Genomic DNA, 65,858 nt, shown 5'->3' with positions numbered 1-65,858 from the left:
GTGGCTCAGTTGGCTGGGCATAGTTCCACAAAGCAAAAGGTCACTGGTTCTATTCCTGGTGAAAGCACATGCCTGGGGCAGGACCAGGGTACTCTCCCTGGTCAGGGGCTCTTATGAAAGGCAACCAGTTGACGTTTCTCTCTTACATTGATGTCTGTCTCCTTCCTTTTCTTTCCCCCTTCCTCTCTCTCTAAAAATAAATAAAATCTAAAAAAATGAATAAATAAAGATGAGATTTGTGTTTCTGGTTTTTCTTTTCCTCTTTGTTATTTTTGAGAAAAGATCTCAGCTATCTTGCATTTGAGAGTATTATCAGTGTTTTTTAATTTTGTTCCTCAAATGCTTTGAATTCCTTACTGCCTTTGAGCACTGAGTGTTCCAACTCTCTGATATCCTTTTTCCCTTCCTCAACTGCCCTCCTGGACAGTTTCAAGTCATCTTTTAGGTCTTAGCTTAAACATCATTCCTAGATGAGTCCTTTCTGACTACCTGGACCAGGTTAGGTCCACTCCCCATGATTTGTTCTCATAGTACCTACCACCACTCTAATTAAGTATACAAGGTCTGTCTAGAAAAAGCCCAACCATTGTTCACATAGCAAGAATGGTTTGCATGACATCAATGTAACCTGGCAGCCAAGGAGAGTGGACTAGAATGCGCATGTGTAAACAATGACGACTTCACTGTACTAGTCAGTGGGGGTGGTAGACACCACTAAGTGAGCATGTGTACTGTGTGGTCATCACGTTAAAAATGACTGAGTAGAGCAATGAATCTGCATCAAATTTTGCATGAAGCTTGAACATTACCCCGTGGAAGCTGGATGGATAGTTCAGAAGGCTGCGTCTATGGGAACTGGTGATTGGCAGCTTCATCACGACAACATGCCCACTCATGCATTGCAACTCATGCAGAGTCTTTTGGGAAATATCAAATCACCCAGGTGACTCAGCCCCCCTACAGCTCAGATTTGACAGCCTGTGACTTCTAGCTTTTCCTAAAGCTAAGTCACCTCTGAAAAGGAAGAGATTTCAGACTGTCAGTAAGATTCAGGAAAATATGATGGGGCAAAATACGATGGCAATTGGGAGAACTGAGTGAGGTTCCAAGGTACCTACTATGAAGGGGGTTGAGACATCATTGCCCTATGTACACTGTTTCTTGTATCTTCTTCAATAAATGTCTATATCTTTCATATGTGGCTGGATACATTCTGGACAGAAATATGCCTATTTCCCCTGCTAGACTGTCACCTCCACAAGGGAAGGGACCATTTCTATCTTGTTGACTGCTATATACCCAGTGTCTCAAGTGCAATACCTGCCATTCAATAGGGGATTGATACATATTTTTCATTGTTGATCAACATTAATTGCTTACTGTGGATTGTAGCTTAATATATAGTTGCCACTGACAATAGGTAGTTATTTAGAATTTAACAATTCTAGTTATTATTATTGTCTGGTTATTGTTATAGAAGCACTGTACTCTAATAAGGACTCTTGTTTATGTGCAAATTTATTTTACAATGAACACATTTAAAATTATAATGTACCAACTAAAATTTAGTATGTACTCAGGTTAGCACAGTGTACACATTTTCTACTGCAGTAGTAAATTACAATAGATGGAGTGACCTAAAAACCACGAATGGATTATTTTACAGTTCTGGAGGTCAGAAGTCTAAAATGGATTAGCGGGTTGCATTCCTCAGTTTCCTTGTCTTTTTTAGCTTCTGGAGGTTGCCTGCATTCCTTGGCTCATAGAGCCTTTCTCACATCACTCTGGCCTTTACTGCCATGGTCGCACCTCCTTCTCTGGCTCTGACCCTCTTACCTTCCTCTTATAAGAACACGTAGGATTAGGTTGGGCCCCGTTAATCCAGGATCATCTCTGTTTCTACAGCCTTAATTTAATCACATCTGCAAAGTCCATTTTGCCACATAAGGTAAACTATCCACTCATCTTGGGGGACTAGGATGTGGACACCTTAGGAGGGTCGTCATTTAGCCTACCACACATAGACAGTGCAATGTGAACCACAGGTGAACTAATTGCTGAAACAAATGATACAATCTTCACTCAAATATTTTAAACTTTATATCAGAAAAAACTCCAAATAGATAAAAATAACAATATACAGATCTTTTTATTTTTATTTATTTTATTTTTAAATATTTTATTTATTTATTTTTAGAGAGGGAAGGGAGGGAGGGAGGGAGAGAGAGAGAGAGAGAGAGAGAGAGAGAAACATCAATGTGCGGTTGCTGGGGGTTATGGCCTGCAACCCAGGCATGTACCCTGACTGGGAATCGAACCTGGGACACTTTGGTTCCCAGCCCGCGCTCAATCCACTGAGCTACGCCAGCCAGGGCCAATATACAGATCTTGATCATAGAAATGTACACTTGAAACTTATAAGATCCTATTAATCAAAGCTACCCCAATAAGTTTAATTTAAAAAATGCATTATCTGAAAAATGAAACAAACTTTTCCAAACTTTGAAAAAAATAACTCTATTAAGTGAAAAATATCATCTATATGTATTGAAATAATAAGACAAGAAAACTAGCATAAACCCAAGATTGTTAAATAGACCACATTATCAACTCAGCAGTAGCCTAGGCTTCCATGTGCAAATCCATTATTGTGCTTTCATGAATTCTGAGATTTCCTGGTGTTTTCAGGTAGGCACACCATTTCCTGACAGACCCAGGCAGGCCTAGGAGGAACGGAAAATCACCAGGCTAGAAAATGGCACTGTGGGAAGCTGCCTGCAGACCCTGCCCAGGACGATAGGGTCTGGGGTCCGCCTATCCAGCATAACAGGATGCAGCTTTAACTTGAGCCTGCACCCAGCAACCAGCTCTAGCCAATCAAACTCTAATACCCTTCTAGGGTTTTTGTGTTTGAAAACCCTGACCTAAGAACAACCGAAGGAGTCTCAACCTCCCTTGATTTGCTCTCCAATCTCCCTCGGTTGGCTCCACTTTCCCTCTTACTCCCTGCTAATGAACCCTGTTCTCCTTAGCTTGCTGCGTCTGTCCAGTTTCTTAAGCGACTCTGACCTAACATTTCCTAAATGCGATTATTCAATAATACTAACAACGACACGACATAAAATGTATTTTTATTACATATATTTAAAAATAAATTGTAGGTGAAAAATAGATTATAATTAGCATTGATTGTTTTTTCAATAAATATCTCTTAACATCCTGCAGAATTGTTTGGGGGAAATTATAATAACCTATTTGGGGATAACCAAGTCCAACATTCTTAATAATTTATTTTAAAAGACCATGGTTTGATATTTTACATTCTCAGTTACCTAGCAATGCCATGTCACAATGGGCTGATAGGTAAAGCTGTCAGCTGGCTCTTTCAGATAAGAACCTCAGCTGGCAACTGCATCTTGACTATGAACTTTGCCCAGTTAGTAACTTAATAGTTTTATTCAGGGCTGACCTGGCTCTGATGCATTAGCTGGACAGCATGTCCTTTTCCCAATGGAAAGTTTACTTGAGAAATTAATTTAAGGTCAGAAAGTTGCCTGATGAGTGTAGTTAAAATGTCAGGGTATCCAAGCACCAGAGAGGCCAAGGAACTCACAACCCATCATCCCATGGCTCCCTCTCCCTTAATCTGGCCCAAATTACAATAATCAAGATATTGAAGTAGCATGTTCCCTGGAAAACAGGATACATTTGAAAAATGATGAGTCAGAATTCTACCTGATGATTTCCCTTGCCTTGGCTTGTATGACTGAGACAGCTGCTTATTGCCTTTCTCTCAAATTTCTTTTCAATTCTTGTTTCTTCCTGTAAAGCTGAAGTAGTTAAAAATGAAATGTAGCTTTATTGTATGTACCATCTGATGCAGTAGTCACTAGCAACATGTAGCTCCTGAGCATCCAAAATGCAGCTAGTCCAAACTGAGATGTAAGTGTAAAATACATACCAGATTTTGAAGACTAACTTTAATGAGAATGTAAGGTATTTCATTAATAATGTTTATATCAATTACCTGTTGAGATGATAACTTTTGGATTTATTTTGGGATATATTTAGTTAAATAAACTATATTATTAAAATTAATTTTACCTTTTTTGTTTTAAGTGTACTAGAAAACTTAAAATTACACATGATTCATATATTTTTATTTTTTACTTATTGATTTTAGAGAGAAGGAGGAAGGGGGAGAAACTTTGACTTGTTGTTCCACATACTGATACATTATTGGTTGACTTAAAAAAATTGTTTTCTTTCTGTGTGTTTTTTAAAACATTTTATTTATTAATTTTTAGAGAGAGAGGAAAGGAAGGAGAAAGAGAGGGAGACAAACATCAATGTGTGGTTGCCCCTCACATGCCCCCATCTGGGGACCTAGCCTGCAACCCAGGCATGTGCCTTGACTGGGAATTGAACCAGCAACCCTTTGGTTTGCAGGCCTGTGCTCAATCCACTTTGCTATACCAGCCAAGTCCTAATGCATTATTGGTTGATTCTTATATGTGCCATGACCAGAGGATTGAACCCACTCTTAACAACTGAGCTAAGCAGCAAGAGATATTTATTTCTGTGTGTGTGTGTGTGTGTGTGTGTAAATCCTCACCCAAGGATATGTTTTTATTGATTTGAGAGAGAGGAAGAGAAACACATCAGTGTGAGAAACATTGATTTGTTGCCTCCCATACATGCCCAGACCAGGGCTAGAACCCAATACCTAGATGTATATACCCTGCTGGAGAATTGAACCCAGAAACTTTTAGTGTCCGGAATGATGTTCCAACCCACTGAGCAACCTGGCCAGGGCATGATTCATATATTTTTATTGCACAGCACTGATCTAAGGCTCCCGAAGGCCTTCCCTGTTACCTTCTTTATTTGTTCTTTATGGTCTCACTTCTCTTATTCACTCCTTTTCTTTCCAGTAACTGCTTAGATTTAGAATGTAAAATAGAAAATCAAACTCTCGCCCTGGCTGGCATAGCTCAGTGGATTGAGTGCGGGCTGCAAACCAAAGTGTCGCAGGTTTGATTCCCAGTCAGGGTACATGCCTGGGTTGCAGGCCATGGCCCCCAGTGACCACACATTGATGTCTGTCTGTCTGTCTCTGTCTCTCTCTCTCCCTTCCCTCTCTAAAAATAAATAAATTAAATCTTTAAAAAAATCAAACTCTCGATAAACCTTTCAGTCAAGAGAATTAAGTACACTTGATAGACAATGAAAGTCTTAGTTCAATTCTTAGTTGAAGATCTAAACAACATAGAGAGATGTTTACCTAGGTTGAACAAGGCCTTAGAGATCACCCTGTTCCATCTTCCACCTGAATCCATAACCCTTTTAGATATGGAAGAAAGGTTGCTTACATTGTTAGAACATCGATATTTGCCTAACACACCCAATAATACTGAGAAATGAGTGAAATCTTCTGAAAATATATTTTTTCAACAGGGAAAAAACATGAAGAAGAAAGAAAGTAATACTATTGTTTGTGAACCTAAAGAACTCCTGAATCCCTCTTCCAAAGTAACAAATTGTTGCAAATCACTGTGGGTGAAATATAGTTTTCCGAAGGCGTACATGACCAGACTTGCCGGCAACCAGCCAGTTGCAGCCATGTCAAGGAACCCAGGTAAGATATTTGTATTGAACTAAGAGAAATGTTCTACTTAGCTTGTGTTTTTCTTGGTATTGAGGACACAAACTTGGGCATTACATAGATTACTTAAACATTAACTGTAAGAAGTTAGTGGTAAATCTACTCATCAAAGTTCCATATGCTAAAAATTTAAAACTGACTTTGTTTTTTGCTTCATGGTATTACATTTCTTAGTTTCTTGTTAGCTCTGAATCATTGACAAGACAACTAATTAAGATGACCTCAAAGCAACTTAAATAGGTCAAATTTATCTTTTAAGAAAAATTTGTCTTTAAACTTGACCTGACAATGCCTGCATTCTTAAGGTAGGAAAAATTCATTTTAGATTCATTCTTGATTTTGCCAGTACAGGAAACAACTGAAGGAAAGATAAACTTGAAATTTTGTTTTGCAAAAATGTATGATTTCTAAATATCCCAGACTGTTGGAAAATTAGTCTTATGTTTTGAAGAGCATTATGGGTTTTTAGACTTTTAGATTAAAATACGCTAGACATATAAAAGGTTATTATTAAAACTAATCTTAAACTATTCTCCAACTTTAAAAGAATCACATGCCACAGAGAAAATGGAAATTTCAAGCATTGTGTCTGGTCACCGTACCAAATATGGCATCCATTTTCCAGAAAGAACTCGATGGACTTAAATACTGAATTTTCATCTGTGTAGGTGTCAAAAATTCTCAGAGCCTGAGATTCTGTCACCTGTGAATAACATATATATTTTTAATTGAGATGTAATCCATACACGATAAAATTCAACCTTTCAAAACGCACAATGCAGTTTTTAGTATATTTACAAAGTTGTTCAACTATTACTATTCTAGAACTTATATTACTGCAAACCTTTTCCAGTATGTTTTCACACTCCCTCTACCGCTTGATCCTCTGAGAAGCCGATGTCCTTCAGAGGTGCTCTGTGGGCGGTTGCCACGTTTACCCAAAATGCTTTTCCAATTTCACCTCAGGAGAAACGGTGAAGCAGTAATGCCACTACCTGTGGGTTTATACAGTTAACAGCCTACAACCTAATCTATACGTTTGTTTTCGTGCCTAGAACTCTCGTTTTACTCCGTATGCAAAATCTTATTTGACGGGTATTTGAGCCTGGTGGGCCACTAGTGTGCAGACAACGGCGGCTCCCCCAGTTGAGAGGCGGGAGCCCACACCAGCCTCCTATTTTCTTTGCATACTCTCTGGCCCAGAAGGCAGCAGCGCGATCCTCCCTTACATTTTATGATCTCGCTGAAGAAATGTGGGCTGTGCAGACTGAAAGAGGCGGTGTGAGAATGACCCGGAGTTGTTATTCCGGCGTGTAGAACGCTGAAGCTAGGGTAAATGGAGGCGCCCTGCAGTGTATTCCCGATACCGAGTTTCCCAGCCTCCCACTCCCAAGGGTGTCTGGAAGCAGAGCCGCGCCCCACTGCGGGCGCGGGAGCCGGCCTCCGGACGTGCTCGCTCCCCATTGGCCACAGCAGGTCCATGTGACCTCTTCTACCCAGCGGTCGGGGAGCCGACTCCCGAAGGGAACCTACACAGGGCTGCACAACCGGAGGAGGGGCTGCGGAGCAGCTGGAGGGGTGTGGTTTAGTGGATTAAGTGCGCGTCTCAGAACCAAAGGGTCGCAGGTTCGATTCCCAGTCAGGGCATATGTCAGGGCACATACCTGGGTTGCCGGCCAGGTCCCCAGTAGGGGGTGCCCAATTGGCAACTGCGCATTGATGTTTGCCTCTCTCCCCCCCTTCCCCTCTCTCTAAAAATAAATAAGTAAAATCTTAATTTTTAAAAAAAGTTCAAATACTGCCCATAAAACTCTTGGGAAACTGATTACGGAGAAGGCCCGTTATCTTTCCTCAGAGTGGGACCTGCCAGAGGCTGAAAATGGAATCACTAGCCATTGTTGGCTGGGAAGTGGTTTGCTAATGCCAAAATTCATCTATTACTTTGGGGAAGTCTACACGTAAGAACAACTCTGGGGAAAAAGAAAACAGAATTTTTGTATAGGGAACTAAAGCCAATTTTTCTTAGAAAAGTTGAGGGGGGTGGGTAGAATCTTGGAAAGTCCAGAGAAACTATCTTAATTTGTCATTTAAGGGAAATTAGAAACTCTTGGGAAAACAAAAATGAGTAAAAACAAAAAGACCTTGCCCACTTCTAAAAATGTAATAATTATTGATAGGAAAGGGAAGAAATTCCAAAAATCTATATATTTCCATATATTTATAGGTGTGTCTGTGTATAACAAGCACAAATGTAATATAGTATTGTAGAGGTCAGAAGAGAATCTAGTGATTTAGTTGCTTTCTTCCTTTGAGAGTGCCTGGATGCTTCTTTTTCCTCTTTTTTTTTTCTTTTAAGGCTTACTGATTTTCCCTGCCCTCCTCCAGGAAACAGCTTCCTTATTCTTACTTACAGTGGCGTAATATTTCATTGTGTGGATACACCATCATTTATTTAAATAGTTTCCTATTGATGTACATTTGGGTTGTTTCCCATCACATAATATTGAAACCAATGCTACAACAAATAACCTTGATTTGTACAATTTGGTAAATAGATAGGTTGCCCTCTAGAGATGTTGTACCAATTTATATTCTCACCACCAATTGTGAAAGTATCTCCAGGCTTTTGATAAGATTCTATACCAAGAGTTCGAAATATGCGAATGTGCCTTATTGTTGCTACTTTACAACTTTAAATGAAAGGAGCGCTGTCTTCAAAACAAACTAAAAGGTAGAGCTGTCCTTAAACTTAGAGAGTAGCCAATGTTTTCACCTAACCCTAACTCTCTTTTCTGTTTCATTCTCTCCACCCTCTCCTGCAACTGCATCTTTACAATCACAATGGACAATATCTGTTGAGCACCTTCTATGTGCAGGGCACTGAGCGAGGGCCCAGAGTTATGAAATAGATACATGACCTCAAGTGTTTCATCGTTTAGTTGGTCAGGCATAATAAATAGTTATTATGTTGAGTTCCAGAATGCAAAACACACCTCTTGTTTTCAGCACACTCAGTCCAGTTCTTTCCTTCTCTGCGCCTCTTGTATCCATCTTCCTGATGCAGATGATGTACTAGACTTTGTATTTCCCAGGTGGCGACGAGTTAATCAGTTAAATAGCTGCTCATTATGCAGTTGATTGGCACAGGCAGGGGTGGCCCTAAACTCTTTCTGAAGTAAGTGACATTTGTTTGGAGGGTCTCCCCACTTGGTTCCCTTTTCTTCTCTCTGGCACCTTCTCTCCTGAGTGAGCTCTCAGCCCTCACTGGTGCCCTCACTTTTTCTTAGGTTGTTGTCAAATAATCCTTGCTGAAGTATGACTAACCATTAATGCTATCTCAAAATGGCTTGAGGCAAGACTGCAATTTTGATCAAAGAGTCATATATTTCACTTACTATTTAGGAGCTTACCCTTGGCTGAGGTGAATTAATGCATCGAGACCTGTCCCTTCCTGCCCCCATTCTATCCTCTCCCTCCTACTCTTTACTGTATTGTAGGGTCCTGTGTTGTAGGGAGCTCTGGGACCATTATTGTCCTCAGAGCTCTTAACTTTGAGACCCAGCTGGTAGCCCTGGCTCAGTGGCCTGGTGTGGCAGGAGATGGGTGCTGGGGAATGGTTTGCCCTTAGGCACTCTTCCCATTGTCTCCTCCCAGTCAGCTTACAGCCTGGCTGCCCCATTGTGAAAGGTTGTTTTCCCAAGTGCATCACCCTGCATAAGTGGCTGCCCTTTCCACTCAGGCTACAATATATTTAAAAGTGTGGATTCAGGGAATGCTGATGCTTTTTTGTTGTATTAAAAAATTTTAATTGGCCCTGGCTGGTGTGGCACAGTGGATTGAGTGCTGGCTGGCAAACTAGAGGGTTGCCGGTTCGATTCCCCATCTAGGGAGAATGCCTGGGTTGCAGGCGAGGTCCCCAGTGGGGGATATGTAAGAGGTAGCCACACATTGATGTTTCTCTTAGTTTCTTTTTTCCTACCCTCCCCTCTCTAAAAATAAGTAAATAAAATCTTTAAAAAAGGTTTTTATCAAAGCAACTTACATGTTTATGGAAAGACATCTAGTACTGGAGAGCTTATGGTGAAAAGGACTAAAGCAGTGCCTGACACACAGAAGGCCTACAACAAATATGTGTTGAATGAATGAATGAATAAACACGAAGTTAGTATTCAGCCTCTCCCTTTCACCTCTACCCCATTCTGCTGCCCCATTCCCAGAAGGGCAACTCTTTAATTGGCAATGTTTTCCAGTTTCCCGGATCAGTGATTCTCAACGATGGCTGCACGCTAGAAGCACCCTAAGGATCTTAAACACACACACACACACACACACACACACACACACACACCTATTTGTTGTCTTATTTCCAAATCAAGAAAATTCTTTTTCATTTTTTTAGGTCTCTAAACTGCTGGTCATGTACAGACAGAGTTGGGAACAACTGTTTTATTTTCCTCTATCTCTTCATTTATTTATGCTATCCATTGATTCCTTGACATGACATATGAGGTTTTGTCCATAGTACACCTTCTCTTTTCATGTTTGATAGTTCAATGATTATTTTGATACTTCTGTTTTATTTAAAACAAATAATTCAAATGCCTACTTTTAATTTTATATATTTTCAGCAATATCAGGTGACTCAGCATCTTGTAAGATGAAGATACTAACTTCCCTGTTTTCTTCTCACTCAGCCTTCCACAGCCTACTCTTTGACTTGTATGTCTTCTTATTTTTTTGTGGCCAAAGTTGTTAATATGTACACTTAAAAATTACTTATTTAAGCCCTGGCTGGTGTAGCTCAGTGGACTGAGTGTGGGCTGTGGAGTAAAGGCTCACTGGTTCGATTCCCAGTCAGGGCACATGCCTGGGCTGTGGGCCAGGTCCTCAGTAGGGGGTGTGTGAGAAGCAACCACACATTGATGCTTCTTTCCCTCTCTTTCTCCTTCTCTTCCTCTCTCTGTCTCTGAAAATGAATGAATAAAATCTTTTAAAATTTTATTTATTTATTTATGTATCCTCACCCAAGGACATATTTATTGATTTTAGAGAGAAAGGAAGGGAGAGAGAGATAGAGAAACATCTATTGGTTGCCAATCAGGGACAGAACCCACAACCCAGGCATGTGACCTGACTGGGAATCAAACCTACAACCCTTCAGTATGCAGGACAATGCCCAACCAACTGAACCACACTGGCCAAGGCTACATTCTTTTCTTTTTTTTTTAATTAATTAATTTTTAGAGAGAGAGAGAGGAAGAGTGAGAAAGAGAAACATGGATTTATTATTCTACCTATTTATACTTTCATTGGTTGATTCTTGCATGTGCCCTGACTGGGAATTGATTCTACCAGTGACCTTTTGGTTCACAGGCCAGCACTCAATCCATTGAGTCACACCAGTCAGGGCTCTTTTTTTTTTTTTTTTTGAAGGGGTTGATGGTTGTCGTCAGCTCCTATTATGCAACTCTGAAACTCTGATCAGCTTTCTTTTTCCCCCATTTTTGTTAGTGACTAATTTTAGTCACTTCATCATCCGTCTCTGTCTCAGCAGATGGTCTCGTTTTCTGCCCCATGTACAAGTTGATGTCATCACAGGCAAACACCTGAATCTTCTTTCCCTTTGCTCCAGATTTCGTTGTTAGCATCACAACTTACCTCCTTCTATTCCATCTCAAGGGAAGGGGGAGATGGCCCGCCTGTGAAAGTTCATCCTTCCACATGTTTTCTTTCTTGTTCCTCCTAAACCTTTGAGACTTTGCCCCAACAATTTGACCTATACTGTTGTCTACTTTCCATTACTCCTAATTTCTCTCCTCAACCTACGCACCTGCTCAAGACTCTCAATTTAGAAAATTCCTTCAACACACCTCCTCTTTCTCCTTACTGCCTTTCTCTCTCATTCCTCCATCAGGGTACCTCTTGGAAGAGGAGCTTATACTTACCAATTTCAAATCTAATCTGGCAGCTCAAATTCACACTTCATTGTCCTGCAAACTTTCTTTTATCTGTACTGCATTCTTTTTTGTTGATATCACTGATCCTTGGTGATACCAGCAATCTTTTTTAAAAGGCCAATTTGTCCCTGCTAAAAGATTTGGAGCCTTCCTGAGACTGATTAGTAGTTCTGCCAAGTTTAAGCAAATTACTTTGAAATTGTTATCCTGATTAGGTATTGTTAGGGATTGAACATTCAATTGCAAAATGTATGGTTATGAGAGAGGCAACTTTGAGATGAGGCAACTACTGTTGATTTTGTATTTAAAAGATTAAATAATCAAATTGATTGAATTTAAAGCACTAGTTAATGCCCTGAAGTCCTCCTAAAGGAAGCCACTTTCCTCAACTAAAAGAAGAGGTTACATGACTTTGAGAAGAAGCCTTGAGGTTTTTTCTTTTTTCTCCCTTTCCTTTCCTTTCCTTTCCTTTCCTTCCTTTCCTTTCCTTTCCTTTCCTTTCCTTTCCTTTCCCTTTCTTTTCTTCGCTTTCCCTTCCTCCCCTTCCTTTCCCTTCCTCCCCTTCCTTTCCCTTCCCTTCCCTTCCCTTCCCTCCCCTTCCCTTCCTCTTCTCCTTCCCCTTCCCTTCCCTTCCCTTCCTTTCCTTTCCTTTCCTTTCCTTTTCTTTGCTTTCCCTTCCCTTCCCCTTCCCTTCCCTTCCCCTTCCCTTCCCTTCCCTTCCCTTCCCCTCCCTTCCCTTCTTCCCTTCCCTTCCTTTCCTTTCCCTTCCTTTTCTTCGCTTTTCCTTCCTCCCCTTGCCTCCCCTTCCCTTCCCTTCCCTTCCCTTCCTTTCCCTTCCTTTTCTTTGCTTTCCCTTCCCTTCCCCTTCCCTCCCCTTCCCTTCCCTTCCCTTCCCTTCCTTTCCCTTCCCTTCCCTTCTTCCCTTCCCTTCCTTTCCTTTCCCTTCCTTTTTTTTCTTTTCCCTTTCCTCCCCTTCCCTTCCCTTCCCTTCCCCTTCCCCTTCCCTTCCCCTTCCCTTCCCTTCCCTTCCCTTCCCTTCCCTTCCCTTCCTTTCCCTTCCTTTTCTTTGCTTTCCCTTCCCTTCCCCTTCCCTTCCCTTCCCCTTCCCTTCCCTTCCCCTTCCCTTCCCTTCCCTTCCTTTCCCTTCCTTTTCTTTGCTTTCCCTTCCCTTCCCCTTCCCTTCCCTTCCCCTTCCCTTCCCTTCCTTCCCTTCCCTTCCCTTCCCTTCCCTTCCTTTCCCTTCCTTTTCTTTGCTTTCCCTTCCCTTCCCCTTCCCCTTCCCCTCCCTTCCCCTTCCCTTCCCCTTCCCCTTCCCTTTCCTTCCCTTCCCTTCCTTCCCTTCCCTTCCCTTCCCTTCCCTTCTCTCTGAAAAATGAAGGTATGTGTTTTCCAACCTGCAAGAAGATGGTGGTCCAGGATGTGGAGAGGCGAAGACATGTAGTACCCTCATCCTCATTTTTGTCTACCTGTTGTATCAGTATTCCAAAAATAAAAGATTGTGCAAACTCCCTGATATGCTCTGGGATTTAGAGGTGGTGGCTACCAGAAATAAAGACTGTATAGCCCTGGCCAGGTAGCTCAGTTTGTTAGAGTGTTGTCCCGATATACCGAAGTTGTACGTTGAGTCCCCAGTCAGGGCACGTACAAGAATCAACCAATGAATGCATAAATAAGTGGAACAACAAATTGATGTTTCTGTTTGTGTGCCTGTCTCTGTCTCTAATCATTTTTTTAAAAGACTATATGTACTGTAATGACTTTCCCTGAGAATAATCCCCTCCCAGTAATGATACAAGAATTTAAGTTGCAATAGCTTAAAATTATTCCTAGTCATATAGTCGAAGTACTGAAAAGTTTAGCCTTTGCTGGTGTGGCTCAGTGGATTGAGTGCTGGCCTGTGAACCAAAGGGTGGCTGGTTAGATTCCCAGTTAGGACACAGCCTGGTTGCAGGCCAGGTCCCCAGCTGGGGGTGCGTGTGAGAGGCAACCACACATTGATGTTTCTCTCTCTTTCTCCCTCTCTTCCCCTCTCTCCAAAAATAAATAAAATCTTTAAAAAAATTACTGCAAAATTTAACACAGAGGAATATCATTTTAGAAAAAAAACCATGAGACAATCCCTTCTGTTTAAACTTAAGCCACATTTTAATTTGCTTCACATATGGACCATATACTTTCTATATGACCTTTTACTGTTTTCTGGACTTTCTCATTGCCTTTTCTCCCCTCCCCCACAGGCTTTGTAGTTTCCCCAAATTTTCAACCATACCGTGTCTTCCATCAAATCTCCCTATCGCCTGGGGGCTTCCCATCTACAGCTGTTGTCTTGCTCCAGTTCAGTTACTCTGTGGGCCTACTGCACCATCCCCATTCTGGGACTTCCCTTCACGTGATTTGGGTCCACCTTTTGCTAAGTCTTCTGTCTTTTGTCTTGGTTTAGTCATACCAGCAGTAAACTCTTTTTTACTGGAATGCTTCCTCAAGAGACTTCCTAAGAAATTGTGTGTGGAAGAAAAATTTTTCCTTGCATATCTGCAAGTAACTTTATTCGTATCTCACATGTTATCGAGAGTTTAGCTAGGCATAGAATTCTAATCTGAAAATGATTCTTAGAGGGTATTAATTGTTTTGCTGTCTTCTTGTACCCATTGTTGATGGGAGTTAGCTGCCCACTAATCCGTGTTTCTCTTTGGAGATTTTTAGCATCTCCTTATGCTTAGTGTTTTGAAATTTCAATATGTTCTACAAGTGAAGTTTTTATTTCCCCATTTGTTGTCCTGAGCATTTGGCGGGGGCTTTTTCTTTCCTTTCTTTTCTTTTTTCTCCTTTCCTCCCTTCCTTCCTTCCTTTTGCAGGACTCTCTAATCTGAAGTCTGGTGTATTTTAGCTCTGGGAAGCTGTCTTAGACAGTTTGTTCTGATAATTTCCTCTATTTCTCTCTTTCTGGGTTGCCCATTCATCAGACACTGTTCTTTCCATATTGGCACTCTACATCTTTGTCCTTTCTCTCCTGTTTTTCAACCTCTGATGTTTTCTCTGAGTGATTTCTTTGACTTCAGTTTTCCAGAACATCATTTTTATTTTTGGAAATTATATATTTTAAATCGAAAGAATTACTCTTTCTTAAGGATTACTCTTTTTCACAGAGCATCCTCTTTTGTCTCATGGATGTGATATTTCCTTAAATCTCTCTAAATATATACATTAGAATTTGTACACATTCTCTTCTGTTCTCTGAATTCTGTCTGTTTTCTTTAGGATTACTGTTTTATTTGTTTATCTGGTATTTGTTATTCTGTGGTTCTTATCAATTGCCTGGTGATACTTTGTAATTTTAAAGAAATATGGGCAGGGTAGCTGGTGAGGTGTTTGGCTGCTATTGTGTGAGTAGGACTGACTGTTTTTCCGGTGGCGCAGTGGCCAACATTTATAAACTGTTCATCCATGTTCCGGGCACTGTCCTGTGCAGGTTAAATATATTAACTCAATCATCTCAACAACCCCTGCGTGAGGCAGTTACTATGGTATTTCATTAAGTTTAATATTCATCAACTGTAAGACATACCATTATTTTGTTTACTACTAAAAAGGTAAATGATGTTGATGTTGATGTTATCGAACTATATACCACAGATTATAAATCACATTCTGATTTGGAAGGCATTAAAAAAATCTTAGAATTCGTGAAATAATACATCACTATTTACATTTTACAGTTGACAACTGAGGCATAGAGAGATTGAATAACTTGCCCCAGGTTACATAGTTTTATTTGTAGTGGATTTTACATTTGAACTGAAGTGATGTGGCTTCGGAATTTCACCACTGTGCCTAACCGCCTCTCCAGGGCTTACTGGTGAGCAGGGACTCAAATGGAGCGCCTGGTGGCGGGAGCGCTCTGAGTTGGGGGAGGGGAGGTCTTGGGAAGGTGAGTTAGGGAGCGAGCTTTGGGGGGGCGGGGCCCAGATTCCTCAAATACCAGAACAAAGAGACATATAATCTGAGGCACCAGCTTTCGTAAAGAAGCTTTAGCTTCCTCCATAAGATTTGCTGTCTTCCATTAGAGAACAGTGGTCTGGGTTTTAATGATTGATTCATTCATTGCCTGATGTCTGTGCTGAGTGTACTGGGCGGCGATGTCAGCGGCACCCAGCGGTGCAGTTGATTCTGCATCAGACGTCCAGTCAGTGGCATCTCCTCTCCCAGCCTGGGGTCTCAGTGGGTCTACAGGCGTCCAGCCTCAGTGGTGGGCGCTCTGCCTGGCTCCTCTGCTCATATCTTGTCTCATCTCCGTTGTGCTTTTCACAAACACGTACAGATCGCTCATCTGCTGTTGATCTTGCTTTCCGTTCTCTGCATTGTTGTGGTTTTATTCTTTTTTATACTTTACTATTTGGTAGGGTTTGGGAGGGATTAGGAGAAACTGAGAGGCCAATGCTTGTGTTCAGTCTTGAACCAGAAGCCCCTAGACCTTTATTTTTAGAGAGTACAGTCAAGATTATAGAAGGATGACCAAGGTCCCCACTGGGTCATTTAGACTATGGTTTGAGTTTCAGAACTCTGCATGGATATATACACATTCAGACAACTTTCCAGCATAAAATGAGATACTTTTCCCTTTGTATATTAAAAATTCAGTACTTGGAAAGTAATAGGGTTTTGTTTTTTATTTCACTCATTTTAATGATTTTACCACAAGACTTCTCACTTCAATATATTATCACTTTAGATCTTTGATTTAATGATTTATTTCCTGTTATCTTATAATATGGTGGCATAGCTACCATATTTTGCTGTGCAGAATGCTCACCTTTTTGCCCAAAATTTTGAGAGAAAAATAAGGATGTGCATTATACACAGTATGAAATAGTGATTACATACTGTGGGTATAATAATTACATGTATGATGCACAAGAATATGGGTGCACATTGTACATGGCAAAATATGGTATTTGATTGTATGAATGTCTGTGGGACAGATACACCAGCCCCCTTTAGTCAGCAAAGAGTTCCATGTATAGGTTGAGCACAGGAGAGCTCAATCCATTTTGCATTCAACTTTTACTAGGAGTGGATTAATGACCAGAACCAAAAATACAAAACACTTGTATCAGGAACTTAATTTTTTTTAAAAAAGACTTTATTTATTTATTTTTTGTTTTATTTTTTATTTTTTTAGAGAGAGGGGAAAGAAAGGAGAGAGAGGAAGAGAAACATTGATGTATGAGAGCAACATCAATTGGTTGCCTCTCATATTTCAGTTGCGGACCTGGTCCATAAGCCAGGCATGTGCCCTGACTGGGAATTGAACTGGCAACCTTTCAGTTTGTGGGACAATGCCCAATCCACTGAGCCGCACCAGCTGGGGCAGGAACTAAATTTTTAAATTTCACTTTCAGAGCCTCTCCTGAAGTTGACTTATAGCCAACACAATCTCCTACACAATTTTATTGACATGGACAGTTCTGGACACAGATAGCTAATGTAGCATTTATGATTATTTGCTTGGTTGCAGGGAAGAGAAACCTATTCTAGTTAACTCCAGAAAACTGTAGTTTCTGGTGAGGATGCTTATGAAAAAGAACTGAACTTGGAGGGTTCAGGTTCCGAGGCTGCTGTGAGGGCTAACCACGCTCCCTCCTTTTTTTTTTCCCCTCGAGTCTTGGTTTCTGAGCGTCTGCTCCGTTCTCCTCTATAAGCCAGCTTCCCCTGCCTCTCCCTTAACTGTTTCCTTCCCCTTCATAATTTTCACTTGCAAATGACTTTGACTTATTTTGAGCCCAACATAATTCTGTGGCATTCCTACCCCCACTGTTAACTCTTCTCTCAGTTTCCTGAGTCTTCACTGAACTGAGAGGAAGCTGACATTGAACAGAGAGAAAGGGACTCTGTCCAGTCTTGACTGTAGGTTCTGAGTACCCAGCCAGCCAAGCGGTTATTGGTTCTTGGGTCAGGTGTCCACCTCTGATCCACTCAACTGTGGCCTGGGGGTGGGGCGGGGCCATGTAGGAAAGAACCGGATTGCTTAGGCAACAGGTCTGGTTCTCGTGGAAAGGGGTGTGGGCAAGTCAGACAATCGCTGGCATCTTCCATACAGGGATCCTCAGGTATGTTGCAGGATTCTGGATCAGCAGTAGCAGCACACGCTCACAGAGTTATATCCTGTATACCGTAGTTAACCAAGTAACAATGTCCACTAGGGTTACACATTTTAGAAGAAAATTTTCAACGAGATTTGAAAGATGGTTAGGAAACAGCATTTTTCCTGATTCCACTTTTATCTTTCTATTCTCAGTCATTTTTGTGGGTGTTTGTTCCTTGCCTACCTTGTTTACAGTCACCTTTATCCAGAGGTTCTGTCTTCAGCTGTACAAACTGAAATATCTCATCCACTTTCCTGCATTTTTATTGAGTGAACAAATGAATAATGACTTTTCGATCTTTAGATTCTGACATCTCAAGCTCCAAGTATTACCCAGGTGCCTGCTAAGATGTTCTATAGGTACCTTAAATTTATGAGTGAACTCAAATTTTTTTTTTCTCTTTCTACCCATCTCCACTGCCTGCCACGCCTGTCCTTCCCCGACCCCTGTTCTCTGCATGGGCTGATGGTGCCTTCGCCCGTCCAGTCTGCGGGGCTGGAAAAGTAGGAGTTTCCCTTTCCCTCAGCTTTCTCATCTAATCTATTACCAAATTCCAATACATTCTGCTCCTAAATATTTATAGAATCTGTTCTCACCACTCCACCCCTGTTAGGACAGCTTTAGTTCAGACCTGGGTTTAAGCCTGCCTCTCACACTCATTGACTTTCAATCCCTAGGCAAGCCACTCAGCCATTTTATAAACCACTGTCTTTAAACTTGCTGCAAATGGGAACCACCTGGGGAGCTTTAAAAAATAAAGCACTGATGCTTGGTCCAACTCCCAGGAAAATGATTTCTTTGGAATGGGGTGAGGCTTGTGCATGGGGAGTTTTAAAAGCACCCCACCCGCAGTCCTGCCAAGGACTCTAAGGTGGAGCCAAGACTGAAAAGTACTCTCTAAACCACAGCTCTCTCATCTGTAATATGGAGGTAAAATGACTTCATGGGGGTCATTGTGAGGGAGTAGTCAGTAAAATAATGCATGTATGGCCTGGCGTGTGGTAAGCATGTTAGTTATCGACAGGCAGCTCCTTATCATCCCTCCTCAGGACTTCACGGTAGCTTCTAAACATTTTCCTGCCTGTCTTACCATTCTCTACTCTGATCCCTGAAGGAAATAGCCAGAAAGCAAATCTGACCACACCACTTCCTTCTTAAAACCCTTCATTGGGTCTCCTGTTCTGCTGGGTGAAGTCCAGGCCTCTTGCTGTGCCTTCATGACTTTGCTCTTGCCTGCTCTGTTGGTTTTCCCATTACTGCCTGCTTTTCAGCACCGCTTAGAGCCTGTGCACACAACCTCTCTGCCACCCCCATGCCTTTGCTCACGTGATCCTTCTGCCTGGAGAGTTCTGTTTGCCACCCGCTCCAAGCCAGCTCTGGCCCCCATCTCAGTCTTCCTCTCCTGGCTGACTCTTACTTATCCTTCATCCTTCCGGATGGGCTTGCACTGTCGTCTCCACCGGGGTGTCTTCCCTGGCCTCCGCGCAGGCCCTGTCCTTCTGTAACACGTCAGATTGTATTTTGTCTCTCTCCAGCAGCCTCTTCAAAGACAGGGCTTGTTTTCTTGGCACAAAACCTGAAAAATCAAAGTCCTCAAATTTTATTGGAACCAAATAGGTTCAAAGCAAAACTTGCTGTACTTATGAAGCCCTATGTGTGTCTACTTTAGCCCAAATTTATTTCCTCCTCTGAATTCCTAAAGCACCTGGGCATCATTGTTTCATCCCTGCCCAGTGTGCTGTGAGCAACTTAAGGACAGGAACTGTGTCTTTTTACGTTTTATAAGTTCCCCAAAGCACCCAGAACAGCAGTTTACTCATAGTGTTGCTTAAAAACACTCATTGGTTGCTGGAAGCAAATAGCATTTGGAAAAACTCGTTCAAGGATAGTAGGTTAAAAAAATGGAAAAATTGGCTTTAAAAAGCTGTGGAGATCCAGACCCATCCCACACAGTGACCGGCGGTCACAGCTGGTTTCTGAGCACTTGACATGCAGCCCGTGCAATTAAAGAGCTAAACTTCAAGTTTTATTGAATTTTAATTAACTTTAAAAACAGATACTTAGTTTAGTTGTTGGAAAACTTTCAAGCACATTTGGAAAAACTTGAATATGAATCTACTTTTTAAAATGTAAACTTTGTGAAATCTAAATACAGGTCAATGTTTTCCAATGAAAAGTTAGCTTCTGAATTGAGATGGACCATAAGACTGACTTAACATTAGATTTTGAAGACTTAGGTATAATAAAAAGAGTGCAAAACATATAATTTATAATTTTCTGTTGATTACATGTTATAATGATAATACTTTGGATATGTTGGCTTAAGTTAAATATATTACTAATTAATTTGATCTGATCGTACTGCTAGAATATTAAAAATTAGTATGTAGCTTGAACTATATTTCCATTGAACAGAACTGACCTATTCCAAAGCAAGGCTTTTTTTTTTTTAAAAAAAGATTTTTAATTTATTCTTTAGAGAGGGAAGGGAGGGAGAGAGAGAGAGAGAGAGAGAGAGAGAGAGAGAGAGAAAGAAACATCAATGTGCGGTTGCTGGGGGGTCATGGCCTGCAACCCAGGCATGTGCCCTGACTGGGAATCAACCCTGCAACACTCTGGTTTGCAGCCCGCGCTCAATCCACTGAGCTACGCCAGCCAGGGCTGGCTTTTTTTTTTTTTTAGATAGCCATTATGATGATGGGTTTTCATCCTCTCATTGTCTAAGACAAGATTTCAGTAACTAGCGGTGGGTAACTTCACAGATGGTTAATGGAGTATCTCTCTTGAACTTTTTTAATGCAGATCACAACTCTCCCTCTGAGCCCAAGGAAAACAGCATCAGCCAGAACCGTCACCAGGAGGAAATAATCCACAAGTTGGCTGTGCAGCTGAAAAACATTGGAGACAGCATCAACCACAGGATAGTTCCAGAGGTGAGACCTCCGTGTGTCCAGCAAGGGCCTGGCAAGCAGGGGAAAGAGTGGGCGAAACAATGGCTGCTAAGTGGCTGGGATGCCCAGAAATTAGCAGAACACTTGGATCAGTAATGTCCAGATTACCAAACATTAGCTCTGAAAATTGTGAACCTGACTCAAGGTCACTATTTGACCTCATACTTGCCACTCAAACTGTGGCCCATGGGCTAGGAGTCTCAGCATCACTCAGCAGCCAGTCAGGTGTGCAGAATCCCTGTCCATGACACTGGAGTTACAATCTTGTACCTTTTTACACACACCCCACAGGTTTTGTGTGTGCATTAAAGTGTGAGAGACTTCACTCCACACCCTTAAGCTGGGATGCCTATGAGAATTACCTGTGGATTTTTAAGAATTACAGATGCCTGGGCCCTGCTTTGAGAGACTCTGATTTAATTGGCGTGAGGTGTGGCCTGGGCATCAGGCATTTTACAAGCTCCCCGGGTGAATCGAATGCTCAGTCAAGGAGGACAAGCTGTGCCTTAGATTGTAGTGATCTTCTGACCAACCAGAGGTATGACCTAAGCCCACTCCCGCTGATCTCTGAGCTTCTCCTGATTATGATAAGATAATAAGGGAAAACAGGAAAGAATAATGGTTACCACTTGAAATGTTAGGGGTGATGAAATCCATAGCCAACTTGGCTTTCCTCAGAGCAAGCTGTAGTTGGCAGCAGAGAGAATGATCACGTGGGGCTCGGTGACAGAGGGGTGGCTGCCCCTCAGGGCCCAATTTCTTGCCCTTACATTCACCTCTCCCTGGATGACTTCTTGCTCATCACCGCTGCATCCACCATGCTGGCTTCAGGGAGTGCCACGTCTTCTTTCATGTTCTGGCCCAAATGTGGACAGTATGCAGCCTTTCCCTCAAGTAAAACATTCCCTGAGACAAAACATGAATGGCAGGTCCCAACAACAATACTACTGAAAGCAAGAAGGAGGAAAAGATGAAATAAATATGCAATCAAATAAAACTTTTCACAGACCAATTTCGTTGGAACAATACTTATTGGACACCTGCCCTGTGGCAGGCTCGGTTCCAGCCATTGGTGCTGGAGCAGAGAGCAGGACAGACGATGAGGCTACCCTCACAAATGTCAAAGTCAAGGAGGGAGACAGACAGCACAGCAGATGAACCGAGAAACAGTGTGGTCAGACGGGACTCAAGCAGGATTAGAAGCTACTGAGTGATGGAGATGATTTTAGAGGGCCAATCAGAGAAGGTGATTTCTCTTGGGGAGGTGGCGTTTGAGTGGACGCTGGAAGTGAGGGAGCCAGGCATGATGTACGTGAGGGCAAGTGTCCTAGGTGGAGGGAACAGCAAACACAAGACCCTTGCTACAGGGACAGGCTTAAGGGACAGCAAGGAGACCGGAATGGCTGCCGTGGGGGGAGGTAAGGTCTGGGAGTTGGCCTTGGTCTTAGAGGCGGTGGTAGGCATTCGGGTTTTATGCTAAATATAAGAAAACGTCTGGAGCAGGAGAGTGTCAGGGGCTGATTTACACATAGATGGAGATTGGCATGGTGCAGAGAGTAGGCTGTGAGCAGGGCTGGGGACACAGGAGGCCATCCCAAAGGCTGAGACCAGCGCGTAGCAGTGGAGGTGGTAAGATGATCAGGTTCAGGATGAATTTTAAAAGTAGAGCCTGCAGGACTGGCTAATGAATTGGATGTGCTGAGTGAAAGAAAAAGCATACGTTTCCTCAGTGGTTTTGGACTGAGCATTGAATGGATGGTAGCGCCATTTACTGGGATGGAGAGCACTAAAGAACAGAGTTGGGGGGAAATACAGAGTTCCATCTGGGAAATGCAAGTCTGAAGTTCCTATTAAGTACCAGATTGAGATGATGTGAAGCTGAGTTGTAAGGACCAGACTGGAGTTAGAGGAGACACTGAAGCTCGAGATAAGAATTTGGATTACGAAGTGTTGCTCTCTCTCTGGGCTCACAGGGTCAATAATGATCTTGCTCCCAGCCCAACTCTATTTGGAGGATCAACTAAAGCTATGTAATAATAGCTAGTGCTTACTGAGGGCTTGCTGTTTGCTAAGGGCCATGCTAAGGGTTTCACTTGCATTGTTTTATGTAATTCTTACAACCATCAATGAAGCTGGGACTATTACCATTCTCACATTTCAAATGAGGAAATTGATGGTTTGGAGAAGTCAAGTAACTTCTCCTAAATTACACAGTTGGTAGGTTTCGGAATTAGGACCCGAACCCGTGTCTGCTGGTTCCAAAACACATGCACAGCTCCAATACTGTCTACTTTTTGACTCTCTTTCTCCTGGGGGCACCCCGAGAGCCCGAGGCCCAGAGGGAGGTGGGTGTGCCTTCCTACCCCTGGAAATTTTCTGTGCAGGACCCCTTTCAGAGACCTCACCTGAAAGCCTTACCCTCTGGCCTCAATGGACAACCACGTCTGAATCTACACCAGAAGCTTCACCTACGTAGAAGATGTACTTCCACAAGGACTTGTTGCTCGCTGAACCTTCAGCTATGGTGGGAGGGGTTAAATGTGCTGCTTTTAGGGCCCCAGTACTGGATCCAAAGTCTGATTCCCCACTATTTACTGTGCGAACTTGAGCAAGTTACTTAACCCTGGCTCTCATCGGTAACATGGAGATAATAACAGTGCCTTCCTTACATGGCTGTCAGGAAAATTCAATGAGAGGATCTATGTAAATCACTCAGAACAGAGCCTGACTTACAGAAGAGGATCAATAAATGTCAGCTAAACCAAAAAAATGTAATGTTTTTTGTCTTTGCCCTTTCAACATTTGGAGTTGAAATCTGTTTACTATGTATCATTTCTTATAGCATACTCATATTTATCGTCTCCCTTCTAGGCTACAATTCTGTAGGAAAGTTTTCACTTTCCATCCCAGGAAATTCTGTGGTTCAACTTTCCCGTTACTTGATCAGCTGATTCTGAATATTTATGGGTCTGGCTAATGTTTTTCTCTGAAAAGGAGAGGCCAGAGTAGGACAAAGCACAACCACTGTTTTCCATTTGACTCAACCTGCTCAAAAGGTCGCTGCTCCGTGTAACCTCCTTAGCCATTTTGCCCCCTTTCCTTTGTCTCCTAGAGTTGTAATTTACTTCTAAGCCTTAAATTGAACTCTGCAGCCAAATAAATCAACACTGAATGGTATCAGCTTTTCTTTCTTTAAAAAAATAACTTCATCGAGAAATAAAATTTACATACCATACAATTTACCCATTTAAAGTGTACAATTAATGATTTTAGTGTATTCACAGAGTTGTATAATAACCATCATCACAATCAATGTTATAACATTTTTATCACCCCAGAAAGAAACCCCAAGCCCAGTCACAGTCACTGCTCATTTCCCCGCTTTTCCCTCCGGCCTCGCCAATCTACTTTCTGTCTCTGTGGACTTGCCTGTTCTGGACATTCCATGTAAGTGGAATCACACAACATGTGGCCTTTTGCAAATGGCTTTTTTCACTTAGCGTGCTATTTTACTTTTATTTTTCTATTTAAAGTTATTTTTAGACAGAGAGGAAGGGAGGGAGAAAGAGAAGGAGAAAAACATCGATTGATGGCCTTTCACACATGCCCCAACTGGGGACAGAACCTGAAACCCAGGCATGCGCCCTGACGGGGAATTGAACCCGCGGCCTTTCACTTTGTGGAACGACGCCCAGCCAACTGAGCCACACCAGTCAGAGCAACATAATGTTTTTCAAAGTTCATCTATGTTGTAGCACATGTCAGCACTTCATTTCTTTTTATTGCTCAATAATGTCCCATCGTACGCATATTTCACATTTATTCACCAGTTGATGGACCGTTTGGGTTGTTTCCACTTTGCCATGAACATTTGCATACATGTTTTTGTCTAGAATATATCTGCAGTTCTTTTGGGTACATTCCTGGGTGTGGAATTTACTGTGTTGCATGAGAACCCCGTGCTTGACTTTTGGAGAAACACCCAGACTGGTTTCCAAAGTGGCTGACCTGCCTTCCCTCCCCGGCAGCCGTGTGCGAGGTTCCAGTCTCTCCACATTCTTGTCAGCACTTGCTATTCACTGTCTTTTCGATCAGAGCCAGCCCAGGGAGTTTGAAGGGGCATCTCCTTGCGGTGTTGATGTGCATTTCTCAGGTGGCTAATGCGCATCTTCTCACGTGTTTCTTGGTCACTTGTGTGTGTCTTTGGAGAATGTTTATTCAGATCTTTTGCCCATTTAAAAGTCTTCTACTATTGAGTTGTAAGAGTTTTTTATATATGCTAGATGTAAGTTCCTTATGAGAAACATTATTTGCAAATATTGTCTTCCATTCTCTAGGTTATCTTTTCACTTTCTAGATGGTATTCTTTGAAGCACAAAAGTTTTTAATTTGATGAAGTACAATTTCTTCTTCTGTTTCTAGTGCTTTTGGTGTCATGTGCAAGAAGTCATTGCCTGACCCAAAGTCATGAAGGTTTATACCTATGTTTCCTTCTAAGAGATTTGTTGTCTCAGCTCTGGAAGTTAGGTCTATTTGGAGTTAATTTTTGTATGTGACATGAGTTAAAAGTCCATCTTCGGTCTTTGCATGTGTGTTTCCAGTTGTCCCAGCACCGTTTGTTGAGAAGACTGTTCTTTCCCTGGCACTCACGTCAAAGATCAGTGGACTGTAGGTGTGAGGGTTTGCTTCTGGACTCTCGGTCCTGTTGCACCAATCTCCACGTCTGTCCTTATGCCCGCCCTACCACTTCTCGCAGCATTTTATAAAGCTGGCTTTGACCTAGACTTTTAAAGGCATCTTGTCCAGTTCCACAAAATTGCCCTTTAGAACATTTTTAAATAGACCACATCATATTTAAAAAAATAATTTTACAAGTTTCTCCTAAGTCTGGCTCTAAAATGCTGAAAGCTTCACTCTGCTGCTTCAAGGCTTAAGTCAAGCAGCTTTAACAGAATTTCAGATCCGGCATGGCGCATTTCTCTTCTGTAGACTCATCATTTACTCACCTTTTGAACTCTGTTTAAGCAAGTGGTCATATTGATTCTTCAGATCCCTCCCTGCTTTTGATACATTGAAGCAAACTTTCAGTTTTGTTCTTGAACCACCCTCGCAAGAGGCTCACCAGGTCGTGTTTTTGTCGGCTGAACCAGTTGCCCTTGAGCTGCCACACATCTGCTTTCTTGTTCTCTTCACTTAGGCAAGGATTCTGTTTTTTTTCAAATAGGCCTGATTCTCAAAACAATATCTGTTTTGCTATTTAGTTATATAGGGTTTTGATTCAAGGATCTCATCTTTTTTTAAAAAAGTCCAGGGCATGTCATTTTCCTAGATATAAAGTATGTCTTCCCATCACATTGAGGATCTTAAGTGTGTCTTTGAACGTTTCCTCTGCAGGAAGGACTCTTTCCCTTTGGGTTCCAGAAGCTGCCCCCTTCCTGTCCCTACAGGGCTAGGAGTGGCAACAGTTCTGTGGTCACCCTCCCTGGTACTGTACCACCTGCTGTGGTCCCCTCCCCACTTTGTCGATAGTCCCTTTATTGGGCTGTCCCTGAATTTCCCTAATTTGAGTGTGCCATCTGTTTTCTTTGGGACCAACTAATACAGCAACACATAGGGAACTTCTTAGTTTGTTAGAAAGAGGGGAGAGAAACTAATGTTTATTAAATAATTTCTTCCAGGTACTCTTTGAAAACAGTCTCAGAGGGTAGAAGGAAAACAGAACTTTCCCTTTAACTTAATTCTCCCAGTAACCCTATCAATTAGTGGTACAGGTATTGCAGGACAAGCATTGAGGTTCAGAGAGATTCAGTAACCTATCCCAGGTCACTCAGCAACTAAGTGACAAAACTGGAGTTTAAACGTGCATCTGGATATAAACTGGAGTTTATGAGCATCTGACTCCATGCTTATTTTCTTGCCTGCCTTGCTGGAAGGAAATTCATTCGGTTTTCCTAACTGATATCAATTATAAAAGGAAACAAATTTTTAGTGATTCCCAGTTACTGACAAGACAGAATCTGAATTCCTTAACCTGTTGCTAATGATTCATCATTCATTCACTCATTCGGCTAGTGTTTACTGAGTACCTGGCGTGTGTCAGGCTCTGGCCGGCACTGGACATGGCAGTGACCAGAAGGGACAAAACTCCTGATCTCATGAAGTTTATATTCTAAAAGGGAGACAAGTGACAAATGAGTAAATAAGTATCTAATTTATCAGACAATCATAAATATTCTGGAGAAAAATAAAGCAAGGAAAGGCATGAGGGAGGTTGAGGATTTGCAATTTTGAGTAGAGGAGTTTAAGGGATGCCTGTGCTGAGGAGGTGGCTTCTGAGCAAACCCTGACACAGCGTGAGAGGGAGTCGGGGATTTCTGGGGAAAGCAGTGGAGACGGGCAGGTTTGAGGAACAGCCAGGAGGCCAGCGTGGCTGAAGCTGAGTAGGGGAGAAGGTAGCAAAAGATGTAGGTGGACGGGTGGGTTGGCGGTAGATCAGGTAGCGCCTTTAGGTCACCATGAGGACTTCTGAGTGAGGCCAAGCCACTGGAGAGCAGTGAGCAGAGGGAGCCGCATTTCAACAGTCTCCTGAGGCTGCTGTGTTGAGAATAGACTGTGGGGGAGGGGCAGGGACTGGGAGAGGCCTTTGCAAAGGACCCTCAGGCTCCTTCTCCAGATGCTGCCGTATAAATAGTGGGGTTTACTTACGGCTCCACAAACTTGCTGTGCTTTCTCACCTCCAACTTTGCTCCTGTTGACTCCCCTCTCCACCCACCTAAGTCTCCTCAGTTCTTCCAACGCCAAAGCTAACTTCCTTGCTTCTTTGACAAGGCTAAGAAAGTGCCTCAGGGAGGCCGGAGAAAGTGGTCATTAGCCCTGAAAAGAGGGTCCCCATTTGCTGACAGTTGAGATGGGAAAACACATCCAGAGAGAAACTTCCCAAGGCAGTGCAGAGGGTATGGAAGTGACTAAACAGACGGAGGTACTCCCCTTCGGCTGAGACAGTTCATAAAGCAGCCCGAGAAGATTGTTTGGGGGCACCAATTGAATTATTCCTGAATTTCTACTTTGGATTAATCTACTGCCTTTAAAAAAACAACAACCCTGTCTCTCTCTTTTTGAACAGGATCTTCGATGGGAAGGCAGAGATGCACTGGCTCGTTTTGCCCTGGTTCTCTTCGGAGGAGCTCACGCGTTGCTGCGCTTTCTCCGGAACCACCGTCTGATGTAAGAGGAATGCACGTCAAGTTCTGTTTTCCTTCTACCCTCTGAGAAACACGAATCCCACCAGCACAGATGGGAAGAAGACCCTTCCCCGTCTCCCTCTCTTTGTACCCGCCACTGTTGGTTTATGCCTGGTTCCTTAGAGAACTGTGGACTCACTGACCATCTGTCTGTTCAGAGAGACTGGCTACGAGATGTCAGTGATTGCCGGGTGGTAGGGCCCAAGGCGCACTTAGGAGGTGCTGTGGATGGTCTCAGTGCTCCTTGTGAGGAAATCTTGAATATTTCCTTCCCCTAGGGAAACTGAACCTCATCCTCAAACCAGAGAACACAGAAATGGGTGTGTTCTCCTGGGCACCCCCCGGCCCCCAGGCACCCGCCACCCCGCTCTCAGTGCTCAGTCCAGATCCGAGGTGCCCCATTCTTCTTCCTTCCTGTCTACCTCATGTTCCCTCTCTCCCTCCTTGTAGAAGTATTACAGGTATTAAGAAAGTTTGTCGTTATAATTTATAAGTTCTATATATGTTTGAGTTCTTTGTGAGAAAAGTGTTATTTAAAAATAAACCATTATTTTATTGAGAATGAAAACCTATGCATATTTCTTTTGTGAAGGAGGGATTCCATTTACTCCTGCTTATGTGGGTTCACAATGTCATAGACTAACGGGGTACGTAGCATCGCCTTTGTCCTTCCAAAGGGAAACATCCCCATTTCTTTAGTCGGCCTCACACAACACCTCCTTATTCCCATCACCTCCCAAGTTTTGGCTTGCTGACATGAAACAGATCCTTAAAACTATTCTTTCTTTAAAAAAATTTTTTTTAAAACAATCTCTTTTCTTTTCTTTTTTAAAGATTTTATTTATTTATTTTTAGAGAGGGAAGGGAGGAAGAGAGAGAGAGAGAGAAACATCAGTATGCATTTGCTGGGGGTCATGGCTTGCAACCCAGGCATGTACCCTGCCTGACTGGGAATCGAACCAGCAACACTTTGGTTCGCAGTCCATGCTCAATCCACTGAGCTACGCCAGCCAGGGCCTTTTTAAAAAAATTTTTAAGCAAAGTTTACTGATTTGAGAGAGAGAGAGAGAGAGAGAGAGAAGGGTGGGGGGAGAAACATTGACTTATTATTCCACTTATTGATGCATTCATTGGTTGATTCTTGTATGTGCCCTTACTGGGAATTGAACTTGCAACCTTGGCATATTGAGACACTGCTCTAGCCAACTGAGCTGCCTGGCCAGAGCCTCTCTTTTCCTCCCTCCCTCCCCCCTCCCCCCCTCCCTCCCTCCCTCCCTCCCTCCCCCCTTCCTTTCTTTCTTTCTTCCTTCCTTCCTTCCTTCCTTCCTTCCTTCCTTCCTTCCTTCCTTCCTTTCTTTCTTTCTTTCTTTCTTTCTTTCTTTCTTTCCCTTCCTTCCTTTCCTTTCGTTCTCTCTTTTTCTCCCATTCTTTCGTTCTTTCTCTCACTCTCTTCCCCTCCCTCCCTTTCCTTTTCTTCTTTTCTCTTTCTCTTCTCTCCCATCTTCCTTTTGAATACATATTTAACCACATGACATCAAAAAATTATTAAAAATTTTGCGAAGAAAACCCTTGCTCTTATTTTCTATCTTGAATCCCAATTATGTTACTTATTATACATCCTACCAGAAGTGTCTTTGTACAAATATGTATACACACACAGAAAAGATAGTGTGTAATACTACTGTTGGTGGTAACGCTGGATGAAGGGTAAATGCATTTGTAACATTGCTTGATCCTGCCGTGCTGTCCCCCATGGGGTCATACCACTTCCTATGCTCAGTGAAGTGCTCTCAGCCTCTCCAACAGATTATATTATTAAACTTTTGAATTTTTGTTAAATTAATGGGTAAAAAATTATATCTCAGAATAACTTTGATTTGCATGGCTTTTACAATGAGCGAGTCTAAGCATCTTTTTCTAAGTTTAGGGACCACTGGGCATGTTGTTTTATGTGGATTGCCTATTTATATCCTTTGCTCATTTTTCTGTTGTATTTCTGGCCTTGTTCCTATTGGTTTCTAGGAGCTCATGATACATCAGTGCTAAGCCTTCTTTATATTAATAACAGTAGCTACACCCTCGACCTTTCCATGGAGGGTTATTAGGGCTTCTTCCCTCCTTTTCTTCTGTGGCTATGTTGGTTTGGAGCTTACAGCCTCTCTCAGTTTCCTGTCAAGACAGAGTGAGCTGAGGCAGGCGCACACGGTAATGAGCAGCTGGGCACTACGCCTGGGGCGGCCATGGGCCTGGCAAAGATGCCGGCCGGGATCCACTGAGTACCAGTGTTTAGGTCAAGAGGAGCACCACGCCAGCGCTGTTGGAGGCTCCCAGGCTCAGGGCCTTGGGGCCTGTACCCAGCCAAATGGCATGTGGACAAAGGTCACCCACCCTTAAGGTCAGGCAGCTGGTCCAGATGGACAGCATGAGGGGGGCCCCTCCTATCCATCTGTGGGGACGCACAAAGGCAGCATGAAGTTGGTCTGTCGTGGTCCTGAGCCCTGGCCCAGGAGTTCCCTCGGCTCCCCAGATCTGGTAGAATCCCACCTTCATCTCCCTGGAAGCCAGGGCCAGGCTGCCGGAGGAGCTGTCCACCGGGCGGGAGGACGTGAGAGCCACGGCGCCCCGGCGCCCCGGGACTCCGCTCCCGCAGGGGCCGGCCCCTGCCCTCCCACAAGCCCGCCGGGGTGGGAGTGGAAGCCGGATCCCGCTCTTTCATTTTCGTTTCCCGGAAGGATAGCGATTACCGGAGCGCCCTGCACGCCTGCTCGTCCGGGGAACTGAGCGCACACTACCCAGCACTTCTTGAAAGAGATTCCTCCCATGAGACATTTCAGTTTTCCAGGCCGAGTTAGGCGTTTGGGAAGGGAGGGTCTGGAAGCGCTGGCCGAGGACTCAGCAGCGAGCAGGCTTTGGAGCACTCACAACGGGACAGCCGGGTGGCTCCCTCACCTCCACCTGTAATGCAGGTAAGAGCCTGGCAGCTGAACCACACAGCGGAGTCACCTGCCCTCACCCCTTCTCCACCGCCTCATTTTCCATACTCATTGTATCAGACTTTTTTTCCTGGCTGGGATCTCACTTTCCAACACTTTCCCCAGCCTTACCATCCATCCCTTAACGCCCCTCACTCCCCTCTGAGCACTCACCTCCAGCCCCTCACTCTCTCTTCTTGAAATTCCTGTGTGCTGCGCTTTCTGTCCTTCTCCTCACTTCTCCTACATCAACCAGATGCGAAGTCCCTGGAAGTTTCTGCACAAGCCAGACCTTCACAGCTGGCACGCACAACTGCCACACAAGAGCCCCTCTCTTTCTTTAGCAATCCCTCTCCATTTGCCATATTTCCCTGGGATCCTCCCTGCCCCGCCCCCCCCCCCCCCCCAGTCTTTCTCTACCCTGCTCTCCCCAAGATCCATACCATATGTATTTTATCACACTCCTCCCTGGCCTTCATGCCGAAACCCAGAGCTCTAACTCACAGCTCCCTGGCTGGTCTTTCCCAGGCAGGCAGTCCCAGCCCTGGGATTCCCCTTCCTCTTGCTTGGAAGAGGCTGGAGAAGACTGGGATCTTCCTGGAAGTCCAAAGCCAGTCCCAGGCCTTGAGTCCGTCCTCCAGCTTGGCAAGCCCCCCACTGCCTCTGTGGCTGGGTTACCTGGGAAACAGCACCAAGTGGGGCAGGGTGGGGAGCAACCAGAAATAAAGTGGGAACTACCCCAAAAGGCGTGGAATCCTCTCGTGCAGTGACCAAGGCTTCTGGGGTTTGCTTTGCTGGCCTTGACTGCGGTCTTTTACTTGGCAGTCTTTTACTGCAGACTGCCCTCCTCAGACACCAAGGAATGAATGTAACACTCTTGCAGATCCTAGAGTGAGCCAAAGACTCTGGCTGGGGCCGCTTTCACTTTCACTTTTTACGAAATAGCAGCCTGTGACTGTGGGCGAGCCCCCAGGGTCCTCCTGTCTCTACCAAATCCTTTCATTTTTTCCATCCCTGCGCCCTGGTGAATGAGCTCTGAGGGCTAGGCTGATCGTGGGACTTTGGGGGTCAGAGCTTTGTCTTTTCTTTTTCTCTTTTAAAAACACCTTTTAATCGTTTGCTTATGTCTGACTTGTCCTGGCCCCTCAGGTTCCCACTGAGTATCATTAGACCCTCAGATCTCCAGCTTGCAAGTCAAGTCTTGTCAGGGCAGCCTTCTGACGGGGTTAGGCACATGCCTGAAAGGTTGAATAGGAAAGACGAAATTTGTCAAGTGCCCACTATGTACAAGATGTTAACGGTATCAAGCTGAAGACATACATGATGCCTACTTTTATGGTAGACATGGAGATAGGTGCTCTTTCCCTTGGAACAAAATTTTTAATACCTTTCAGGACTACTGAGCCTACACCAAGATGCTCACCTTTGACGCCCTGGTTTTTCTTGTCTAGGAGGGAGCAGTGGCCGGTTCTCCTGTGAGCCCCCTGGCAGCCACGCCACCCCCAGGCAACCAGGCCCAAGCGAGATGTGAAGCTCAGGTGGACCTGCTGGGTGAGGGGGGGATCTGCAAGCTGCCAGGAAGACTCCGTGAGTAGACAGGAGGAGAAAGGGTGATGTTTTTAAAGGTTATAAATGTGATGGATAAACTTTTCTTGTCTAAGGGTTTAGCGTCCTTCCATTTGCTATTTCTTTGCTGGGTTTTCTGTAACTGCTCCTTGGTGAGGGAGTCAGAGGAGGTAAATGTGGATTCTCTTTGCAGAGAACACAGATGCATGACCAAGCGTGAGGTGCCCACCTCCTCCTGCGGAGATGTGGGCCGGGACCCGATGGGCAGTAGGGCCCCTTCCAATCTAAAGGCCACGAGTTGGGGACATGGCCAGTGAGGAAGCCAGATGGGGCTAAACAGTGAACAGTTGGATGAATGTAGAACTCTCTTTTAAATAATTATATTTACTTCTTATTGTTACAAAAGTAGCATGTGCTTATTATCAAAAATTGGGGAATGACAGAGAAGCATAAGAACATAGAGAGAACAATCAAATCCACCCCAAAATTGTGGTGATTGTGGGGGGGAGGGGTGGTAGAGGTAGAAGAGGGTGTAGGGGGGATAAATGGTGGTAGAAGAAATAAAAAATTTTTAAAAAAGAATGTAGGTTGTAAAACAATAAAAAAAACACCCAATCAATCAAACAAACAAAAAATTCTACCCTAAAATAACCATGGGAAATATATTGGCCACATCCTTTCATTTCATTTTCTAAATACTGCTCTTGCCTGAGGAAACCTGTAACCATGGAGAGGGTGTTTCAAACGGCAAAACTGAGGGGTAGGAAAGCTAAGTGACATGTCAGAGATCACACAGGCTCTCCACATTAAGGCTAAATCTTGGTCCTGCTGATGATCTTCTAAGAGATTTTTAAATGCACTTCCTAAGCTGTGTGAATCCTGGGATAGGCAGCTAGCTGAGGGGCGGGCGCGATCTTTGACTGGGTTCCGGTCTTGGCAGCTGTGGGAAGGCGTGTCCGGCCTGGGTTGTAAAGCACCGGGCCCACTTCCTGCTCGCCTGGCCCATGGTTGGAACACTGCTGTATTGATTTCACGCCCTTCTGATTTCCTGGCCACAAAGTGCTTTCTGAGGTGCTGACAGAACCGGGCAGAATGTGGGGTGGGACTTCACCGTCCTTGGGAAGACCCTGCTGCCCCCTTGTGCCTTTGTTCTCTGCTGCCTAGCATGTTTTGAATGGGGAACAGGGCCTGTCTTTCCATGATCGGAGGGAAGGTGGGGACCAAGACATGGACGCATGGACAGGAGCAAAGCCCAGAGTGTGGGGGAGGCTGTGGTGCCTCTGAGCAGCGGAGAGGGAAGTGGGCAGAAGGGCGGGGGCTCTTCTGTAAGGAACCTCTATTGTTTCATTTTGTCCAGATGCCAACCCTGGCCGGTAGCTTGGGGCTCAGGGCTGCTCCAGGGAGATATTTGGCAACGGTTACATAGAAGGTAGGATCTGGGCTCCATTCCCAGCCCAAGCCATGGTGGCGAGGAAAAATAGGACCTTCGGGCAGACCTGAAGACCCTGGGTGTTGCTGTTGAACAGGACCTTAGAGGTTGTCTAATCCAGTCCCCTCAGGACAGCTGAGCACACTGAGCCTCGGGGAGGGAGAGGCTTCTCTGCAGTCCCACAGCGCTCTCTGGATTGTTCCCGAGGCCCCCACCATGTTCAAAGACCACTCCCTCAAGTGGTTCACCAGATCCCAGGATGTCGAAGCTGGTAGAGACCCTAGATGTCACCTCAGGTAACTCCCTCATGTTCCAAATGAGGAAACCAAGGCCCAGGAGATTTGTTCTGCCCAAGGTCAAGTACTTTTCAGCCTCCTGCCTCCTGTTTTGTGCCTAGCTCAAGGCTCCTGGGTGACAGGGGGCAGAAGTGGGGGCTTGAAAACTTTAGTCACACCCTCAGTGAATATAACTATGCAAGCCTTTTCATTCTTGGAAGCCCCCTTTTGTGGGTCCCCCTTTATGCACATTTCTAGTGACAGAAGTTTCCTCCCCTCTTGAGCCAGCCTGTTCCCTGGTTACGCACGCAGCTCAGGCCACAGGGCCATGTGACCTATCTAGAGCCCCTAAGGTACTAGTCCTGTTGCCTTGGGCTAGAGCTCTCCAGAACAGGGCCTCTTCAGGGTCTCCAGACCTGAAATACTCCACAGAGGAGAGAAGGAATTCAGAAGAGTGTTCCCTCAGGCCAGTTAGCTCTGTGGGCAACGGGAGTTCAATCCCAACGGGGACCTCTGGGGGACAGGGAGAATACCCCCTGAGTTATCCCAGCCCGGGGTAAGGAAGCTGGGTCTTTATCCACTCAGTTCTCATCCTTGTGGGATGAAGACTGCTTCCAGGGGTGTGGAGTCCCCAGCTTCCCAAGCTGCCCTGTTCACTGGCTGAGTCGGGCGTAGAGTAAAGGGCAGCGTTTGGCCGCACGCACCGTGTAGAGAGGGGAGAACGAAGGGCCTTGGGAGGGGCACCAGCAGCATCTTCTGTATTTCTCATAGTAGATTCCATGACTCATAGTTACTTCTGAAAATATTCAGGCAACACGGTTCTGGCCCTTAGCAAATATCTAACAGTCTTAAAAGATAGAGGACACTAAATGACTCATTTTCCTGTCAACAACATCCCAGAGAAGCAAACTGCTGACACCTTCTGAGGGTTTGACCTTTCGGAAGGCTGGGGCGGTGTCCGCCCGATTTTTGCATTGCTGGAAATTGGGTTCCCCTTGCTGGGCATCTCTCTGACATTTATTCCTTGTCCCCCACCCCATTCCTTCCTCCACCTCCAGCTTCCGTTCTAATCACCAGGGCTGATTTGCCTCAGCAGGAAGGTGAACAGACAGAACAAATCTGATTTAGATTTGTGAGTCAGTGCAGCGCAGCACAAGAGCTAGGGCCCCATGGGGCTCCCTGCCTGTGTTTATTTGCCTGACCAGAGGGGCAGTCGGCAGCGGGGAGTGCACTCCGAGGGCGACTGTGATGTCTGGTGACGTGACAGGAGGTGGGCTGGGCGGAGGGATGGGATTCACCACGGTGTGTCCTCTGTGCAAGTGGAGAGAGAACAGATCTGCCCGAGGCGGGGCGGGGCCAGCGGAGTCCAGAGCCAGGAAGCCAGTGCGGGTGCTATGACCACTTCTGGGACCAGGCTGAGTGCGCCTGGGAGGAGGTGATGCCGCTTCAAGGGACAACTCAGGGGATTTCGAGAGGAGGTGGTTTAGAAGTGATTACCAGCACAACCTCACTCAATGACAGAGAAACTGAGACTCCTTGAGACAAGAGTCGTCTTTAAAGCCAAATATCAGAAGGGGCCCCAACCCAGGGCTCTTAGTTCCTTGTCTGGGGTCTCTTCATTTCCCAGGAGCTTATCCCTGGGAAAAAGGTCTGTGAACTTCCTCACTATCGGATGTAGAGGGATTGAGACATCTTTGTGTTTCGACATTGACTTTCAAAGCTCCCTGCTCTGGTTAAACCACAGGGAGAGACATGAGCGCCACCTCTAATTTTCAGATGTCAGGCCAAGGGGTGGGGCAGCATCGCTCTGCAGCTCCCTGGCAGGGTGCGTGAGGGCAAAGGGCCCTGGGGAGCTCTGAGTGTTCATGGCCCTGCTCAAGCTCCTGTCTTTCACTTTCAGCGGAGTCCTGGGCATTTATTTCAATAGATATGATTCTAACAACTGTGGCTTCCTGGCTCCTAGAGCAGGGCTTTTCAAATCTGAACGTGCTTGTGAATCTCCTGGGTTCAGTGGGTCCCGGGTAGGGCCTGGGATTCTGCATCTCTAATGAACTCCAAGTGCCGCTGTTGCTGGAAGTGCATCTGAGAACCTCATTTATGCAGCTAAATCCTAGCAGTGATTTTCAAAGTGCTGGTCAAGAGCACAGCGGAGGTGAAATCAACTTAGTGGGTCAACACAAGTATGTTCACAAAAGGAAATAGTATATGTCAGAGTACATCATAAGGCAGCTGTGTGTTCAGGAACTCTTTGTTGTGACTATTTGTATATCCATGTTTGAGGGTCATGATGTAAGATGTTTTCAACTTTGGGTTGAGGTCAGAATGGTTTGAGAAGCGCTGCCCTGGGTGATGGCATGGTAGGGGGGTAAGCTAGGTGGGTACAAGTGTAAAGTACAAAGGTGGGCTGGAGTGGGGAGGATGGAGACTGGAAGGGAAGGTTCTGGAAGCGGTGAGTGTTGACGGTGGGGTTCATCACCTGACAGTGAGAAGAACTATGGCAGACAGCCACCAGAAGGGAGACTCCCAGAACTAACAATCTGAGGACAGAGAACCTTTCCTTCTAAACTCAGGGCATGGGCCGGGCCAAATGAATCTTCGTGCAACTGGAAGAGACCCCTCCTTTGGGAGGAAACTGAGCCGAGACCTAGCTGGGCTTCATTCCATTCTCCCATTCTGCCTCGCAGACGTGGCCCAGTGCCGGACAACACAGCGTCCGCGCTGGCCCGGCCCCTGCCCTACAGTGAGGTGATGGCCATAAGGCTGAGTGTGATCACCAAGGAAAGCAGTACTGGCTAAAGCTGGAAAGCCAGTACTGCTTTCCTTGGTGATCACTGACAATGGGGCGACAGATTAGAGGGGCCCCTGGACAGACAGTGTCAGGAAATAAACTAAAGATGATGCTGATGCTAAACCACAGTTTCGGTGGCAGAGAAATAAGCTGGTCCCTTTGTTTCCAGGCAGCCTCCCCCACTGAAGATGTTGATAATAATAACAAAGGCCTCTGTTAAGTTTTTACTTTTGATCAGGTATTATGCTGGACATATCCCATAAATACACCCTCTGATGAAATGCACTCGATAGACCCGGGAAGTAGGTTGTTATTATCCCCACCTTACAGATGTGCAAACTGGCCTTAGTGTGGGGTGAATAATTTTGTCCACAGTCAGCCACCAGTATGATGGTGAAACTGGGATCCAATCCCATATCCTTCAGACCCTACAGCTTTCACTCACAGCTTGCATTTTTAGGGGCCCAGCCAAACACTTTACACTGTGTCCTGCATACATCCTGGAGGTCCTGCCAGGTGGGTAGAGGCCGGTTGTTCTGATTTGGATGCTGAAGGCTGGTCCAGCTCTGTTGGCCCGGGAGGTCACTTGGTCTGGTGACCTGCAGGCAGCGGCAGCGAGGAGTGGCAGGAAACAACTTTGATCCTGTGGGGAGGGGCAGCTTGAGGGAGTCTTGAGAATAGTGTGGAGGGGATTTGACTTAATGGGGGTGGTGGTTGGGAGCCACTTGAGTTTCTTGAGTAAGGGAGTGACAGGGATGCTGTGGGAAGAGAGACTGGGTTGGTTGGGGCTGGGGGGCTGGAGAGGGGATTAGTCAGGATGTCCAGAGGCCATTTTGGCCCTCGCTGACATGCTCAGCTCCCTCATTTAGGCAATTTAAATTTATCAAACATCTACCATATGGCAGGCGTTGCTCTGGGTGCCAGAGACCAACAAAGGCTGTGCCTCATGGACCTGACGTCCTGGCGGGGGTGCAGGGACTGCATGAGGAGGCAGTAAGCCCAGTGGCAGGGTAGAGAGGGCAACACAGCTGGGGGGAGGGGCACCCCTACATCCTGCCCTGCTCTGTGGGTGTGGGATGGACTGTTGACACTTCAGGGAGACATCCGAGCCCTCTTAGCGTGTCCTGGACAGGTAGCTCCTCCAGCTGCCCCAGCCAGCGGGGTCTCTGTTCAGATCTGTCCAAACACTGGGAGCTGGCCAAGCTGGAAATTCCCAGTGAGCAAATCTTGGGGCAGGGAGAGTACGGTGATATCTGGCTGGAGCCTTGAGAGACACAGAGGCTTGGTGTGAGGGAACTGAAAACACAGCGGATCGCTGCCGAGAGAGGGAAAAGCTGTGGGCTGGTCTGCAGGTGACGCCCCAGAGGTTGGTTAGATTGGTAGGGGAGACCCAGTGGAGCCCATCCCAGTGACCCGGTCAGGGAGACTTCTCAGGAGAGTCGACACCTTATGCAATGCTCCCCGGCACTTGCTGAGGTCTTAGGTATGCTGTGCCCTGTGCCGCCCATTTCACACATATAACCTCATCTAACACTAAGAGGGCTGTTTGTCTTAGAAAACACACACCACATGCCACATGCCACATGCCAGACACTGGACGTTAAATGGACTTTCTCACAGAGTCCTTGTGACAGCCCTGTGTGGCTGGCACAGTTTGTTCTTGCTTTGGTTGCTGAAGCTGGTACAGACGAGGAAAGTGAAACACAGCCCTTTAGGTCCCCGCTGGCCTGGCACCATCAGGGCACTTTTTGTTGTTGTGTGTTTTCACTTCTGTGTGGTTGTTGGGGTAGAACTTAGATACAGTCAAGTGGACTAATCATAAGTGTCCAGCTCCGTGGCGTTTTGTGCATGCACACACCTGTGTAGCCTCCACGTACATTAAGATCTAGACCATTTCCAGTGCCCCAGAAAGTTCCCTTGTACCTCTTCCCAGTCAATTTCCCTCCAAAGGGTGACCACAATTCCGATTTCTCTCCCTGGAGGAGCACTGCCTCTGTTAGATGACAGTTCTATGTCTGGCTTCTTTCCCTGACGTGGTATCTTCACATTTTATTCACAGGTAGTGAGTAGCACTTGGTTGTACTTTCTGATTCATTCCCAAGCAGCATTTATTGCATGAAAACATCACAATTTGCCCATTCTCTGGCCGATAGACATGTGTGAGGTTTCCAGTTCTCATCTATTGTGAATGGAGCCACAGTGGACATTTGCATACATGTCTTTTGGTCGATTTGGTCACTGTTTTTACTTAGGTTTTTTACTTAGGAGTGGAAATGCTGGACTCCTAACCTCCATAGCACACTGCCCCTCATCCAGCACCACAGCCTGGAGAGGCAGTGCTATTATCCCATTTCACAGAGGAGGAAACTGAGGCTGAGAGAGGTTGACAGTGACTTAGTTAGTAAGGGGCTGAGCTGGAACCCAAATCCTGAACTTGGGGATTTGGCCCCAGGCTAGGTGGCTGACGCACTGCTTGGAAGCTGGCCCTTTCCTAGGGCACAAGTCCTGTTTGAAAAGACTTTTGGCCTTAGTATTCTTTGAAGACATGGGACAGAAGGCCCCTTTTCTTATCACTGGATGGGAGATGCTGGCAGCAGCGGGATGAAAGGTAGGAGTGCGCGAGACATAATGAAAGGAAAGGTAGGAGTGCTCGAGACATAATGAAAGGAAAACCAAATTACACGGCAGGCAGATGCCAGGCTTCGAGGTCGCAGGTGCTGCTGTGGGCTGTGTGTGACCTCAGGTCCCTCAGAGAGAGTTCGGGATGTCTCCTGCCTGTTTCTGTGGAGCTGGGGACAGAACCGCATCCGTGGATGATGATGTATGCAGGTTCAGGGTTTTCCCCTCTTACTGAGGTCAGTTTTTCAGAGGCAGAGCAGCCCAGAGGGCGGTGTCGGGGTGTGGATGGGGTCCATTCCCACAATCTGGCCAAACACAGGGAAACGGGTGCCTCTGACTCAGGAATCAGAGTTTTACATTTTCAGACTGACAGCCTCAGATATTATAAAATAGGCAACACTGCAGAAAATGCAGTTGCCACAGCCCCCAGAGCCCCGGAGGCCCAACTGGCAGTGTCAGCCTGGCCCAGACTCCTCCTGGATGCGCCTCCGAGTGCCGCCTGCCCAGCTTTCGGTGTCTCTCTCCCTCACCCGGCTGAACTCCCAGGCCGAACTCCCACAGAGTCTCTGAATCCCTGTTTCCACCAGCGAGGCATCGATTTCCGTGCATTCCTGCCAGGGGCAGGTGCTGATAAAACGGCATCTCACGCTTCTGTGGCTGCACTGACTAGTGAGGTGACATCTTCCTGCGTGTTATTTGTGGGGCTGCTCCACAGCGAGGGCTCTCCACGGGCAGCGACTTTGCTCTCTGCCCCTTGGGGACCCTGGGCAAGGTCTGCAGACATTTTTTGTTGTCACAGCTTGTGGGTGTGGGTGTGCCCCTGACTTGTAGTGGGCAGAGGCCAGGGATGCTGCTAAACAGTCTACAGCGCTCTGGGCAAGCCCCACAGCAAGGAATTCCAGGCCCGAAGTGTCAGTAGTGCTAGGCTATCCCACTCCACTCTGAACAGAGGTAAGACTTCTTTGTCTTAAAAAATATTTAGAGATGCTCTTGACCAATGATAGGCATTGGTCTTGTATCCGTCTTTTGCAAGAATCTCCCCGAAACCTGCCCTCTTTTAGCTTTGTGTGTGCCATCTTTGTCGCACACACACAAATCAAGACCGTCGCAGCCTCTGAGTCTCCTGTCACGCCTGAAGTCCTGTCATTCCTAGTGCGTATGGTTTCTTATTTCTGCTTCCACTGAGGTTTTCATTAGGCCTTATTTCATCAGGAATTGCTTTTTATGATTTTTGTGAATTTTGGGGAGGTGAGGGCCCAAATATATTTTTCCACGTGGAGAGCCAGCTGTGGTTTTACCATGTATTAAATGAACCGTCCTTTCCCTCTGAATTAAAATCCCACCACTGACATATTTTAACCTCCACACACACAACCCTCCAGGCTCCTTCTTCCTTTCCAATGATTCTTGTCAATCTTAATTTAATTGTATCAGATCTTAATTACCTGACTTTGTGGTATGTGGTACCACAGAGATCACCTGTTACCTCTATTCTTTTTTCCCTCTTAATTACCTTTTTGGTCTATTTCAGACATTTATTCTTTTCCTTCTTATTCACTCTTAGGTCCCAAAATAAGGTAAGGGAGGCCTGTCGTGCCTTCCAAGCTGGGCGGTGCTGCCCCGCTCCCTGCACCCGAGCTCGGTGCACTTTCCCTCTGCGCTGCCCGGTCAGGGTTGTTGTTGGCTCGTCCCTGCTTGCGGGGTCCCACCCTCCTGCCAGCCTTGCTCTGTGACTCGTCCCCAGCAATGGCATGGTGCTCGGCACACGGCCGGTGCCTGTTAGATATTGGCTGAACGAATGAGTGAGCAGATGATGCACATTTTTGTTAAACATAAAATACTTTTATCTTGTGTGTTGTTTTGGGAGGGAGGCAGCCAGAGCCTGACTCCGCCTTTGTCACTGTCAGGGTGCGGGGTAGACCGTTGCTTCTCCCCTCTGCCTCAGTTTTCCTACCGGTCACACCAGCCTCACACCGGCCGGGGAGCCTTGGGCTCCTTCCACTCTCACATTGGCGGGGGCCCCGGGAGGGACGAAGAGCTCTGTTGGGGGAGCACCACGCAGAGCAAAGCCCCAGGCTGACTTATCACAGAAGCACAGTGCCCGGGCCCCGGGCTCCTTTTAGGAGCCCATGAAAACATTTCGGTTTCTTTTGAAATCAGAAGAAAAAACTTTTATGTGAAAGAAAAAGTTTTAATATGTACCATGTACTCACCTATCAATGCAGTCATAAAATGTAACTGAAAAATCTCTCTAGTGGAGGAAGGGGTCCATGAAGGCATGAGTGCCAGGGGCCCGTGGGGTCAGGCTATGGCCCTGCTAAACAGGCGAGGTTCGGGAGGTGCGTAGTTGGCACTAGGAGCACGCAGCCAAGGCAGAGCAGAAGCACCTGGGGAATAAAGAAGGCTGAGGCCGGTCTGGGTCTTGCCAGAGATAAGAACACCTGCGCTGAAGGTGGGCGGAGCCTCCTCTGCCCCCTGGGCGGCGCCCCAGCAAACCCAGATCTGAGCTGGCTCGAAGGAGCGGAAGAGAATAGCGGCCAGACAGACCTGCTTCCAGACCTGGCTGTACCTCAGGCTTCCGTGTTGCTTAGCCCCTGGGAGCCTCAGTTTCCGTATCTGAAACTGAGCAGTAGCAGTAACACCTTCCTTGTAGGACTTGCTGGTCATTCGTGTAATCATTTAACACGTGTTTATCGAGCACCTGCTCTGTGTCAGGCGCTGTCCCGGAACACACACACAGGGTGCCCCGCACACCCAGACCAGTGCCCAGCACAGAGCAGTTCCTCAGTAAGCATTTGCTAAATGAATAATCAGAAGACAGGCTGGGGTACAGGGGGTTGGAGGGGGTCCCCAAATAAGTGAATACATCCATAATGCATAGATAATGATAAACAGAAACATATAATTATATCTAATGTAAAATGTAAATTAAAAAGTAAGTAAGATTCCAGGAAGGGAAAGGACACGGTGACAGAGACAATGACAGGTCATGGATAGCAGGACAGGAGAGAATCTGCTCAGATGGGGTGTTCAGGGTGGGCTTCTTTGAGGAGGTGACATTGCAGCAAGGGCCTGAATAGGAGGATGAGACATTGATGGGGCAGACCTCGCCCTGGCCCACTCCCGCGCCCGCCCCCAGCCTGTGTCCTGTGGTTGCAGGGATCCAGCCCGCGCTCTGGAGCCGGGAGGACGTGCTGCACTGGCTGCGCTGGGCGGAGCGGGAGTACTCTCTGCAGCACACCAGCGAGCACGGCTTCGAGATGAACGGCCGCGCCCTCTGCCTCCTCACCAAGGACGACTTCCGGTTCCGTGCACCAGGTTCAGGTCTGGAAACTCACTGGCTTTGCTCTAAAACGATGGAAACCCAGGTAGGCTCAGGGAGAGAGAAGGAGGGGACGTTTGTTTGAGGATCATGCTCACCTCCCAGCGCTGCTGACACCATTGTTTCCATAAATGTTTGCCTGGTGGTTCCCACCAGAGCTGGCAACAGCAGAGTCAATTTGGCTGCTGTTTTTCCAGTCCCAGGGGTCTGTCCTGCCCCCTCCTTTCCCAGCCATTCCCTGTGGCCCTGTCTCCCCTGCCACACTACTGCCTCTCATCTCCATCATCTGGAAGCTTGTGACAGGACATGCAGCCACCCAAGAGGCAGGTGACTGAGGGGGAATGAGGCAGGGCCTCCCCACCCAGCCTGGTCAGCAGCCCCCCTCCTGCCCCATCCCAGGTGATGTCCTGTATGAGCTGCTCCAGTACATCAAGACCCAGCGGCAAGCCCTGGTATGTGGCCCTTTGTTTGGAGGGGCCTTTAGGCAGAAGATGCCCAGTCGGTACTGCCCCTACTCCCTGGAAGGTGAGGAGGCCCTTAGCGGAACTCTGAGACCCTCTCCCAAATCAGCCTCATCGGGAGGGAAGGGCTTCATCCAAGCAAAGTCGTGACAGAGGAAGAGGTGCAGGAGCTCCCGCTCTGCTCCCTGTCCCCTTGCTCCCACCTCCTGCCCTCTGGGATGCTCTGACTGGCAGCTTGTGGTGCAGCCCTGTGGTCAGCTGGCCTTGCCTCTCTTCTCATTTCTGTGCTCTTCTCCGCAGCAAATGGTTGTTTGTATGGTGTTTCTGTTTCTTTTTTTCCTGATCTCTCCATGGAAACGGCTCTTGTCAGGGTCTCCAGGGACCTGAACTTAGGGATGACCAGTCCACTCACTGTGATCTCTCACAGCCTCCCACCCAGTGGGCTGTCCTCCGTCCCTGCTCTTCCTTTGGCTTCTAGAACGCCCCACTGGTCATTCCTTCTCAGTCTCCTGGTTTCCCCTCCTCTCTCCTACTTCGACGTATGTTGGGGCACCACAGAGCCCTGGGAGCCTTTTCTCCATCTCCACTCAGCCCTGGGTAATCTCACCTGGTCTCGGGAGGGGAGTGCCATCTAGTGCTGGTGACTCCCATGTATACCTGGGCCTGTCTGAGCCCCAGACTGGAGCACCACACAGTGCCCGGCCCCACCCTCCACCGGGACGCTGAACAGGCATCTCACCTCCTAGAGTGGGCACCGGATTCCTGCCTTCTTCCAACTGCTCTGGGCAAAATGTCAGATGTCTTGTTTTCTTTCTCTCCTAGCCTGGAACTGCCTCGCTGGTCTCCTTGGTTCTACTCTTGATATCCTATGATCTGTGCTCAACAGAGCAGCTGGAGAGATTCATTAGGTCGTGTGACTTCTCTGCTCAAAATCTTCCAATGGCTGCCATCTCACCTGGAGTCAAGGCTACAGTCCTTACACTGAGCCCCTGACGCTCTGCCATCCTCTGCCACCCCTCTCCTTGCTCAGGCTGCTCCTGCCTCACTGGCCTCCTTCACTGAACAGGCCAGAGACACTCCTGCCTCAGGGCCTTTGCACTTGTTCCCTCCGCCCGGCAGTCCCTTCTCTAGATACCCACATAGCCCACTCCTCTACCTCCTTCAGGTGTCTGTCCCAACGTTAACCTGTCAGTGAGACCTTCCCTGACCAGTACGCACCTGCACCTTTCCCAGGATTTCCTATCTGCGTTATTGTGCTTTACTTTCACTCTCCATATTATATAATGTTTCTACTTCCTTTTTCATTTTAATCACCTGTCTCTTTCCACACCCAATTAGAATATAAGCTCCATGAAGGCAGGGGCTTTTTGGGGGCTCAGTGTTGTGTCCCCAAGATTCTTAGAACAATGCATGGCTATAGGAGGTTCTCAATAAGCACTTACTGGGTGTATGGAGAAGACACTGGACTGAGATCCAGGGTACCTGGGCTCTGGACCCAGCTCTGTCACCCCTTGCTTTGTGTGCAAGTTTACAGATGAGGGAATGGGCTTGAGAGATGAAGTTACTTGTCTGGGAGCTGGGGTTAGCACCGGGGCTGCCTGGCCCTCACCTCCACAGCCTCCCTGACCTTCTGACCGGGGGCTGGATGGAGGAAGATCGCTAGGAGTGCTACCCCACTGGGCTCCCAGGCAGGTCCTTATGGGGGCGGGGCTAGGGGAGGCTCTGGTTCCACAGAATCAATGGTGCTCATTTGCTTGCAGAGGGGACCAGGCCCTCCCAGGTGGGCCCCCAAAGAGGCCTCCTGCAGCAGCCACCAGACCTGGGGCTTACCAACTCCTTGAGTTGCCTGGATGCCCCTGGCCTGGCCAGGGGTCCCCTCGGCAGGGAAGAGTCCTTCACCTTACCTCACTGTGCGGAGCTCGGCTGTAGGGCTGAGGGCATCTGTTCCTTCCCCGTGATGCCGAAGGCCCCTGTCGACGGCAGGATCGCAGGTGGGTAGGAGGCTGGTCTGGGCTGAGGTCGCAGGTGACAGAGAGGAGGGAGGTTTTGCTCTGGGGGGTGAGAGGGTCCGTCTGTGCTGGGAGGGAGGTGTGCGGGTGACTGTCCTGTGTTCTGGCCACAATTCGGCCACGTGAGCAGTGCCGCCTGGGATTGCCACACCCGCCCTGTCACCAGAGCAGGACAAGCCAGTCATAAACAGACCGTCAGTCAGATTAGCATTTAAAACCTTATTAATTTTTAAATAGTTGAGCACCTACTGTGTGCTGGGGATGATTCTTTATTTAACCCCACTACAGCCCGTGAGGTTGGTATCATTATGAGCCCTGTCACAGATAACGAGGCACAGGGTGGTGGCCTTCCACGTTCACCCAGGCAGTGAGGGACGAGTCAGGATGTGAACCCAGGCAGCCTGGTCCAGAGCCTGAGCTCCAACCAGGTGACACGCTTCCGTTTTGCATTTCTTGTTAAAGGATGGACTAACAGACAGGCAAGCAGACAGACTGACAGATAAGCACCCAAGGGTGTTTTCTAGCTATGCCGGGGCCACTGTGTTCTATGCCACCACAGAGCAGGAGGAAGCTTGCCTTCTGGGTTGGAAATGAGTAGGAGTCTCTAAAGCACAATTATTTCAATTTTTTAAAATAATAATGCTTAACATTCTTGGAGTGTTCACTCGGCACCAGGCACTGTGCTGAGCGTTGTTGTTGTCTCCTATGTTATTTCACACTCACATCACGCACTGTAAGGAAAATGGCTTGGAGGCCCAGGTAGTGGAAGAGAAATCCTGGTGCTCCTGGGCTCCCTCTGCTGTTTGTCCCCTGCAATGTCACATTTGATTTTCCTGACTCTCCTGTTAGGATGGAGATCCCAAAGGGCTGAGTGAGGGGCCCAGGGGCAGAGAAGGGCCTGGAAGCTGCCTTCGCCTGAGGGGAGGGCATTGGTGTGCAGAGCTGGGTTAGACTTCCTGCTCTGCCTGCGGGAGCTGGGTGCCTTGGATGCATCTGTACCCCTCTGAGCCCTTTGCCTCATCTCTTCCTGGGGATGAAGGTAGATACTCCCTAGAGTTCTGGTGGTTGAATGGAACAATGAAAAATGGGCCCCCCGTTTCTGTTTATACCATCGTCTTCTCCATCCTGCTGCACAGGGCAGCCCTGGCAGCGGGGACCCCTGAGCGCCTTTCTAGTGGCCATCCTCACAGCTCCAGGGAAGTGCCCTGTCCACACCCCTGTGCTCAATTGCAGACTGCCGGCTGCTGTGGGATTACGTGTACCAGCTGCTCTCTGATGCCAGGTACGAGTCCTACATCAGGTGGGAAGACAAGAACGCCAAGATTTTCCGAGTTGTGGATCCTAATGGGCTCGCCAGACTCTGGGGAAACCACAAGGTGAACTTCAGCCGGTGGGCGGGATGGTCCCCACGTATCCAGAGGAGGACAGGGCCAGGCAGTCAGAGTGGACCCCTGAGCACTAGGGCACAGTCCCGAACTGATGGGGCTTCCCCAGCAGCTCCAGGAATGCTTGGGGTCCTTTCATTTTGGGACATCCTGAGGGACAGACAGGTCACTTCCTGATGATGGGAACTGTTTCTGGAACTTGGGAAGCTCGCCTTCTAATCGCTTAGTCCCACCTTTGCTTGGCATTGCACCCTTTCAGAGCAGGTTTAAATGAATCGCACAAGCTTTGGGGGTGGTTGGCTGCCTACCCCCAGATGAGGAAGCCGGTTCCCTGGAAAAAGCCAGGACGGAAACCCAAGTCTCAGGCCCCGAGGGAGTGTCCAGTGTCAGGGCCGGAAAGGCCCGGGAATCCCTGAGTCCAGCATTCCCGGCGTGAGGAACGCCCACACCTAAATGGGTGTCTGCCAGGAGATTGTAATAGTTAAGTATTTATTTTAGTAAGAATTAGGATTTAAAAATTTAACTATCATGTCAATCTCATGACTTACAGTGGTGATATAAAGTGAGTGTCCTTATCTATAGATTAATTCATTTAAGTAAAAAAAAAAGTGAGTCTTTTATAGACAACTGTTAACAGTAATGATAATTTGTGATATGTAGCATTTCCTAAGATGGTATAGCGTTTGATTGGCTGGCACTGCTCCAGGGGTTTTGCCTATCTTAACTCATTTAACCCTCACACCAGCCCCGTGAGAGTAGGCATTATCAGATGAGGCAACTGGGGACAGATTGGGTTACCAGCTTGTCTGTAGCCAGGAGGTGGCAGAGTGGGGCCTTGAACCCAGACTGTAGCTCTGTCCTCTATTTGGTCGCCTCTCAATAGTGCTGGTGGCTGGAAGGATGCAAACGACTGAAGTTCGGGTGTGCTTACCTGGTCCAATCCCCGCACAGCACGGGGGGAACCTGAGGCTCAGAGAGTAGTAAACCCATTTAGTGCATAGTGCATCCCAAGCACTGTGCTAAGTGGGTCAGCAATTTAATTCTTCCCACAAAGCTGTGAGTCAGATGTTCTTATCCTCATTCTATAATCAGAGACACAGATTTTGAGAGGTAAAGAAACTCATCCACAGGCACACAGCTGCCAAATGGTGGAGCTGGGGCTTACACTGACCCCAAAGCCCAGCTGCTTTGCCGCTGCTCTGCACTGCCCGCCCCCCCAGGGAGAGGAAGAAGTGACTTGACCCTCATGGCCCCTCATCATGCTGTCTCTCTGATTACATTTCCAACTAAATGTGTATTTACTTGTTACCGCTTGTGGCATTTGCTATTTAAAAGCAACGTGTGATTCGCTCCTGCCCCATGGTTCTCAGACAGATAGACGAGAGAATCACCCCATTTCTTCCCCGACCTTCCTCTGACTTCCTCCTTCCAAACTCAGGAGAACTCTCATGCACCCTCACAGAACCCCGGGCTGCTCCCTTCCAGGTGTGGAAACCGAGGCCTGGAAGGAACGGGGTGGGGAGTGGGGTGTGATGTGGGCTGCTTTGCCTCCCAGAACCGGGTGAACATGACCTACGAGAAGATGTCACGTGCGCTCCGCCACTACTATAAGCTGAACATCATTAAGAAGGAGCCCGGGCAGAAACTTCTGTTCAGGTGAGTAGCTTCAGGGTCGAGGTGTGAAGGGGAAGCAGAGCTGGAGTTGGGTGGGCTGGAAGCCTGCACAGCTGGGGCAGCAGCTGATCTGCAGCTGGGGCCTGAATTCCAGATTTCTGAAGATACCTGGGAAGATCACTGAGGACAAGGGCAGCCTCGTGGAGCAGCAGGAGAGCCAGGAGCAGGACAAGATGGATTTCAAGGAGAAGATGCTAGAAGTCTCTCCGTGAGGGGCGCATGGACTCTGGGCACCCACAGACGGGAGACTGAGTCTCCCATGAAGGCAGCAGTGAGCTGCACGGCCTCCTCCCTCCTCCAGGGGCAGCAGGATCCCCAGGAGGGTTTTGCACTCACAGGATCTCAGCTGTTGTCTCGGACCTTAACGCTGCCTGGGGGACCTGGACCTGCCGAGGACTGGGAGGCTTGCATCCAGGATGTTGTGGAGGCATCATTCTTTGGGAGGGAAGCCCTGGGGCTGACTGGGGGCACAGGGCATGAGCTCTCTCCCTGCCTTACCCCTGGCTACCTGCCCAGGGAGGGCATCCAGCCCGGCTGCTTCAATTTACAGAAGAAGGAAGCAGAGTTCCCTCACTGCGCCTCAGCTTGCCTCGTCTGACAAAGGGGCATGCTCAGGAAAACCCACCCCAGGGGTCTGATTTGTGAAACAGAGACTTGCAGAGCTGGGTGCCTCTCCCGAACCCAGTGCTGTTCCCTGTTTTCTGTCAGCGACTCCCCGACTCCCCGTGTCTCGGGTGCTCCTCAGGCAGAGGCCACGGCCCTGCCTCTCCGCCCCTGGCATCTTCGAGGAACAATCCCCTTGTCCTCAGCTTTCAGTCCTTCAATGACTCCGTGACTTTGACCCAGTGAAGGTTGCCACGCCTCTACCTGTGGCTTCCTACACTTCTACACCTGCATCTGCCGTGTGACTTTGGGTGAGTCATTCCACTTCTCTGGAGTCTCAGGTTTGTCACCTGTAAAATGGGGGCACCATCCTGACCGCCTCACAGGAGAAGCGGAACACTCCAGGAAGACGACACTTGTGCTGTGCTCCGTGCCCGCCTGCTCTGTCAGAGCACTTACTCGCGCTGACTCAGCAAACTCTGCCAACCACAAGCTGCTCTAAGGTGTGAAGATGCCTCTGCCCGCAGCCCCCATGTCCTGACTGGGGCCTCCTGAGGGGTCGGAGCCTCTGCCCCTGCACCCCGGGGAGTTCGGGGACAAAGCGAAGGGAGTGTTTTCACGTAACCGGAAACAGAACTCCTTGGGTTTGCATCTGCTTTCCTGGAAGGAGGAACCGCCTCTGCCGTTTGCCGCCCGCCTGTCAGAAAACCCCGTCTGGCTGAGCCTGAGTTGGCCTGAGTCACTGCACAGGGGACGCTGATAAGGATTCTTGGACTTTGGGACTCAAAGCTCATGAGCAGGGAAACTCCTGGCTGAGTCTCGTCTGGGTTCTCGACAATTCCACACCCAAAGGGGCCAGGCAGGGGGTCTCAGCAAATAGGTTCAGCAGGAAAATCCTTCCCTGAGACTGTTTTCTCTCCGTGACCTTGGTCCAGGTTGGACCCACACCCCAGAGCCTTTCTCATCACCTCCAGCCCACAACGGCGTGACCAGTGGAGGGACCATCTAGATGAACTTGTCCAACTTCTCCTTTTGTAAACAACGCAGCTGAGGTCAGAGCGGGAGTGACTTGCCCAAGGTCACGCGGCCCGGCGGGGCCTGCTGCCCCCTAACGCTGCCTCATTTCTTCCCATCTCACACCTTCTTCATGGGTCCAAGGTGTGAGGTTTACATAACATAACACAATCGCCAGTCATTTCTGCCGTTACGATGTTGGCTTTTGCCTGCTGGTGCATCAGTAGTTGAAAACACCTGCGTGTGCTAGGGACTGCGTGTTCGCCCCATGCTGGGACTCTCGGGGCCAGGAGTTGTGGGGAGGGCTTGGCCGGAGTTCGCCACCCCAGGTCCCTGATCCTTGGGCCCTCCATTCGGCTGCACCCCCTCCCAACCTTCCAGGCACGTTAGGCCGGGCTCTGGGCTGGACACCTGGAGGCCGGGAATAAAGGGATTCTTCAGCTCTTCATTCTGTGAGCAATACTTGAGCACCCGCTGTGTACCTGGCATCAGGTGAGGCTCTGGGTTTAACTCCATTTTTTACAAATTAGGTTCCTGAAAAGTCATGAGTCACTGAAAACAACACATGTCAAAATGGACCTCCTCACAAATAATTTTAAAAAGCAGAAAATATATTTCATGGTTTGAAAAGTAGCCAATCATGTCTCTTTTGCCAGATTACATTAATGTCAACAGTAAATAAAGAGTTGATGAAAAAAGCGTATGTTGAGAAGTTCATTAATGAACTAAGTGACATCAGTCGCCGCGTCCCTCCAGTTAAACCATTTACAGCATCAGCCCAGGCACACCGGCTTCATGCTTCTCCATCTTCTCCTTGACACGAGTCCTTTTTTAAAAAATACTTTTTAAATTTTAATTTTCAATTACAGTTTACATTCGATATTATTATTATTTTAAGATTTTTGTTTATTTTTAGAGAGGAAAGGGAGGGAGAAAGAGAGAGAGAGAAACATCAACGTGGCCTGCAACCCAGGCATGTGCCCTGACTGGGAATCGAACCTGCGACGCTTTGGTTCACAGCCCGTGCTCAATCCACTGAGCTACGACAGCGGGGGCTACATTTGATATTATTTTACATTAGTTTCGTGTGTACAGTATAGTTGTCAGATAATCATATACTCTACAAAATGTTCCAGCACCCACCTAGCACCATCCTTACAGTAGTGATTGCAATATTATTGACTGAATTCCCTATATTCTGCTTTACATCCCCGTGACTGTCCTGTAACTGTCAATTTGTGCAGTTGTAATTTAATCCCTTTGTCTTTTTCATCCAGTCTCCCAACCTCCTCCCCTCTGGCACCTGGCATCTGATCTCTGCATTTGTGAGCACCACACGGATTCTTGTTGAGAATGTCCTTTTCCCTCACAAAGAAGCTCCGCTCTAGCACCCCCCAGCATTATTGCAATATGATTGACAGGAAGCACTGTTTCAGTTTAAGATGTACAGTGTGTAGCACTTTCTCTAACCCTGGTGGGCCTGCCAGGTCTTAGACTCTTACTGCAGGAAGTCAGGTTGATGCTGGATCCTGTTCTTGCGCAGGGTCCTAGTGGTGACAGCCTTTCTTGACTTCTTCCTCTGGTCCCTCCCCACGATGTTAGTGCACATTTTCTTTTTTTGAGTATATTCTATGGATTATGTTATTACAGGTATCCCAATTTTCTCCCCTTTATCCCCCTCCGCCCTGCACCCTGACCTCTAGCATTCCCCCGCCTTGTTCATGTCCATGGGTCGTACATATAAGTTCTTTGGCTTCTCCATTTCCCATACAATTCTTATCCTCCCCCTGTCTGTTTTGTACCTACCATCTATGCTTCTTATTCCCTGTACCTTTTCCCCCATTTTCTCCCCTCCCCTTCCCCAAAGATAACCCTCCATGTGATCTCCATTTCTGTGATTCTGTTCCTGTTCTAGTTGTTTGCTTAGTGTGTTTTAGTTTGTTTGTTTGTTTTTTGTTCAGTTGTTGGTAGTTGTGAGTTGTCGTTTTACTGTTCATAGTTTTCATCTTCTTTTTCTTAGATAAGTCCCTTTAACATTTCATATAGTTAAGGCTTGGTGATGATAATGAATTCCTTTAACTTTACTATGTCTGGGAAACACTTTATCTGCCCTCCCATTCTAAATGATAGCTTTGCTGGATAGAGCAATCTAGGTTGTAGGGCCTTGTTTTTCATCACTTTGAATGCTTGTTGCCAGTCCCTCCTTGCCCATAAAATTTCTTTTGAGAAATCTGCTGACAGTCTTATGGGAACTCCTTTGTAGGTAACTGTCTCATTTTCTCTCACTGCTTTTAAGATTCTCTCCTTATCTTTAATCTTGGGTAATGTAATTATGATGTGACTGGTTGTGTTCCTCCTTGGGTCCAACCTCTTTGGGACTCTCTGAGCTTCCTGGACTTCCTGAAAGTCTATTTCCTTTGCCAAATTGGGGAAGTTTTCCTTCATTATGTTTTCAAATGAGCTTTCAGTTTCTTGCTATATTCCTGTTCTCCTTCTGGCACCCCTATTATTTGGGTGTTAGAACATTTAAAGGTGTCCCAGGGATTTCTAAGCCTCTCCTCATTTTTTTGAATTCTTGTGTGTTCATTCTGTTCCAGTTGAATATTTATTTTTTCCTTCCATTCCAGATCATTGATTTGAGTCCTGGTTTCCTTCCCTTCACCGTTGGTTCCCTGTATATTTTTCTTTATTTCACTTTGCACAGCCTTCACTTCTTCATGTACTTTGTGTCTGTGCTCAATAATTTCTGTGAGCATCCTGATTACCAGTGTTTTGAACTCTGCATCTGATAGGTTGTCTATCTCCTCATCACTTAGTTCTTTTTCTGAAATTTTAATCTGTTCTTTCATTTGGACCATATTTCTTTGTTTTGGCACACCTGTTACATTGTAAGGGGCGGAGCCTTAGTATTCACCAGGGCAGGGCGACTCACTTCTCTGTGTTGTGGCGCTGTGTGTGGGGGAGGGGTCTGAGAGGGAACAATACTACTTGCTTGGCTCTCGCCAACTTTCAGTCACTTCCCCTGCTACCCACAAACAAATTGGGTCCTTCTGGTGCTTATTCCTGGGTGGGTGGGTTTGTGTACATTCTAGGACCTTATGGGTCTCTAACAAACTCTTCTGTGATTCTAGGAGTTTCTCCTACCTCAGCAACCCTCACAGGTTTTTACCACCAGAAGTTTTGAAGTTTTGTTTCCTGAGCTGAGGCCCTGGGTTGTGTGGCATGTCTCACTCCCCAGTTGTTCCTCCTGTCTTGTCTGCATACGAATGTGGCATATCCCTGTCCACCAGCTACCATCTTGCCCACCTGGTCCACTGCCTTGCTGCATGTCCTTCTGCCCTGGCTTCCTATCACCACCCCTCCTACTAGTCTGGATTAATATTTCTTCTTCAACTCCTTGGTTGTTGGACTTCCATACAGGTTGATTTTTTCTGGCAGTTCTGGTTATTTTCTGTTTTTAAATTTGTTGTTGTCCTTCTTTTGGTTGTGTGAGGAAGCAAAGCATATCCTATGCCTCCACCTTGGCTGGAGGTGACCGCTAATCCACATTTTCTACTCAAGTGTTCTTCCAACCTCCCCCCACCCCCTTTCCCTCCAGTAGTCACCATACTGTCGTCTGTGTCTATGAGGTGTTTTTGTTTGCTTGTTTAATCCCTTCACCTTTTTCACCCAGCCCCCCAAGCCCTCTCCCCTCTGACAGCCATCAGTGTGTTCTCTGTATCTATGAGTCTGTTTCTATTTTGTTTGTTAGTTTATCTTGTTTATTAGATTCCACATTTGAGTGATCTTGTTTATTAGATCGACAGTTTTAGAGACACACAGCAAACACATACATTTACAGAGCAAGGGCTTGGTGTCTGCACACCATTCAGCACCTGGTGGCAGATGCAAAGGTGGTGCTGGCTCACCTGGAGCCTGCCCATGGCTGGGTCAGGTCCCCTCCTCCTCACTGGCTTGGCCAGTCCTGGGACCTCTGAGCTAAGCTGCCACCAGGATAGCCCCAAGGTTAGGGTGAGGAGTTTAAAGTGGGTTTTCCTGAAATCAGAATTGCATATTTTAAACATTTAAATCATTATCTTAACTTTTTAAAAAACATTGATTTTTAGAGAGAGAGAGGGGAAGGAGACTCAGAGAGAGAGAGACACCGACTCGGTGCCCCACTCGTTTACACAGTTACTGGTCGACTCTTGTATGTGCTCTGACCAGGGCTCCAACTCACAACCTGGGCCTGTTGGGATGATGTTCTTCATGGGAGCAATGTGGCCAGGACATAACCTTCATTTTTAAAGTCCCCAAATCCTTGTGAGTTAACTGTCTGAGTGAGGAGGGTAAAGCCCTGCCCTTGGGCGTCTACTCACCAGTGGGGAGGTGGAGGTGGCTGACAGGCAGATGTTGTGAGTGAGGGGCAGTGGATGAGCACTCACTGGCTCAGTGGTGACAAAATAGCACTGGTGGATGGTGCTTGGCAGGTCCAGGGAAAGTGTCCCTAAGGAGGCTCATCCAGGCTTCTGCTCTGCTTTCCCCTTTGCCTTTTGGAGGGTGAGGTGTGGAGGCGGGGAGGGCAGCGGGTCTTCCGATCCTGAGGGCTCAGGGAGAATGCAGGTACAGGTGGACCGGGAGGGGCTGACTGCAGAGGCCTGTCCTGGAGGGAGGACCAGGGGCGCTGAGGTGCTTGCTTGGGTCAGCTTGGCTCCCTAAGATGGGGCAGTAGACTGGGACAGGGCTGAGACTCCAAGGGGGAGGAGGGGGCCTTTCAGGAGAGGGAGGGGCTGTCCCGGGTATGACCCATAGGGAACCGCAGGAGGAGACTCCCAGCAGCCCCGCCTCACATCCCCCACTTCTTGGGCAGCTGCTCTGTGAGGAGAAAACCACACTACTGACGCCAGTCCACAGGAGCCTGCTGTTCACCCAGCAGACTTGATGGAGAAGCAGGGTCCCAGGCCCTGTGCTGGGGGCTTCCCTGCACCACTTCACAGGAGTCTGGCTTCCTCTGACACCCAGGTCTAGGCTTGGGGTGATTAAAATTATGCCCTTAGCACGACGTGAATTGAGAAGGAGAAATGATGAGAGGAGCAGCTGGCCTGGGACAGGCGCTCAGTACAGGCCGGGAGCCTGCCCCCTCAGGGCCCCTCCAGGCAAGTTAGTGTGGGGGGAGGGCCGAGCAGGATCCCACACTCAGCTCAGAGGGGGCTGCACCGGCACACTGGGCTCTTGGGTGTCTTCGTTTTTGCTCAGATTTTGTGAAGTCTGTGAGGAAATGCTAATGCATGAAGCTCATCATGGCTTCTACTGCAAGTGCAAAGCCTTTGATGACAACAAATAATACAATAAACAAACACAAATAATAATAAGCAAATATAATGAAAATATGCACTTTGGTAGACAAAATCTTTCAGAATCTGATGTCCGTGGGGCAAAAACAAAGAGGTTTTTCTTGGGGGGGGTATTTATGTGTGTTTGGGGGAGTGGTATTTGTATTGTGGTGGTTTTTGGTGATTTCATGGAGGCTCAAGCAGAAATGAGCACAGCTGGAAAGTTTGAACTCTGGGCAAGGACAATTCAGGGCCCCTCCCAAGTAACAGAGATGAGCAGAATGAACAAATGAGTCTTCTCCTGCTCCCCTCCAGACAGCTTCCCAGGTTATCATCACCCAAAAATCTGGAATAAAGTTTGGGAAGGAGTGTCTCTTCCAATCCCAGGGCACTCCTCAGTAGCCCCTGAGTCCCGTTAATAAGTCCTCCCAGTAAGAGCTACCTCTCCGACGCCCGCTGGTGCCTGGGCCTGTGCAGGGGCCCGGCTGAGCTCTCACAAATTGTGCGGGGGGCCTTCTGAGACTGTAAGAGACTGTAGTCTGGCTTCATTGCCCAGGGACACAGGCTGCTTGTTGGATTCTCTCCACGGAAGGGTCTGCAGTTTAAATCTGTGTCCACCAGGTGGCGCAAAACCTCTTGTGCTGGTGATGGGGACTGCTGTCTGCGGACGCTGACGGCAGGCCTGCCTCTACTGGGATGTATTACTCTCCAGCTCAGGCACAGTCCATAAGTAGACATTCAGGCCTTGCTCGAACACCTCCAGTGACAGGGAGCTTACCACCAACGCCTCCAGGGGCAGGGTAAGTAGCATGAATAAGGGTGGAACTGAAGGCACCAAAAAGCCACCTGTTCAATGATGTTACCCTTTCCCAAACCACAGGTCAATCGTTTCTGAAGTTACTACCTTCCTAGTCTCTTTGTTGGGAATCACTTATGCCCTTTGATTTTTACCGTATCTCTGAGTAGTTTATTTACTTTCCAGGCAGAGGCCCCAAGAGATCTTTTATTTTTTTCTAAACTAAAATTTTTTTCTTAATTTAAAGTTTTATTTATTTCTAGAGAGAGGGGCTGGGAGGAACAAAGAGAGGGAGAGAGGCATTGATGTTTGAGAGATGCATTGATCAGTTGCCTCTCACATGCCCCCAGCTGAGGACCTGGCCTGAAACTCAGGCATGCGCCCTGACTGGTAATTGAGCCGGCGACCTTTCGGTTCACAGGCCAGGACTCAGTTCATTAAGCCACACCCTCTAGAGCTTTTTCTAAATTTTTAAATTGAATTTATTGAGGTGATATAGTTAATAAAATTATATAGGTTTCAGGTGTACAATTCTATGATACATCATCTGTATATCGTATTGTGTGTTCACTACCCAAAGTCCAGTCTCCTTCCATCACCAACCATCCCCCCTTTTCCCTCTTGTACCTCCCCCACCCCCTTTCCTTCTGGGCATCACCGCTGTTGTCTGTGTCTACGAGGTATTTGTTTGTTTGTTTGTTCAATCCCTTCACCTTTTTCACGCAGTCCCCAAGCCCCTCCCTCTGACAGCAATCAGTCTGTTCTCCGTATCTATGAGTCTTATCTTGTTTATTAGATTCCACATGTGAGTGATCATGTTCATTAGATTCCACATATGAGTGAAATCATATGGTACTTGTCTTTCTCTAACTGACTTATTTCACTTAGCATAATGTTCTCCAGGTCCAACCACATTGTTGCAAAGGGTAAAATTTCCTTTTTTTTTTTTTTTTACAGCTCAGTAATATTCTGTTGTGAAAATGTATGACAGCTTTTACATCCACTCATCTGCTGATGGGCACTTGGGCTGCTTCCAAATCTTAGCTATTGTAAATAATGCTGCAATAAACACAGGGTGTCTATAATCTTTCAAATTAGTGTTTTGTGTTTCTTCCAATATATTCCCAGAAGTTCAATTACTGGGTCATAAGGCAGTTCCATTTTTTAGTTTTACTTTTAGTAACTCCATACTGCTTTCCACAATGGCTGCACCAGTCTGCTGCGTTCCCACCAACAGTGCACTAGGGTTCCTTTTTCTCCACATCCTGGCCAGGATGTTGTTGATTTGTTGATCACTTGTTGTTTGTTGATTTATTGATGACAGCCATCTGACAGGTGTGAGGTCATTGCATTTCCTAGTAAGACCTTTTACAGGTCTGGGACACAGGCCAAGGGTGTGAAAGCCTCTCCACCCTTGTCCCTCACATGCAGGCCCTGATCAGGAATCAAAAGGACTGAGGCTCTGTCCGTTCCCTAGCGACTTTAGTGAAATCAGACTTCTGGGCCTCAGTTTCCCCACCTGTGAAATAATACCAGCACTGTCTGCCCTGTATGTCACATAAGTTGTTGAGAAACCTCAAATGAAAGAATATATTCATTTACTTAACAAGTATTCATTAAGCATCTGCCACAGGGTGGGGCAAAGTTAGGTTTACAGTTGTTTTTATGGAAAATAACATAATAATTAATAAATAACAATACAAGAATAAACTGTGTTTTGGGTACTCACGACTGTAACCTACTTTTGTCCCACCCTGTGTATGCTAGGCATTGCTCTAGAAACTGGGGGACGGGGTGGCAACCAGGTCAGAGGGATAAACAGGAAGTGGCCGCATAAGTGCCCCAAAGAGACAGAAGAGGGTCACGTGAAGGGGCCAGCATGAAACCGACCTGCCAGAGATGTGAAAGCAGGAGCAAGTCACCTGCATTTCCATCACTTTTCCCCTGCCGTCTCTGTCCCCCTTCCCTGTGGCCTTGGCTCCCACCATGAAAGTCATGCCTGAGAGAGTCGCTGCTCTTGCGCCCAATCAAATGCGATCTGAACGGGCAGGCGCACTGTCGACAGAATGGCTGGAGGGACACCAGTTGGCCTGATCCCTCCCTTCCTACATCCGTCCTTTGCCTGTGGAGGAGCCACAGCTAAGACCAAGGAGGCCCTAATGTCTCCTGAACAGGCCTCAAAACGCTCCAGGCCAGCCCGTCTAAACATCCCAATTCAAGGACATGCCGTGTATTGTGGAAAGTGCTCTGGCTGGAAAGCCCCAGCGTTCCACATATGACCTTGAAATCCCAGCAAGTCCCATCAGAAAGGAATTCCCCTTGGTCACAGGATCGCACTGTCCAGCCAGTGACATGTTCAGGTTCTGAATTTGTAGGGTGGGGTGGGGTCCACACCAGAATCTCAGGGAGCAGGTGACTGGGGTGGGGCTGGATGTGGTGCGTGAGTCTCCAGAGACGTTCTGAAACGCCTGATGAGGCCTCTTCTCCCCACCAGCCCCCGTGGGCATCACGGTCCGACCCGGCTTCAACGACGGGGAAGCTGGAGATCAGAGATGGCAGGGGAGCCGAGGGGCCGGGGCCTGGCTTCCATCCAGATCCCCTTCCAAGCTGTGGAACAGGCCCTGCCAACAAAACTCTAAAGTGATTTTTTAAAAAAAGTTATGTTTTCCCATCTGAACTGTGAATTATTCACCAACTTGGGACTTTTTCAGCCACAAAAAGGAAAACAGGAGGAGGTCTGACCTACAGCTAACAGCAGAAGGTCCCCAGAGGAACACGTAACAGAAACAAAGGCTCGAGGCTCAACTACACCAACATCGTGAGCAAGGTGAAGTGCATTTCTGATAATATGAATTCATTCATCTGACTCTGCAGTGAGGGAGACGTGCCCGGATGGAAATCCAGCTCCCCTCCTGAGGCAGCCAGTCCTGACAATCCTGCTTATCCCTTGGGAACGAGGGAGCTGCTGCATGCCTTACAGCTGTCACAGACAAATGAAAATATCAGGGCTTCACAAGATGGACGCTTGTTTCTGCGCCATGCCAGGGCTGGTTGGTGGGCCGGGGACGGGATCCTCTCCATGACGTCAGCCAGGGCCCCGGGTCGATGGAGGCAATACTCTCTTCTTCATGTGGTTTCCATGTTGGAGATTGACCTCCAGCTAGCAGGTGGGGGAAGGGACAGCACAGAGGATTAGGAAGGTGTTTAAACGGGCCAGACCAAGGGGGAGGCATCCATCATTTCTGCCCACATTTCACTGCCAGAATCAGGCAGCTGGAAAACCAAATATGTTCCTTGCTCCTTCTGAAAGGTTTGCCATCTTTATTTACACCACTGTCCACCCCTCTTCCTCCTGTTTCATGGCCAAGAGGCTCCTTGCCTGTGTGGGCTGTACCAGGGGTCTCCCTTGTCCTCTGCCTTTAGGTGAGTTTGTCAAGAAAGCCACTGGCAGAAGATCGGAGGACAGTGGGGCTGAGCACCCATCAGTGTCCCGCAGTCCCTCACCAGCTTCTATGGGTTGGTGATGTTCCTCTACTGAAGGGCCAGTTTCTGTCACCACTTCCCCACCCCCACTGCCATAGTCACTCCCTCCAATCGGTGTGTCCCTGTTTTCCCCAGTGTTGCTGCCCAGGAACGGGCATCGTCATTTGTTGTTTCCTACACTCTGCCCTCACCCTTGTAAATGGTTTCATTACTAACTGTACATATGGCTCAGAATGAGTGTGCCATCTGTCTCCTCCTGTGACTGGTGGCTGCACGTGGGCACAGACACGCAGAGGGGCGGGGACTGGAGTCCCAGCCTGGCCAGACACTCCCTAGGGCACAGAAAGGCCTTTTTAGTGACAGCTAGCTGTCTCTGCCCCTTTCACGCTGGCCTCTGCTTTTTGGCCTCTTTGTATAGGCTGTTTGCTTGTGTGGCCTTGGGCAATGTGGCCTTGGGCAATGTCTCTTCTCTGCACCCCTGATTTCTCATCTGTAAAATGAGGGGCTAGGCCAGGAAATGTATTCAACTGACATTCAGGAGCCCCTCCAGCTGCATATAGTATCTCAGTTGCCCTGAGCTACTTGCCTCTTAACCTGTGAACTGAAACACAACGTTCTCTTTCTGGTGCCCAAAGAGAGGTAATCCCACAATCAATTGCCTGTCCTGTATCCTCTCCCAACTTCTTTTTATGGACTGGATTGTGCCCCCTCCAAATTCACGTGTTGAAGGCCTAACCCCCAGCACCTCAGAATGTGACTGTTTGGAGATGAGGCCTTTAAGGAGATCATTAAGCAAAAACAAGACCATTTAGTGTGGCCCTAATCCACTCGGGCTAGTGTTTTGTGAAGAGAAGAGATCAGGACCCAGAGAGACACCAGGGGTAGGTGCTCGCACAGAGGAAAGACCAAATGAGGACACAGTGAGAAAGCGGCAGTCTGAAAGCCAGAGAGGGGCCTCCGAAGAAACTAAACATCTTCACCCTGAACTTCTGGTCTCCAGAATTGTGAGAAAGTACATTTCTGGTGTTAAAACTATCCAGTCGTCGGTACTTCATTATGGTAGCCCGAGCAGACTACCACATGTCCTGTCCTGGGTTCCAGCCCTTTACAACTTCTCTGTGTTATCTCTGTACTTTGATAAATTAACTTGTGATGTCCCTCAATAACACATCTGTACTTGAAACATCCGTCTTCAATGCCAAAACCCTAAGAGGGATTGGCAATGAAGTAAAACAGGTATCAGCCCCTCTTGCCATCCTGCTAATACTTGATCTTGCCTATGGGAATGGCTCCTCTCACACTCCATCCTGTCCTTGGCAATGGTTGAGGGCCCTGTAGCCCAGGCAGGGCCACTGACAATGGCTCATCCCCCCCCCCCCCCATTGCCGCAATTGACGCAGAGATGTCACATGACCAATTTGAGTCCTTCCCTGGGATTTTTCTAACTTTCCAACAAGGAAGTTATCCCCAAGCTGGTGGTGGCCATGTCCTCTGCCACGAGGGGAAGCCAGAGTAGTAAGGAGGTGGGCTGAGGTCCCAAGAAGGTCTGGCCTCCTAGTTCCAATTCTTGGGATTCCTGAGCTGCCCTGATCCTGTGGATCTCTCTTCAATTTTTTGACAACCCCAATCGCTTTCTAATAGATGTCTTCCCCCTTAAGGTGGCTTGAGTTGGGGTTTGTCTTATGCAGATGAGAAAGCTCTGACTTCATTTGGAGGAGGGGGTGCAATTTCTAGTCAAAGGATTGTTTGGAACCCTTCAAGGTCACTTCTGGGCCTGACACACATCTCCGTCCTAGGAGGTGAGTCCCCTGTTGCTAGAGGTTTTCGAGCAGAGAGGGGATCTCCTCTGGGGTGAATCAGAGGGACTTGCTGCATTGGAGCTCGAGAGATTTCGCTGGGTGGCATCGAAGATTCTCAGTAATAATCACTGGTCCCATTGTGTATGGTCTCCACCTGCCGGGATCAGCGGCCTGCATTTGAATATGATTCTGGTTTTCTCAGGCACGCATGGATCAAGAGTTTGTGAGCATCACAGTCATATACCATCTTCATAAAATGAAAGACAAAAGCCACATGATCCTCTCAATAGGCACAGAAGAAACATTTGACAAAGTCCAAGTTGTTTATGATGAAAGTACTCAACCAACAAAGATTGGAAGAGAACTTCCTCGACCTGATAAACTTTGTTAACAAGAAATAAAAGGCACCCAGATTGTTCATAGGGGACATGGTGATGTATATAAAAAGTCCTAAGGAAAGCAATCTATTAGAGCTAATGAGTGAGTTCAGCAAGGTTTCAGGATACAAAATTAATCTACAAAAGTCAATTGTATTTGCCTACACTAACAATGAACAATCTGAAAATGAAATTTAAAAACAATTTTATTTATAATAGTATCAAAAAATAAAATACTTAGGAACAAACTTAAAGTGCAAAAACTAGGCTCTGAAAACTACAAACCACTGCTGAAAGGAATTAGAGAAGACCTACATGAGTGTGCAGACATTCCACGTTCATGTGTCGGAAGGCTTAATATTGTTAAGATGGCCACACTTTTCAAACTGATCTACAGATTCAGTGCAATCCCTATACAAATTCCGACTTCTTTTTTTTTTCAGAACTAGAAAAGCTGGTCCTAATACTTACAAGGGATTGCAAGTGACCCGGAATAGGTAAAACCGTCTTGAAAAGAAAAACAAAGTTGAAGGACCGACATTTCCCAATGTCAAAGCTCACTGCAGAACTACAGTAATCAAAACAGTGTGGAACCGGCACAGAATAGAGATATGGATTGGTAAAACAAAATTGAGAATTCGGAAATAAACCCATTTATCTATGGCAATTGATTTTTGATAGGGGTGCCAAGACTATTCAATGGGGGAAAATAGTCTTTTAAAAAAATGGTCCTGCCACAACTGGTATTCATGTGCAAAACAGTGAAGCTGCAGCCTCACCTTGCACTATGACACCAAAAGCATAAACAACAAAAGAAAAAAAAATAGACAAATTGACTTCATCAAATTTCAAAGAAACTGAGAAGACAGCACAAACATTGGAGAACATAGCTCTAAAACATATATTTTACAAGGAACTGGTATCCAGGATATATAAAGAACTCTCACAACCCAATAATAAAAAGCCGAATAACCCAATTTAAAAGTGAGCAAAAGACTTGAATAGATACATCCCAAAAGAAGATAAACAAATGGCTGACAAGTACATGCAAAGACACTCAAGCATTAGGTAAATGTAGATCGAACCACAATGAGATGCTGCTTTACATCTACTGGGATAGTTGTAATGAAGAAGATGGACAATAACAAGTGCTGGAGAAGATGTGGGGAAATTGGAATCCTCGCACATTGCGGGTATGAATGTAAAATAGTGCAGCTGCTATGGCAGATGGTTTGGTAGTTTCTCCGAAACCTAGTGTAGCTTTACCGTATGATCTAGTGCCCTGATTCCTAAGTACACAATCAAGAAAGTTGAAAATATATGTCCACAAAAAATTGTGAACAAATGTTCAGAATGGTATTATTCATAGTAGCTGAAGGTAAAAAACAACCCCAATGTCCATCAATGGATGAATGCATTAACAAAGGTGGTATAGCTATGCAATGGAATATTATTTAGCCATAAAAAGGAATAAAGTTCTGATACATGCTATGAATTAACCATGAAAACTCACTAAGTGAAAGAAGCCAAATACTGTACAAGAATCCACATTTTGCCTGATTCCATCTATGTGCAGTGTGCAGAACAGGCAAATCCACAGAGACAGACTGCAGATTAGTGGCCACCGGGGGCTGGGGGCAGGATGAATGGTGAGTGACTTAATAGGTATGGGATAGCTTTTCACAGTGATGAAAATGTTCTAAAATTAGATAGTGATGATTGATACACAACTCTGTGAATATATTAAAAACCATTGAACTGTACAATTTAAAAGAGTGAACTTTATGACACGTCTCTTTATGAATTAGGTCTCAATAAAATTGTTATTAAAGAGAAAAAGTGAGCCTCTGTAGAGTTTCACCTCCCCCGAAGACAGCAGCAGGTCAAGGACACTTTTCTAGGACTGTAGGTGGGAGATGCAGCATAAGGGTGAAAACCCAGGCTTTGAGTCTTGGTGGTCTGAGTTAGAACTGCCTGCTTTCACCTCTTATGAAATGTGGGGTGTTAGGACTCTGAGCCTCTCATCTAAAATGAAAATAATTCCTACCTTGTAGGGTTCTTATGAGGATGAACTGTTTGGTAGCTTAAAGTACTCAATAAATGACAACTACTAGAATTATTATTTTCTCCTGGACACAGATGAATGAGGCCTATGGAAGGCAACTTTGGCCTTGGACAAAAGGAGGAAAGAAGAGGCCTAGCAGTCTCATGCTAGGTGTTAAGTGTTTGCGCCAAAGTCAGCCCAGGTGCTCCCCGGCTGGGCTGGTGATTCTGCCTTCAAATGAGCAGCAGCAGCTGGCCAATTAGGACCCATATCTCAGGGGGACTGACTTTTTTTCATCAATATTTGACTCTTGTGTAATAACAGATGATTTCATTTCTTTCTTTCTGCCTTTTTTGTACTTTCCGAGTTTTCTACCAGGAAGACACATCTGATTAAAGCGTTATCAGGAGACATGATTCATGGCATCATTGCCTTTTGTCTAGACTTTTCTTTCTGGTATCTCAGATGGCTCGGTCAAGATAAGTATTTGTAAGCACCAGTCAGGTTCAGTTGGAGGAAATGGACACTTCATCAGCTAATTTTAGTAGAAAAGGAATCAAGGGTTTACAAAGTCATTGGAAGGGTTGGAGGAGTGGGTTCCAAGCGGGGCCTCAAAGAATGTCCTGGAACACCACCACCAGGCAGCGGGGGCCATCCTGGCTCTGGGTAGGGGTGCCCACATGCTGGAACAATGCTGAAAAATACATAACTTCTCTTGACTTTGTCCCAGCAGCAGCTGGATCGAAGGTAACCCCATCTCATTTGCTCCTCCCACATCTTGGGCCAGGACATCTAACTGTCAGATCCAAATTCACATCTGAAGCTCTAGCTGCAAAGGAGTCTGGGAAGTGAGCTTTTCACCATTCCAGCCCCTGCCATAGAGGAAGGGCTGCTTCCCTGGGAGGAGATCAAGGCCGGCCTCCATGTATGGAGATTTTTAACATTTAATTTGGTTCAATACTTACTTGAGCTAAACAACGGATGATGCTTTTTTTGTATAAAATTTGTATTTGCAGTGTGAAATGACTTTTTTTCCCATTCATGGAGTCTATACATTCACCTCTGAAGCCCTGTCTGTGATCCAAGCCCTGGGAACCCGGAGAAGGCGTTTCCTCTGAGGAATCCTGCTATTGAACTCTGAGCGCTTTACAGCTGGCGGAGGCTGAACTGAACAACCACTTTCTCCATAGGGCGTGAGGCGCTCCTGTGTGGTATAGGAAGCAACAACTTCCGTGTATTCTCCTGAGCACAATGAGCACTTCCTGGAGGAAACAATATACTTGGTAAGTTGAATATTTAAAACAACAAAAAAAACCCAGCTGCTCAAGAACAAACTCAGAGGCCAAGAAGCATTTGAGAAAATGCTTATCTTCAAGAATAACAAAGAAAGGCAAATTAAGAAAAGAGCGGCTCATCTGATCCTCAACAAGGAACAAGCCCAGTAGGCCCGCGGGGAACCCACCCACAGACAAGAGCTGGAGGTCATAGAGGTGCACACTTTTGGAAGAGAAATTAAATGTTTCTCCCCTGCAACCCAGCCACTCTATTTCTGAGAATACACCTTTCAAAAATGTTTTCACACACACACAAAAATACATTTATAAAGGTGCCCTCTGAGGCACTACTGACTACTACAAAATCTGGGGGAAATCCAAACGACCAGCAGTGACTTTGGATGAATAAATACGTTGGAATGCTAGGCAGCCAAGGTAGAGACGTAGATCTGTGAGTCCTGCCATCAAGGGACACGTGGGTGCTCTTGAAGGTGCAGAGCTGGGTCTCTTGGCCCTTTGCCAGGTGGTGATGCCACTCTCGTCCGTGGACATGCAGAATTGGTAAAACTGTGATTCAGAAAACACGGCACAGCAGGGCTTAGGTAGATTTTGTTCTGTAAGATAATTTGTATAAATTACATCAAGGAATGAAACTAACGGCACGGGGTGTTCTCTAGTTTTCACGTCTTCCATTGAGTT

General features: G+C 46.7%; 2 protein-coding genes across 5 annotated transcripts; both read left to right on the top strand.

Moving 5' to 3' along the window:
• Positions 1 to 5,385: 5,385 nt before the first annotated feature.
• On the top strand, positions 5,386 to 28,362 carry PXT1 (peroxisomal testis enriched protein 1). Its single transcript, XM_028510184.2, has 3 exons — positions 5,386 to 5,638; positions 20,568 to 20,698; positions 27,840 to 28,362. The coding sequence occupies exons 1-3, from the start codon at positions 5,467 to 5,469 to the stop codon at positions 27,942 to 27,944; spliced, it is 408 nt and encodes a 135-aa protein (XP_028365985.2). The 5' UTR covers positions 5,386 to 5,466; the 3' UTR covers positions 27,945 to 28,362.
• A 2,420-nt stretch (positions 28,363 to 30,782) lies between these two features.
• On the top strand, positions 30,783 to 50,689 carry ETV7 (ETS variant transcription factor 7). Of its 4 annotated transcripts, XM_036024029.1 has the most exons (8): positions 30,783 to 30,923; positions 32,381 to 32,516; positions 42,766 to 42,930; positions 43,328 to 43,453; positions 45,150 to 45,380; positions 46,632 to 46,774; positions 48,339 to 48,439; positions 48,552 to 50,689. In XM_036024029.1, exons 1-8 carry the CDS (start codon positions 30,918 to 30,920, stop codon positions 48,667 to 48,669), a joined length of 1,026 nt encoding a protein of 341 aa, XP_035879922.1. In that variant the 5' UTR covers positions 30,783 to 30,917; the 3' UTR covers positions 48,670 to 50,689. The 4 variants fall into 4 exon arrangements, with proteins under 4 accessions (XP_035879922.1, XP_035879923.1, XP_028365868.1 ...); XM_036024030.1 differs by lacking the exon at positions 43,328 to 43,453; XM_028510067.2 differs by lacking the exon at positions 32,381 to 32,516 and having other exon boundaries at positions 30,797 to 30,923.
• Positions 50,690 to 65,858: the final 15,169 nt, after the last annotated feature.

The sequence above is a fragment of the Phyllostomus discolor genome, chromosome 4, assembly GCF_004126475.2.
Source record: "Phyllostomus discolor isolate MPI-MPIP mPhyDis1 chromosome 4, mPhyDis1.pri.v3, whole genome shotgun sequence".
Taxonomy (NCBI): domain Eukaryota; kingdom Metazoa; phylum Chordata; class Mammalia; order Chiroptera; family Phyllostomidae; genus Phyllostomus; species Phyllostomus discolor.
The sequence above is the reverse complement of the archived record's forward strand: the minus strand, read 5'-3'. Positions and strand labels throughout refer to the sequence as shown.

Excerpts from the sequence above, each read along its gene's own strand:
- PXT1 (XM_028510184.2), top strand. The coding sequence starts at position 5,467 with ATGAAGAAGAAAGAAAGTAATACTATTGTTTGTGAACCTAAAGAACTC. Across the intron at positions 5,639-20,567 it reads AGCCATGTCAAGGAACCCAG|ATCACAACTCTCCCTCTGAG; the intron begins GTAAGATATTTG and ends TTTTTAATGCAG. Across the intron at positions 20,699-27,839 it reads ACCACAGGATAGTTCCAGAG|GATCTTCGATGGGAAGGCAG; the intron begins GTGAGACCTCCG and ends CTTTTTGAACAG.
- ETV7 (XM_036024029.1), top strand. Across the intron at positions 42,931-43,327 it reads GTTCCGTGCACCAGGTTCAG|GTGATGTCCTGTATGAGCTG; the intron begins GTCTGGAAACTC and ends GCCCCATCCCAG. Across the intron at positions 46,775-48,338 it reads GACTCTGGGGAAACCACAAG|AACCGGGTGAACATGACCTA; the intron begins GTGAACTTCAGC and ends TTTGCCTCCCAG.